The sequence below is a fragment of the Solenopsis invicta genome, chromosome 8 (assembly GCF_016802725.1).
Source record: "Solenopsis invicta isolate M01_SB chromosome 8, UNIL_Sinv_3.0, whole genome shotgun sequence".
Taxonomy (NCBI): Eukaryota; Metazoa; Arthropoda; class Insecta; order Hymenoptera; family Formicidae; genus Solenopsis; species Solenopsis invicta.
In genome coordinates, this window is record NC_052671.1 from 20,702,833 (window position 1) to 20,774,921 (window position 72,089).

The following is a 72,089-nucleotide window of genomic DNA, read 5'->3' on the forward strand; positions in this document are numbered from 1 at the left end:
TAATTCGATCGTTTCTCAAGAGTCTTTAAAGATTTTACTCGCACATACCACCTGATAAATTGAAAATACAATAGATATTAAATAAATTATCCATTACCCGTAAATACATAAATTATTTTGTATTAATGTTAATAACTTATTTAAAATTAAATAATTGTTATTTATAAATAGTGAAATATATTATGTAATTAAAAAAAACTAAAATTAAGATACAATAACTAATATTCGTTTATACATATATAATACTATTATATGCTAATATATATATATATACACAATATCGTACACAATGTGAATATGTATACTATACTCTCCAATAAGGATTAAAGTGTATGTTATTTAAATTGAATATTTGTACCTGGTAGGACAAAATTGCATTAATGCAGGACTGTCTTCTGATTGAAGATTTTTAAATTGTGCAAGCCGCTTAGGGGACTCGCGAATGAAGTTTATCATCTCCTTTACACTACCGATAAAATTTTTTGCAATAGGTACTCGCTCCATCCCATCTTAGACTACTAGATTTAAAGTATGGGCATTGCAATGTACATATACTGCTCGAGGCTCTACTTCCTTAATACGAGCTTGCAGTCCTGTGATTCGTCCACTGACATTCGCTGCCCCATCGTAGCACTGTCCTCTTAAGTTATGGATGTCTAAATCGTACCGTGCCAAAACACCTTTCACTATTTGAAAGAGTGTTTCGGCTGTCGTGCTGTTTGTTTCAAAGAAGCCCATAAATATTTCTTCGACTATTAAGTCATCGTCCACAATTCTTATCGAGAAGGATACTTGTTCCGATCGTGAAATATCCGAAGTTTCATCAATAATAATTGCAAAAAATTTAACTTTCTTAATTTTGTTGAGTTGCTTTTTGATTACTTCATTTACCATTAAATGAAGTATTTTGTTCACGCTATCATGATGAATCCATTTGTATGTTTTTTGATTGAACCATCTATTTAATATTGCGACATCTTCAGCTCGCAGTTCCAATAGCTTTAATAAATTTGATGACTCGTCTGTTTTTCCCCGGAAAGCTAAACCTTGCCGCGCTAAATAGCTGATTGTGGAAAATATTTTCCGTAGAGCTTCTCGAGCATCTGCCATTTCCTTTTGCTTTGCAGTAGACAAATAGTGGACAACTGTTTTCTTCTTCAGATTCGATAAAGCAGTTATAGCAACAAGATGAAATTCACTTCTTTCGTAAATTTTAAAACGAGTTGTTGCGTTTTTCCAGCAACGGAATCCCTTTTTTACGAACGCTTCTTTCGTACTTACAGCATGAGAAGTTGAAGGCAGTGGTAACTGTAGAGTTGAAGCTTCCATACATATGCTACAAACTGCTTTTTGGTCTGCATTTAATTTTAGCCACGGAAATTCTTTTTTCCATCGATCATAAGCCTTTGGTGGTACAATATTACTATTACCTGTATCGCGAAACATTCATAGACATTACATTTATTTGATTAAATTATTGTTTCTTTAAATAGACACTTTAAAAGGACAATAAATGAGAAATATATATTACAATAATGTTGAATCAAACCTGCTTTATCTAATTTTGTATAGTTTTCTTGGTTTTCTTTGTTATCACTTTTGTCAGAATCTAGCTTCAAAATTTTTATTGAACTGGACTCTACAGTCTCTGGGCTCTCATTAGAAAAATCTACAAAGTTGCAATAATTAGCACAATTATAAATTTAATTAGATAATAGCCGTGAAAGAAAACTAAATTTTATTTTTATTTGTTTTTTGTCCGACATTTTTGTGACAAACGGTTAGTTTGGGAATGCACGCAATTTTTTCTCGAACACCTGAGTTTGTACTGGTACTGCTAACATTTTCAGGATCATTTGTACCTGTAACAGGCGCAGCCTTCTTTCGTGATATATATTTATTCATCATGTATTATACACCCACACTTTTAGAAATCGTGTATTGCAGGCCACAAGGCTGTCACTTACGACCAGGAATATTCGTGACTCGCTGTTCGCTGGTGGCGCACCGATGCGTCCCAGCCGAAATCGTTTAATTGTTTATAAAAAAAGTGCAGTCGGTAAAACACACGTCGGCTCTTTCGGTAAAACGTGGGGACAACCATTAACAAACACTCTGTATACACACATATATATATATATATATATATATATATATAATTCAGAAAAAAATTTATTTAATTTTAATTTTGTTCTTCGGTATTCCAGGTGTGGAATTCCATACCTGGAAAAATCTTAGGTGTGGAGTACTTTATACCCACCACCATAAAGTCGCCGCCCCTGTCTCTAACTGTAGGTAAGCTTGTTTCAAGTCAATTTTGGAAAACTTTTCTCCGTTCGCAAGCTTTAAGAACAACTCATCTACTGTAGGAAAAGGATACTCGTCGACAATCAAATGCGTGGCTTTATAATCGCCGCAAATACGTATTCTTCCGTCCTTCTTCAAAATTGGAACGATGGGTGTAGCCCATTTTGACGACTCTACTTTTTCGATAACGCCGGCTTTTTCTAGTATATCAAGCTTCTTATTAACCAACATTTATAATTTGAAAAGCACCGGTCGAGCTCGCATGAAAACCGGAGACGTATCCTTCTTTAATTTTAAATGCACTTGCGTATTTTTAATTGAAGCGAATTCTGGAGAACGAATGTTCCGATATCTATCTAATATTTCTTGTAATTTGCTTTGTGAATCTATTGTTACACTATTTACCCGTGCATTACAGATTAATGAATCATAAACATTGAGTTGCCTAATCCACTCTCGCTCTAACAAAGGAATTCTAACTCCGTTAATTAAGTAAATGTTTAAATTTTTCACTGTAGAATTGTACTTAACGCGAACTGTAATATAACCCTTACATCTAAGTGCGCGGCCGCAAAACGAAATTAATCTCAAGTCTGTATGATGAATGGTCGCTGTTGGGAAAAGTTTGATCGCTTTAGACTCACACATGACTGTAACCGCCGCTCCACTATCCAACTCGAACTTGACTTTCTTTCCTTCAATTTCCAATGACAACAGGAATTTGTCACGGTAGTTCACATGCTTTAAACTGAGCATTTCTTCTAAATTATTAGTGGAGGACGTAGCCCTGAAGCAGACCGCACGCAAGTGCCCCAGTTTCCCACAGTTGTGGCAACATACACTTCTATCAATATTACATTTATTTGCCAAATGGCCTTTACCGCACCTGTAACATTTTATGTTGGAATTTTTGTACTGGTTAGAATACTTATTATTATTATTACGCCTGTAATTATTGTCTTTCGTGGCCATCTGCATCGGCCTTTATCACCTGCATTTTTCCTCGAAGGTTTCTTGCCTGCCTTGAGGTAGTCCACGCTGGCAGCCTCTGTATTAGTGTCCTTCATCTGCGTAGAGCTCTTGTCGGAGAGTTCCATTGTAACTGCGACTCTAACAGCCTCCTCGAAGTCCAAATCACTCTTCTCCAGCAATCGACTTTGGGCCTCTTTATTTCGCAGCTCGAAAACCAGTTGGTTCCGCAGGGCGGTGTTGAGGTAATTGCCAAACTTGCAATGTATGCTGAGTTTCCTTAATGCAGCAACGTATTGTTGTACCGACTCACCCTCCTGTTGTTTCCGCTGATGAAATGAATAATTCTCAGCCATCTCAAGCGGTGCCGGCGCGTAATAATCTTGTAATATTTGTACTAAGTCATTGTATTGGCCAGTGAAAGGATCGACCGGATCCAGTCGATCACTCAGCATATCAAAAGCCGTGGGCCCCACGTAGTGTAACAAGTACGGGACCCGAGCCTGTTCCTTGATTCCAAAAATCAGAAAGGCTCCTTGAAGACGCTGTAGCCATCTCCTCCATGTAGTATTCGGGTCGAAAGCTTCGATGGCAAGAGATCCTGGTATTGTCGGTTGTGCCATGATCCTTGTATCACGAATCGTACCACGAGCCTTTGTAGTCTCAGCACGTGGCGATCACGCACAGGTTAGCCGGCTTCGCCGCGGAGAGAATATGTCTTTACTAGAACGAATTACGAACTATGGCGATCCCATCCTCGTCGCCAATTGTTGTGTATTTAAGGAAATCACCATAAAGGAAACTCAGGAGGCGTAGAATAATTAAACAGCACTATATTTAGAAAATGTCCGACAACCGTTACAGCGAGTGTGTGTATGTACAAAGAATCTCGAATCAATGTCGACTTCCGTCTTCTTCCTGTCGCGCATGCTCCTTGCGATATCTCCCCAATCCTGCTCGATCCACGATCGTCGCACGCGTGTCGCGAGCCTATTCGCGGAGCCTTAGGCGTGCACGCTACTAGAAGTGTAGTTCTTGAGCGCACACATTAAACTGATGTACACACATACATAACAGTAACATTACATTGCGAATACATGACAGGAACATCGTAGAACTTTTACATTGCCATATACTTGTAGAACGTAAAAGGAATGTTTAATGTCATACGAGGAGTTGTAAGACTATAATATTCAGTTCACAAGAAATATATAAAGATCTGACAGTGCAGAATTACCGTTTCAACTGTCTCCTTTGAATCAATTTTCCGATAGTATCTCGTGTGGATACAGAAACTTTCCGATATCCCGGATTCATTGTTCTGCTTAATTATATCTTAAATATGAAATAAAGAAATTAAAGATTAAAATATAAGTAAAAAGAAAAGATAATTGTTATATGACGCATGTCTCAAAAAGTGAGCTGTCAAGACAATAATGGAATTAATGTAAACCAAAAATGAAAATGGTTATTTATAAAAACTCTGTATATAGTTGTGAGTTTATTTACGTGTACGCATATGTGTATGTGCATGCACGCGTGAACATAATTGGTGAGACAGATTTAGCAAACTATAGCTAATTTATAAGAGATGAAACAACAAACGTAACTGGAACAAACTCCTCTCCTTCATCAACAGTGGCATCTGATCCGTTACTACTTTGGACTCTCCAGTATGGCATTAAATAACATTTTGCCTTAACATCATTCAATGACGCTATCGCCAAATCGTTAGACAATGCAGAACACAAGACAGTTTCTAATGCGGATGATGGAACAGCAACATCATACAAGTCTGACAATTTGAAATTTGTTGAATATCAAATAATAGATGTCATCAATTTCAACAATATTGCGTACAACACATATAGAACGATTATTTCACATGATGCATCAATCGCTTAAAGAATCAACGTTAATGAAGAATTTCTCAGTCTGTAGTTTTTTATACTGGACACAGTGCAAGGATAATTGTGCAGGTAATAAAAGACCGTTGACGTGCCTTTTGAAGACTTTAATTGCATTGGCAATTCGAGGTTCTTCCCTCTTCTCTCTTTCTGCTTGTCTGAGGGCAAACTGTTGCAAAGATTGATTGTGCTTTCTGTAAACCGTTCTAAAGAACGTCATATTGTTTTCGTAAGGAAATGCCGAAAATGTGTCAAGTGGACCCAGGCGTTCAGCATCTTGTGCTAAGTGCAGCAATGCATGCACATTGTACGATAAAAAAGTTAGCTTATAAAAGCATGAACAGGTCTCGACGAATTTTTCTAATGCAAGCTTTGCAAAGTTTATCATAGTTGGTAAGAGTGTAGAAGAACATGGTGCACGAATAGCTGCGTGTAAAAGCAAGAAGTGCTTGTAATCTTGGTTATCCATAATTCCTTGCAAAGCTACGGGTCCAGTATACAGGGTGAGTCAAAATAACTTATTGGTCCTGAAGCTGGCACATTCGCAATCGAATTCTGAGACGATTTTTCCTTTTGCAAAAATTTGTCCGGAGCTTAGTTTTCAAGTTACAATAAGAATTAGTTAGCGTATGACGGGTCAGGTACAAATGGTAGACAGGGGCGGCGCGACTCACTGTTTTACACGCGGGTGTTTCCGTGAGGTGCCTCCTGCGCTCAAATGACTGACAAAAGTACATGGACAGCACATTCCTATTTAAATTTTCTCTCTCTCTCTCTCTCTCTCTCTCTCTCTCCCTCTCTCTCCATGTCACTTTAATTATGTTACATTTAACTTGTCAAATTTCGATCTCTGTCATCCGGCCGTCACGTAGAAACATTAGGCATCTCAACAGAGAATTGAAATATGTCTTTTTCTGGTTGCCAGCAAAACCAAGTGTTCGAATAATGAAATTATCTTGGAAATTAATTGATACAGTGTTTATTCGCTTATTCTCAGGAATGAAGTCAATTACTGAAGAATGGTTACTTATCCACTTTGCCAATTTAAATCCGCCAGCCATGCATAAATTAGTTAGTTGTTTAGCAATTTCTCTTGTTTGTTCAATTGTGTCAGCTCCGCCAAATATATCATCCACGTATCTTCCATCCTTGAGTATGGGAACTGCTAATGGATATTTGGTTCCTTCGTCCTCCAACAGTTGAAGAAAGACTCGTAATGATAAATAAGGAAAACAAGCAAGTCCATAAGTAACAGTAGTTAACTCATAAATACAAATGCCCTTTTTAGGATGTTTCCATAAAATTCTCTGGAATGGCCAATGATCAGGATGGACTTTTATTTGACGAAACATTTTCTCCACATCGGTAGAAAATACGTAACGAAAAAGACGAAACCGAATCAACACGTCAAATAGATCATTATGTAATTTAGATCCAGACCCAGTCAGAAATGATTAGTCGAATCGACGTCGATTCGACGTCGATAACACTAGTCGATCGACGGTCAAAATGTATAGTTGATTCGACTTAAAAATGGGCTTGAATTTCGACCAGTCATCGACAAGTCGATTTGATGTCGATTTGATGTCGAATTAATACTAATTTCCAGCGAGAAATGATCTATCAAATCGAAATAATATCATTTTGATGATTTTGATATCGAATCGATGTCGAATTGACGTCGATTTTGTCATCATTTCTCACTGGGAATATCTAGAGATGAGATTATAACAGGTAATATTAACGTGAACTTGAGTAATATCGAAATGCTATTTATTACTGTAATATATTACTTTAATATGTGAATAAAATGTTGAGTGAAAATATAAATGCATATGTGTATTTGCCAAACAAAATATAATTAGAAATGCTTATCTGTTTCTTTGAACTTTTTATCACGTCTTCCAAAACTTTCATCATCTTGTTTTTGATATAGAGCATTCTTTAACCATTGTCCTATGTATAATGATAAATCCGTAACAAATACATTAGGTCTCTTGTTATGAATTGCGCCTAGAAATAAAATGTTTTGTGTAAAATTACTAGACACAAATAAGAAATATTTGAAAACAAAGTATTTTCTTACTATTATAAAAAATACTAATAAAATATATAAAGTAATATGTATTCACCTATAATCACTTCCCACAACAGTAATTTGCAAAAAGGTCTCTTTTGATTGCCATCGCTTCGAAAATTGTATTTACATGAAAGAGAATTACTAATAGCTGCAGCCATAACTGAATACAATACTTCACTATCATTCACTTTAAATTCTTCTTTGGCTTTTACTTTCATTTGTGAAAAATAATATACCTAATATAATAATGTAAATAAAAAAAAAACATTATTTAACTAGAACAAACTATTTCACAATTAAAACATAAAATCAAATCAACATAGTAAAATATTCAAACAGACCTTTAGCTCTTGAAGAATACACCAATAACAGTGAGCGCTCACTCAACTGTAAGACGCAACCATTCAAGAGACACGATTGCAATTCGCGCCAAGTCTAAAAGCGTAGCGTAAGTGATGCATACTTATATTACCGTACACTGCCGTTCAATAATAGTAATAGACGTAATTTATCAACCTTGTTTGCACGATAATGATCAATGTGGGCGCATTTCGGGAATATATTTAATAATAATATAATAATGTAATAATAAAAAAAATAATAAAAAAATCTTTTTTCTGCATTTCTCATTTTACATAGAAAGCTTATAAAATTTGACAATATTTAAGGTTTTTAAAAATTTCTTTAGAAAAATTTCAAATATGATGAATTCTTATAATAATTATAAATGTTATAAGATATGAAAATTATTATAAATATACATGTGTATGAAAAGTGTTAGTGCAGCTTAGTGATATATTCATTTTAAATGCCCGGGGAAAAACATTTTATATATAAAATATGTCCAAACATAAAAATATACGATTATATATACTTACATGTAATTTGTATTAGTGTTATGTATCTTTATATGTAAATAAATATACATATAATTATATAAAATTGTATATAATTACATATAATATAATTATATATACGGACATATTTTACATATAAGTGTACATAATTATATAATAATAATATATAAAAAAAATTTTTCCCGAGTGTCATTTTTTTATAACAAATGTAACAATTTTTAAGATCCATTTATTGCTATTAAAAAGTTGTTAAATCATGCAAATGATGTATGCATCTCCACACAATTTGCAGATCAAGATTATATACAGGTTATATGTTGATTTAATTGTGTATGCAAAAGAACACATATCGCATTCCGATATCTCGACTTTTTAGTGCATAAAAACAATGTAATAAAAAAGTAAAATATATATATACTTCGCCTTCCAATTTATGTTAATCTACGTAAAATTGAATGAAAGTTAATAGAAATTTTACAAAAATATTTGCAATTACTCAATAAACAATTTTTATGACAAAATAGAAAATGATAAAAATATTGACTAGTTTTCGACCATCGACCATTTATCGACGCATCGACGTCGATTCGACTAATCATTTCTGGCTGGGGAATGGAGCAAATCATTTAAAGAAAATCCCGTAGTTGTGGAACACGATCCGTTAAAAACAACTCTTAATTTTATTGTAGAACTTTGTTCTCTTAAAACTCCATGGTGGGACTTGGTTAGGTGGCGCGATGGTGTGTGGATGAGGATGGAGATAGTGTGAGGCTGAGTATGAGTGTTTGTAGTATATTAGGAAGTATTAGAAAGTAAAGAGGTACGAATTAGAGAGATAAGAAGGCAGAGAAGATGGATAATTGGAGACGGATGTAGGGGAAAAGGAATTGAGGAGATATGAGACATAGGCGGAAGGAACAGGAATAGGTTAGGGCGGACAATGAGGCGGGAGAATCCGGGAGGGCCGATAAGGTAGGAATTAAACTTGGAAGGTAAGGAAAATAAAAAGGGTAAAGAGAAAGAGTGTAAGGAGAATAGGTTAGAGGAACAAAAGGTTAGAAATAAAGGCAGAAACAGCTATAGGAAAGAAAAGGCGATAAGTAATGCAAGGAATTAGGTAGAATGGTTTATGGAGAATGAGTGACATATGGTACATGAGAGAATGAATGAATGAAAGGAAAGAAGATTGGAAGGAATGTAAGGAGATGGTGAGAAGAGTGATATTATAGGAAAGAAGTAGCAAAAGAAATTAGAAATTAGAACGTAAGTTAGGTAATAGGATCAGGTATAGACATAAATATAGATATTGTAATTGTAAAAGTAAAAGTAAACGTAGAGGAAAAGGAAATGTAAAGGTATAGTTGAATTGTATAAGTAATTAGTTAATTAAGGACCCTGGATGGCTTGGTACAGGAAGAAGGAGACCGAGGGAACTCTGATCACCGGCCGTTGGAGATTAAGGTTAAGAAGCATAAAGGATGGAGAGAAAGGTACAGGAGACTGAGGTTATGAAGCATAAAGGATAGAAAAAGTGGTATAGGGAGAAAAAGGAAAAGGAACTAGAATAAATATATAGGATAAGGAGGCGACAGTGGGGTAAGCAAAAAGGAAAGAGGAACCGGAATTTTAGTAAGAATTGGAAAAAAGGAGGCTGTTGGATTATTAAAGGAGAAGGAGAAACGGAGCCGGATCTTTTGCCTTTGGAGACTGTACATACAGAGGTTGAAGAAGGATAGTATGGAATAAGACAACAGAGGTGGATGCAGAAGAGACGGAAGAGCGCCGTGAATCTCCCTTGCAGCAACAAGTTCACACTGAGGGTAATTCTTGTCACGTTGTACTGGAACTATCCCATAAGATGCGTAATTTCTGAAATTCTGCATTTCTGCGTGGAGATATTAAGTAATCTCTGTAAGGCTGGGTGAAAAGGAGGCTACAAGGATTATTAAGGATTATTAAAGATATTTGGTATAGGAAGCAAGAAAGAAAAGAAAGGAGAGAAAAAAAGGGGAAAAGAAGAACCGAGAAGAAGGAAAGGAGGAACCAAGGAATGGAGTTACAAAGAAAGAAGGTTGTAAGGATACACGGAAGAAGAATGTAAATTAGGAGTTAAGATAGAAACAGAATTTGGCATAAGCATAGGTATAGATATAGGAAGGAGGACGGTGTGGTGCTGGGGTTCGTTCGGGTGGACAGACTTGCTGTATGTGGTACGGTGTTTGTTTGCCTGGGTGGACTGTTGCGCCATGCTATACCTAGGATAGGTAAATGAAAAAGTATAGGAAGGTATAGTTAGCACTATGAGCGCAAAGAAAGGAAAGAAATGAGCATAAGATAGTAGGGTAGGGGTAGGTAGGTAGGCAGCGGTAGCGAGACGAAAGTATAGGTTATGGATGGATGCGTGTGGTAAGGAACTCATTGTAAACCAAGTCCCTTCTTGGCATGTAAAATAAGCCGAAGTAATAAATATCATCAAAACTCCATGGTGAGGAAGATAATAAGTATGCAGAGGCTTATTAACTTGATCTTCATTAACTAATCGCATATGTTGTAATTCCTCGTATTCCTTAATAAAATTTGAGTAGGCTTGAGCGTATTTAGGTTTTTGATTAAATTGACTGAATAATTTTGCAATTAATCTTGATGCTTTTAAATAAGAATCTCCTAAATTTTTTACAGGTTTTTTGAAAAAAAGTTTTAGTATATATCGACCTTGATTATCTTTTGAATGTGTAGTAGAAAAATGTTTTTCACTCTTGCTCTTCTAAAGAGAGAGATGATTCCTTTTTTGAATAGAATTCTTCTAAAGTCCAAAATTGACGTAACAAATTATACAGATCTTCTTCGCGTAAAACATGAAATGAAGAACAACATCCGTGAACATCAGATAAAGTTTCATTTATTTTTGTCGGTTCTGATAATATCCATCCTAGTGTAGTTTTTTGTGCTATGGGAGAATCTTCTGGACCTTTAATAATTCCATCTTGTATAATACGTCCAAAAACATCAGCTCCAAGAATTATATCAATTGAGCCAGGGCGATAATATTCCAGATCAGCTAATTTTAAATTGGAAAGATGACTCCATGGATATGGTTCTGCGGCCACAGAAGAAGAAAATGTAGTAAGTTTCGAAAGAATATGAGCTGATATTGAGCAATTAAAGTTGGATTCAAAGTGTAGTGATATATTAAAGGTTGTAAAACCTTTTGTCTTTATTGTTCGTTGGGCTCCAATTCTTACAAGAGCTACTTTTGAAGATACACGTGATAAATGCAAACGTTGAGCGAGACGTTCTGAAATTAGAGAAATCTCGGATCCTTGATCGATTAATACCCTTGCTTCAAAGATCCTTCCTTGAAATTAAGAAACCTTCACAATAGCTGTTGCTCATAAAATGCTCGAAATTCCAGTAATCTTTTTCACAGAAGAATGTAGGACTTGAGATTCAGGTTGATCGGAAGAATTAACAGTTTTGTTTGTGTTGGACTTTACTGAAGTTTTGGAAGATATTTGATGAATTGGCGAATGATGTTTTGCTGCACATTTAAAACAACGTTTTGTACTTTGACATATAATATGGTAACCGAGACAGTTAAAACAAAGTTTATGTTTCTTAATAATGGCTATACGCTGCTGTACAGTTTTGTTTGAATATTTTGGAAATGATACTATATAATGTTTTTCTTTGCAAATTGGACATGATTTCATATTAATATTATTAGTCCCTGTTAATTTCCCTGTGATAATGCGATTTAACGGTGCCCTGGTATGGTTGCGAATCAATTTTTCCTGAGCGTGATTTCTCATAAGCTTTTAAGGATAATAATCAAGAAACAAGAAATTCAGTAAATTGTACTCAAGCAGGAAGCTTTTTCGTTGAACCAAGATGTTGTTCCCACGCTTTTACAGATTCGGAATCAATACGTTGTAATATTATAAAAATTAGAAAATCATTCCAAGAAAATACTGGGCATTGTAAACTTTCTAACGTTCTATATTTTGCATAATATATGTATATAATTTTTCCAATTTGGCAGCTGATTCTTTCGTCATGCGTTTGATATTAAGTAAAGAATGTAATGCTGCGTTTACTAATAAACGTTTATTCTCATAGAAAGAATTTAATGCTTCCCACGATTTTTGGAAATTTTCAGCTGATAAAGTTGTATTCTTTAATAATGAGGCAGCAGAACCAATTAAACTCGTTTTTAAGTATTGTAGTTTTTCTACAGAAGACAAGCTTGGATTTTTAATGACAAGTGAATTGAATAAATCTTTAAACAGCAACCAATTCAATGGAGTGCCATTAAATTTAGGAAGATTAATTCGTGGGAGCCGAGCATGATGAAAGAACACTGGTAAACTGGAAGAAGCAAATGCCGCGGTTTGAGAAGAAGATGTACTTGGAGCGTTTCCCTGATCATGCTCGATTAAAGTATTTATACGATCGATTGCATCAACATAACGTTGATGAGTTAATGAATAAAGATCTGACAAAAAGTATAAATGAGATTTTATTGCAAATCTGTCTTCGTTATTAAGTTCGCAAAATGCTATTAAAATGGCTTTGTGTTCTAAACAGAAACGCTCCCAATCATCTTTTAAAATGGATAAGCGTGCATTAATTCTTTGTAATGTAATTTCAGATAATGCATCTTTCACAAAATTATCGTATGAATGAGCTATTAATTCAGAATGCGCAAATTGTTGTTCAATATGAATTTCAATATGACTGAGCCTCATTTTTAAATATGACTACTTAAACCACTTATTAATATCCGGCTCGAAGGACCAAAAATGTGAAGAATAGTTGGAATGTGAAAATGTTTAATTAATATTATATTTTTCAAAGATAAAATAAAACGAATATTTTATATAATGTTAAGGAATTATATGTTTATGTTTTTTAAAAATGAGCCTCAGACAATAACTTTATTATAACAGATTTATATTAATAACATATATTTTTACAATACCTTATTTACAATACCTTCAGATGAAAATTAATTTAAATATTAATTTAATATATTTACAATGTTTTCTTGGGAAAATCCATATTCAATATAATTATTCTTCTTTCTTAATAAAGAACGGGGATGTTCAAATAGGTAACTTCCAATAGGTTCAATTATAACTGTTAAAATAAAACTCCTCACCCGAATGGTAGGAAATACGGGACGTCCCCCTTAATTTCTTAGACTCTTTCACCCGAACGGCAATCACTCCGCCCAAATGGCTTAACAAATCAAAATGCTTTATGATTCTTCTTTATATAAATGCCGAACGAATAAATATCTTATAATACCAAAAGCCAAGAAGATCTTTTTTATAAGACTTTATGTGCGCAAGCGGAGGTGTATAGCGAGTGAGAGGCAGAGCAACGAAATTCGGCGGGAAACGAAAAGAGGGGACGGCCAGAAGTGAAGCCCGGTTAGCCAAAGCAGATCGGCCTACAGCGTCGATTACAAGTCGCTCGATTTGCTCTCTAAGAACTGCGTGCCGCGCCCGAGATTTTCGACTTATATAAACAGCGATCCTCCCCGAAAGACCCCGGTAGGAATTCAGTAAATACGACAGTTACCGAAGTCCGTAGATCCTTCGAGAAGGCTCGCTGTTATTGTTTGTCAGAACCAGGAATTCGCCACTCGGCAATCACGGCTTCACCGCTCGCCAGCAGCATTCCGCTGAGCGAGCGGGAAAAGAGCCGTCACGCGCGATGAGCGTGATGCGCCCGACCAGCCGCGATCCCGAACATCCCGCCCGCCTCGCCCGAGCCAGGGCGATCGGTCCAGGTCGAGTCAATGATAATTACAAAATGCTAAAGCGTCTCCGGAGACCACTCTCGGCGCTAGTCAAGCGACTCCCGGTTCTGATCGCCCTCTCCAACCGGCAATAATATGAGCTTGACTACTGGTCGCGTGAACTCCGACGCAGCCGTCCGGACAGTGACTACGCGAATCTGGCCATCCTCCCCTACGTGCACCCGCACGATTCGCGCGAGTGGCCAGCGCGACGGAGGAGTGCTCTTATTTCGGAGGAGACACAGGCGTCCTACGATAATCTGCGACCTCCCTCCGCCACTTCGGTCGATGGACGAGGGAGTGAAGATACTCACGGGACCATCGGTCCCAGAAATGGTCACGCATTTGTTGCAGAAGCTGCCAGCAAGTCAAGTGGTTCGCCGGCAACTCCCGCATTGAAGGCTCAGGCACGGCCGAAAAAGGGGATCCCACCAAGAAATGACCCGGCGTGAGGCCGGCGAGGTCATCAGGATCGTCGGACAAGGCCTGGAGCGGTCGCGAATTCAGACAGGCTTCCACCTGAGCGAGAAGGGTGCTCATCTCCTCGAAGGTCAGGGTCGAGTCCCCCAGCACTCGCCGCAGGTGGTGCTTCAAGGACTTGACGGCCTCCCAGATTCCGCCAAAATGAGGCGCTGACGGAGGGTTGAATAGCCACTTAATACGATCGCTCGCAAGCCGTCCGACGATCCGACGCAACTCAGGGCTACCAGGGGCGAAGAAACTCCGCAACTGCGCGTCGGCGCCGACGAAGTTGGTTCCGCAATCGCTACGGAAGGTTCGACAGAGACCACGGCGCGAAACGAACCGACGCAAGGCCGCCAGAAAAGCGTCGGCAGTGTAGTCGGACACCGCTTCCAGGTGCACGGCACGGGTAGACAGGCAGACGAAGACCGCGATGAATCCCTTGTAGGCCCGCTGGCCTCGTCCTTTGGTTGTTCGCAGCTGAATTGGGCCGGCGTAGTCAACGCCGGTGTCGAGGAAGGGCCTCCCCGCTGTTACTCTCTCCCGTGGAAGGCTGCCCATTAGCTGCTGGGGAATGGTCGCCCTCCATCGAGTGCGAACCACGCAACGGTGCAGCCACTTCTTCACCACCGCTCGTCCCCGGGGAACCCAGTATTGCTGACGAACCATCCCCAGGGTCATCTGAACTCCGCCGTGTAAAGTGCGTCAGTGGCAGTCTTCCACCACCAGCCGGGCAAAATGAGAGTCCCCAGGCAGCAGCGCTGGATGTCGCTCGTCATAAGCGAGAAGTGCGTGCTTAAGGCGACTTCCCACGCGCAGTAGACCCTGGTGACCCAAAAGAGGGGTAAATCGGGCAAGAGGGCTGGACGCCGGCAGAGGCTGACCCCGCCGCACGACTCCCAGCTCCAACCGGTAGTGGTCAGCCTGGACTTGTCGAATCCAAGCTAACCTCGTCTCCTCCAGTTCTCGTCCGTCAGTAGCTCGCCTCCATATCGACTCCCGGCCGTCCTCCATGGCCGCGGGCGTAGCAGTCGGTCTAAGAAGAAACCACCGCCGGCACCACGTCACTCTCAGCAGCCGATTGAAGTTCGAGAAGCGCGAGAGCTCAGCAGGCTCCTCCACGCCGACGGACGTGGTCCTGGCCGCCTGCGCGCGTGAACTCTCTCCTCCGGCCAGCCGTCACCAGGAGTCCCCCGATCAGCATCCGGCCAGGACGTCGACTCCGCCTGGAGCCAACCCGGACCACGCCACCAGAGCGGGTGATGCACCAGCTCTCCCGGCGCAAGTCCGCGGGACGCACAGTCCGCCGGATTCTCCGAGCCAGACACATGATGTCACTGAGCGTCAGGGACCCTGGTCTGAATCTCAGCAACGCGGTTCGCTACAAAGGTCTTCCACCGAGTCGGGTGGCCGCGTACCCAGCCCAGAGTGACCGTAGAGTCCAACCACAAATGCATCGCCGTCCGGTCAAGACCGAGCGTAGCTCGGACATGCGCCGCCAGTCTTGCAAGAAGTGTAGCAGCGCACAACTCCAACCTTGGCAGAGTCACAAGTTTCAAGGGCGCGACCTTTGTCCTGGCCGCGATAAGGCAGGTCCTCCAGGTCGCACCAGAGCCCGTCCGCAAGTAGGTGACAGCAGCATAGGCGCGTTCAGAGGCGTCGGCAAAGCCATGGAGCTCCATGTCACCGCTCAACAAACCGGCGTCCAATCGTCGCGGAATTCGTACATCCCGCAGACGGGGAAGAGCAGCCTCGTACTCGCGCCACAGCTGTCCCGCCCCCTCGTCGAGAGGATCGTCCCAGTCGAGACCCATCAGCCAAGTCGACTGGAAGGCGATCTTGGCTCGCATCACTGCCGGAGCCAGCCAACCTAGAGGATCAAACAGTCGAGCAGTAAAGGACAGTACCGATCTCTTTGTCACCTCGGTCAAAGAGATAGCAGGGATGGTGAATGAAAATTCGTCAGTAGCGGGATGCCACCGCAAGCCCAAGGTACCGTGTGTCTCGTGCGGTCCCCAGTCTCGCAGCGCCTGCTGCATGCGGTGTTCCGCTGGAACGTCTTGCAAGATTCGCGTCTCGTTGGTCGACCACCTGCGCAGGGGGAAGCCGCCCGCCATGCACAGGTCGGTCAACTGTCGGCGTAGCTCAAACGCCTCCTCCAGACTCGAGGCACCTGTTAAGACGTCATCCATGTAGACGTCCCGACAGAGAGCTTGAGCCGCCAGCGGGTAGTTGTCCGCTTCATCGTCGGCCAGCTGGCGGAGAGTGCTCATGGCCAGGAACGGCGCACACGCTAAGCCGTATGTCACGGTGTTCAGGTGGAACTCCGCTACTTCATCCCGGGCGCTAGACCGCCAAAGGATGCGCTGGAGGTCCCGGTCCTCAGGGTGGACCAGAATCTGGCGATACATCTTCTCTACGTCCGTGGCCAGGACGTAGCGATGCAATCGCCAGCGCAGCAAGACGTCAGCGAGCGGAGGTAACAGATTCAAACCCACCAGGAGGCTCCGATTCAGCGACTCTCCGCAGGAGCCAGCTGCAGAGCCGTTGAATACCACGCGCAGCTTAGTGGTCGAGCTGGCCTCACGCAGTACGCCATGATGAGGTAAATAGCTCACTCTGGCTCCCGTTGCAGCGTCCGAGCGAACCATGTGTCCGAACTCCTCATACGTTCGCATGAAGTCGAGGTACAGCTCGCGCAGTCGGTCATCTCGAGCGAACCTCTTCTCCGTCCCCGTAAAAGCGCACAAGGCAGCGCGCTTCGTAGCAGTCAAGTCAGGCAGCGGGTTAATCACCGGGAGGCGCACGATGTAACGGCCGTCGTCTTGACGGCGATGCGTGCGACGGAACAGGTCCTCACACTCCTGGTCGAGCGGAGTGAGAGGTGCGGGTCCCACAGGCAGCTCCTCCTGCTGCCAGAATCCTCTCACCAAAGAAGCGAGGTCGTCCTCAACACGGCACTGCAAGGTCAGAGCACGCGGAGGAGTCTCCGCCGTGCCGACGGGCCCCACGAGAAGCCAGCCAAATGATGTCCGCTGCGCCGCAGGTTGGCCAGGCCCGCCCTTCCGCAGCCCGGTCTGGAGGATGGCGGCGTACACGTTCGCGCTCAAGAGGATGTCCACCGGGTCCGCCCTCAGAAAGTCCGGGTCAGCGAGAGCCAGGCCAGCGAGATGAGGCCACCCCGTACTGTCGGCCTGCATATCGCTCTCGTAGAGCGGCAAGCGAGGGAAGATCAGTGCCGACACAACAATCGGAGAGCCCTCCCGGCGAGGCGAGACGCGCAAGTCAACTCGGCCGCGGGCAACACCCGTCTGGACACCACCGACCCCGAATACCGCCACAGAAGTGTGCGAACGGGGCAGCCGGAGTCGCTGCGCCAATGACTCCGTCACCAGCGAGGACTCAGCCCCAGGATCGATCAGAGCCCGCGCGAAGTGATTGACACCGTGTCGGTCGGTTACGCGGACGCGCGCGGTCATCACAAGCGTGGCGACAGCAGCAGCTGGTCTCGGTGTTGTGGCGTGAACCGTGACCGCAGCGACGGCGACGAAGGCGTCATGCAACGTCGAGTGGTGACGCTCGCTGCACGATAAGCATGTTTTCCGCGACGGGCATTCGGATAACTTATGCCTCCCGAGGCAATTCACGCACAAATTATTCGCCTCCACGTACTGCCTGCGCTCTGCCACCGATTTCCCGAGATACTTCTCGCATTGCCGCACGTAATGTTCACCATTGCATAGGAAGCAGCGGCCTCGCTGACTGTCCTGCTTACGGACCTGCAACGCGGTCCTCGACCGGGTAGAACTCGAACTGCCCTTGGAAGCGTTCGTTTCGCTCTTCGCGGGTGCAAGAGACTCGAGGGTACGCATCCGTTGATTAACGAAAACAAGCAACTCATCGAGAGACGGCGGTTCCGTCGTCCGGCTGAGCTGCGTCTCCCACTCGCGCCGCGACACCGTGTCAAGAAGTTCCGTGATTAGTTGCACGCAAAGATCGTCACTCCGCGCCAAGGGTCGACCGACCCCCTCCAATGAGCCTAAGGTAGTCTGCACGCAATGATAGATTTTGCGTAACTCGGCAGCAGACTCACCTTTCATCTTAGTCAGTGATAGCAGCCTGGAGATGTAGAACCGCACCAGGAGCCTCCTGTTCTCATAGTGATCGACCAGGGCACGCCAGGTACGCTCAAAGTTAGCGTCCGTTGTTGGCAGTTGTCGAGTCACCTGTTCCGCTTCCCCCTTCAAACTCGTTTTGAAATAGTGCAGCTTCTCCACCGACGAGGCGGACAGGTTTCGGACTACTAGAGAAATGAAGAGGTCGCGAAAGGCTGGCCAGTCTTCATACCGTCCGGAAAACTGAGGTATGGAAATGCGAGGCAACTTCGTAGCGACGGGAGCCGCCACCGCGACAGCGGGAGCGGCTGCTGCGACGGCAGCATCGGGCGCGGCGACCGCCGCTTTGCCCGGACTAGTTATCGCGCGCATGTCGTCCAGATACTTGCCCTTCTGCGTGTGATAAGAAATGTCCGCCTTGAGCATCAAGTCGTCTGTCACATACTCGTGCCCCTCAAGGTCGTCCCCGTACTCCATGAGCAACTGCTCATGACGTGTCACGAACTTACTCCAATAACCTTCCAACGTCTGGAGGCGGGCTTCCAATAGTCCGAGTGTGATATTAGCTTCTCCTGCTTTCTTCATATTCTCATACGATCGCGAAAGCAACCCGAACAAGTTGTGCTGTGCTTGCACGAGATCTTCCACAGGGTGACTCATTTCACTCCAATAACGGATGCCGCTTGCAGGATTATTGAGTCACTTCACCGTCACTGCACTCACTCCAACACCGGCACCAGCAACAAGAGAATCCGGCTCGAAGGACCAGCGAATGTGCGCGAGCGGAGGCAGTATAGCGAGTGAGAGGCAGAGCAACGAAATTCGGCGGGAAACGAAAAGAGGGGACGGCCAGAAGTGAAGCCCGGTTAGCCAAAGCAGATCGGCCTACAGCGTCGATTACAAGTCGCTCGATTTGCTCTCTAAGAACTGCGTGCCGCGCCCGAGATTTTCGACTTATATAAACAGCGATCCTCCCCGAAAGACCCCGGTAGGAATTCAGTAAATACGACAGTTACCGAAGTCCGTAGATCCTTCGAGAAGGCTCGCTGTTATTGTTTGTCAGAACCAGGAATTCGCCACTCGGCAATCACGGCTTCACCGCTCGCCAGCAGCATTCCGCTGAGCGAGCGGGAAAAGAGCCGTCACGCGCGATGAGCGTGATGCGCCCGACCAGCCGCGATCCCGAACACTTTACAAAATCTTATTATTTATCTCATAGATATTTTCCGATCGTGATAAAATCACCAACTAACTCTCAACTCTACTTTTTAAAACTAACTACACCGACACTCGAATTTTTGTCAACAACAACCTATCACCTAGCAACCACACCACTTCTCTTTCTTAAAAAATACGAACGGAATTTCTCGATTTTAAATTTTTACAAATATTATCAACACATCATTATTATAAATCTAACTCTTCGCAAATCATGACATACTATTTTAAACAAAGTTTGATACTTAAAATTACTTTAAAATTATGTTCAGATATTTTATAGCAGTTTTTTTTATAATAACAAAATATATTTGAATTTATAAAACTAAAACCCAAAGAGATAATAAATTGAACCATTTAAAGTTGACACTATTAATCATTTTAGGTACATTATTTTTTTCTTCAGAAAGAAGAGATATGTTATTGTTTCTTTCATCACTTGATTTCGAAAAAATATTAAAAAAGTACGCCGAACATCATATGAGCATAAAATAAAATTAACACTCTAAAATAATAGTGACACAAGTAAAATAGTAGCAAAATATTAGCAACAAAAACTATTGCAAAAATCTAAAATAGCTGAAATCTAACACTTTATTGTGCAGAAAAATCGCTTTTATAATTAAATAAAGATATATTATTTAATCATAAACCAACCTTTTCTTATTGCTTAGCTTTAATATGATGTTAGTTAACAGTAATTGTTGAACGAAGTATTAGAAATATTTGACAAAAAAAATAGTAAAAGAATAAAATATATTACCTCGCAGATTTTTCTGCCATTATTAACAATGTTGAAATGAGAGGACTACAATCTGAATGTTAATCAATATCGGTAATGAATAATAATCCTTAATTCTATTTCAAAGATGTGTATTGAAGACTTATTTCGTTGAAGCTTCTTTTCTGCGTCTGCAATTTGTTATTTACTAATTGTTTAATTAATATAAGTAATATAACAAATAACTGTAGAATTACTTAATAAAGTAAAAAACAAAAAGTTGAATAGCGCGCGCTCAATGCGCGTCTAATCGTAACTAAAAATAGACAGTATAAGAAACTTAAATGATCAAATATATATTATTTAAATATATATTATTTAAAACATAGATAAATGTGAAAATAGCGCTAGAATCTCTTTTGGCTACATGCAAAAAGTTTAATTATATTATATATATATATATATATATATATATATGTGTGTGTAACTTTGGTTGCACAATCTTTGAAAACAAACTAGTAAAAATTAAATTTTAAAAAAATGCAATTTCGGAATGTAAATATGTTAAAAATATACTTATATTAGTCACATGTATAATAATCACAAGAACATAAAAAAGCAGAAATAAAATATACAATATTGTGTGATTATTATTGCTTTATTATTACTCTGTTACTACATGTAGAGGAAAAGAGGGTAATACGGCACTCATTTTCATTTTATTGAATAACTTTGATTATAATCAATACTTTGTATTGAAAGATAAACGATTATATTTGTCGTTAAAGTGTTGTTTAATTCTACGTTCAAAGTAATAAAATGTTTAGTACTTAGGACGTGATTTATAAAAATGTGACGCACTGCATAATCGGTGGAAGAAAAAAGTGGGTAATATGCCATAAAGTGGGTAATAGCTCAAAAATAGTTTTTTAAAAAACGGTTTAGTTTAAAAAAACACAGTATTTTGTCACAAAGTTATAAATGTTTAATTTTTATTGTTTAAAATTTTTTTACATTTAAAGACTAGAGATAGAAATATATCGTTAGAAATATCACTTTATGCCTGTTTAACATTAATCAACAAACATAATATGATATTTTTAATGTTTTTGAACACCGCCCTTTAATGTAATGTTATAATGTCATTATAGATAATACCTGCAATGATTGTCATCATATTGTGTTTTACATTATTCTGTATATTGGTGTGGATCGGATATACGCGTATGATGTGGCAATCCTGGACCTTAAAAATAAGTCTGATAAACAAAATTCCAGGACCAAAACATTTTCCAATTTATAGAAACCTTATGTTATTTAAATCAGCAGGTAAGTTACAATTTTCTGCAAAATTTTTTTAAATATATAATGTTACAAACAATGAGATAAACTAAAGGTTTACTAAAGTATCGATATAAAAAGTAGAGACATTAAGATAAAAGTATATTTAAAAAAATCCTTATACTATATGAGATATTAATACTTACACATTTTTCAGATTTTCTCTGGCAGCTTTTAATTACATTAAGTAACCAATATTATCCAATATTCAAAATATGGAACTTATTTGTTCCTATGGTTTTTATTCGTCATCCAGACGATCTAAAGGTAATAACATAAAGTAATCTTTTTAATATCATTTTTTAATATCATACTATATATTAAGGCTTTTAATTATAAAGACTATATACAATAAAGGAAGCATGTAATCCTAGACAGATACGAGGTGTGTTCAAAAAGTATCGCGAATTTTGTGTTTTTTCAAAAATTATTTATTTATTCATGAATATCTATTTTGTCCCCTTCAAAGTAATCCCCATGAGATATTATACACTTGTGCCAACGGTTTTTCCAATCTTCGAAGCACTTCAAAAAATCATTTTTTTTTTATCTTGTTCAGCTCCTCCTTCGATGCCGTCTTTATCTCGTCAAGCGTAGCGTAACGTCGTCCTTTCATGGGCCTCTTCAGTTTAGGGAACAAGAAAAAGTCACAGGGGGCCAGATCTGGGGAATACGGTGGCTGCGGCATCATTAGTGTGTTGTTTTTGGCCAAAAAGTCGCGCACAAGCAACGATGTGTGAGCAGGGGCGTTATCGTGGTGCAAAAGCCAATTTTTGTTCTTCCACAAATCCGGGCATTTCTGGCGGATTGCTTCGCGCAAATTGCGCATAACTTGCAGGTAATATTCCTTATTGACCGTTCTACCCTGTGGCAAGAACTCATGATGCACCACGCCCCTGCAATCGAAGAAAACTGTCAGCAAAACTTTCACATTCGACCGAACTTGGCGCGCTTTTTTCGGTCTTGGTTCGTGCGGCAGCTTCCATTGAGATGATTGAGCTTTGATTTCCACGTCATAACCATAAACCCACGATTCGTCACCAGTTATGACCCTCTGGAGCAAATTTGGGTCGTCGCGGACAGAGTCCAACATCTCATTAGCAATGTTCATGCGATGCTGTTTTTGGTCGCAATTGAGCAATTTTGGTACGAATTTCGCGGCGACCCGTCTCATGCCCAAATCATTGATAAAAATCGAATGGCACGAGCCAATCGATATGTTTAGGTCCTCAGCAACTTCTCTAACGGTGATTCGACGATTGGCCAATACCATTTTCTCCACTTCATTAATTTTTTCGTCTTTTGTTGAAGTGCTCGGGCGTCCGGCACGCTCTTCGTCGTTCACATCTTCTCGGCCTTCTGAGAACATTTTGTACCACCGATAAACGTTGCTTCGGTCCAAGGTAGCTTCTCCGTATGCCACAGTCAACATTCGGAATGCATCCGCGCACTTAATTTCGTTTTTCACACAAAATTTGATACAGGTTCTTTGATCCATTTTTTTGAATAGGTAAAAATCGAAGACGATCCAAAACACGTGCAAGCAAAGCAGCTGTCAACAATTAAGTGAACATTCAAAATGGCCGAGCTTGTCGGCATAAGTGAGAGACATGAGTACCAACATAACGCCACAAAAAGATCGAAATTCGAATATACGTAACCCGCGAAAATTCAAAATTCGCGATACTTTTTGAACACACCTCGTATACTTGTTAACAATTTTGTTTGTTATTAACAATGTCAATTATATAAACTTCCAAAACGGTTGTTACGACTTTTCTGCTAGGTTATCCTCAATATTCAATCTCATATCAAAATTTTAAAAACGTATATTAATCGCATATATCTAGTCTATACCTGAATTATATATACATACATATATGTATATTACAAATACTTGTAGAATCATTGATATAGTCATCCGCTCTACTATTTCTTCTTATTCTTTTTAATCTTGTTATTCCTTTTATTCTCGCAATTTGCGCGCGTTGATTCTTTCTAACTTTCCAAAGCGATTAAAAATAGTAGCAACAACAAAATAATAAGTTTCAAATAGCAAAACAATTGCTCGTGCACACTGCTACCGCACTGTGCACGCCAAATCAAAGTAACTTAATATAGAGCCATTAAAATTATCAGAAGATTTCAGACTAAAAAAAAAAAAAAATATGCAAGCTACTACCATGGCGTATATATAAAATTAAAATTTCGTTAAAATTACAATTTATATTAATAATACAATTTAAGGAATCAATTCAAGGCATCGCATGCGTTATCCTCGCGACTCGCGACCCTCGCGAGCGCCAACAAGCCTCAGCGAATGCGAACTTTTAAGGCGCAAGCCGCGCGGTCGCGAAAAGATGCAATAATTAAAGAGCTTGATACATTATGTCATTATGAAAAACTGACAAAAATTCGTTCCTAAGTACACTTCGCCTACAAACAATCAGTATAAATAGGCGTGAAATCGGAGCTCTAACATCAGATCAGATCAGATCAGATCAGATTAGATCAGATTAAGCTTGCTGGTCGATACGGCGCGTCTCTTGGGCCACTATCACTGTTCAGACCAGTCAATTAGGTCACGGGCGGGTTCTTTTTGGAACCATGGGCTTTCGTCGGAACTAGTCTGTGTCAAAATTTATTTTCCAAAAATTATCCTCTAATTAAAAGTCTCTTTTCCATTCTACAAAACACTCAAGAAGAGCGCAGCCTGAGTGTCAAAACTTAGGTTAGCGACCTTTTCAAGTCTTTATCTTTCTTAATTCCTCACCACGGTCAGGATGATCGCTCCCAAGCCATCGCTCGGGTAACGCCTCCACAGCCTTTTTTCCTTCCAATATTAAATAAAATAAATCAACACTCACACATCAAAATTCTCCTAAAAAATCTTTCAAGAATGACACAATGGTTTCGAGGGAAATCTATAAGCGCGCATACAAAAGTTCAAAATACTTAAAATAGAAATTCAATATACAATTCTCACACATTTAATATTAAAGCCAGACTGATATATGCAACACACACACACACACACGCGCGCGCGCGCGCGCACACGCACACACACACACACACACACACTCTCTCTCTCTCTCTCTCTCTCTCTCTCTCCATTTACTATCACCGATATGTTATTTCATTTGTTTTGTTTTGTTATTACAGAATTATTATATAGTTTAGTTATCTCAGTTATACTTACTTCTTCTTTGCAGCTTAGTATTCTCCTGCAATTTCGTTTGTTCTTAGTTTGTAAGTGATATTATTGTTACTCTCTACGTTTTTCCGTACTTCTGTGTGTCCTTAGAGGGCTTGCCCTAGGACAGAATAAATGCTTATTCATTCATTCATTCATTCATATATATATATATATATATATATATATATATATATATATATATCGAGTTTTAGTATAATAATCTTTTACTAAATTTCCATACATATCTTTACATTATCTTCTTTTTATCTTAATAAAAATAAAAAACCAATAAGAATTCAAAACTTTATCCTCGTGACAAACTTATCTAAAAGCATTTTGTATAAAAATAAATCATTAAGAAAATATGAACGAAAAAGGAGCCACCTCCTTTTCAAATTATGATGCTTGGGAGTTACAATACTATCAGCATTAGAATTATCCGCTTCCTTGTAAGGGTTTTGTCAAGGATGGTCAATTTGGGTGTATAGATTGAGAATATATTTAATAAAAAAAAAAGTGAGTTACATTGTATAGCTCTCGGCTGTGACTGGGTCTTAACCCTTCGCATGACTCTGGCATTAACTAACTACTGTAACGTTGCAACGTTCTGAGGCAAGTTTGAACATATGTTCGGTCTTATTGATCAAAAACAATAGACTAAAAAAAGGGACTATTATATAAAGATAATTTATGACCTGACATCCCAACACAACGAGAGCTTTAAAGTACTATTTATTACTTATAATATTACACTCTTAAGATGTACAACGTGGAGCTGTATCGTGTTCCCTGGTTGGATTTACACGTCTTCTGTCTATCTGTCGGTCTGTGTGTGTGTGTGCGTGTGTGCGTGTGTAAATATGTGAATGGATAAAATATCGTTTTCAATTGATAATTCTTTATTTAAAAGAAAATCATAAAAATTCATATATGTTTACCAAGCGCCGACGAATCTCGCTTGTGCGTCGCACCGCTTGCATATACGTCAAAATTACATACGTGTTTGACGTATTTATAATCCATAAGGCATAATCCTCTTAGGAACGTTCAAAGTTTATCCTAAAGACGTCTATGACATGTTCAAAAGATGTCCTAAGAATGTTTTTGGGATGTTCTTAGGACATCCATGGGATGTTAAAATGCCCTAAACTCGTTCCATTCACATCCCTGGACATTTAGGACAAATTCAGAATTATCCTGAGGACGTCTTATGCTATTAGGATTATAACAAATACAGAAGCATGCACGATAAGACATTCGTACATATATTTTTTGTTGAAAACTGAGAAATTTTGGATTTTTTATTTAGTTACATTTTATTTAAGAGAAGCTTATAAAAACCGATAAAAATATCAAAATTTTGAAAATATTTTGCATGGATTAATTATCTTTATTAATATTATTACTATTAAACAATAATCAGAATAAATTTAACGGCTGTGAGCTCTTTTCATGTTACGAGAGAAGAGAGCTCACAGCCGTTAAATTTATTCTGATTACTGTTTAATACTTCACTAAAGAGTATCCGTACCTTGGATCGAAACGTCTGAACGTTGGCATTGTAATAACTGTGCATGTCACCATCGATTACTGTATGGAAAATTATATTTGTTATTACTAATGTGACAGAAAATCGTATACAGTAACTTAATTATATTCGCACTAACAACAGCGTAGGCTCGCAATGGCAAACTAGTTCGAATTATTTTTAATTTGGAGTCAATAAATTTATTAGTTTTATATTTCAACAATTAAGTTAAAGAAAAGTAAGTTCTATAACTTTTTATAATTTTCTAGGTGATACTGAATACAAAATCAAAACATATCGACAGGGGTATATTTTACGATGCATTCTGTCCTTGGCTCGGCAAGGGTATTTTTACCAGTACAGGTAATGTGATATGTAAGGTAATGTAGGCTAAAGTGGAGCGGGTTTTTGTTTGCCTCCATAGAAGTGTTAAAAAATTGAATTTTTGAACAATCAATAGTTGTTTTTACTAGAAGACAAAAAAAACTAACTTTTTATAATTGCGGATTTTCAAAGTTTTGATTTTAAGTTGTATTTTTAGCTATTTTTCCAAAACAAAAAATTTTGGGTTTTTAACAAATAGTGGGGTAAAGTGGGACACGAAAGAAATTTAGTCAAAACAGCCATAAAAACCAACTTAAATCGACTTCTATATTTAATCAACACTTCTCAATAATAAATAATTGAAAATAGAGCAATAAAATTCTTCCCTCTCTCATAAGTTTAATAAAAAGCAATTTTTCAATTTTATTCAAATCAATTGTTTATTTTAACATTTTTTTTTATTTTCTCTGTGTATAAGTAATAACATTCAAAATAATTAATAAAATCACTTGATTTGCACTAATCTTTCAAGAAAACATGAAAAAATGACTACATTGGCGTGCCCCATTTTACCTCACAACGTTAATTTGCAATCATTCATTATCGAAACTAGATTAAATTTCTACAACATTTTTGTTTATTTAGAAAAATAATAGAATAACGATAACTGCACATAACTTTTCTTCGTTCAACACTTAAAAATTTGCTTAAATCACGAGTATTATGAACACAAGAAAAAAATTTATGAAAGTAACTTTTAAAATCGGTCTTTTACAGCAACAAAATGTTTGTACACAAAATTCAATGGCTAATTGAAACGGGTGGGTCCCGATAGCGCACATCCCGATAGCACACAAACCACTCACAATGGCAGATGCCTAAAAATTTTCCGTAGGTTGGGTTAGATAAGTCAATATGATTGGTTGGTGGGCTATCGGAATGTGCGCTATCGGCACCCACATAATTGAAACATAAGCTGTCACGATAAGCAACAGATGATAGTTTTTTGTTTTGCTCTAAACTTACTACTACATAGAAATTTTATGGTACCCCACTTTACTCCACATCACATATTAATATAAGTTAACAGTGTAATATATATTAAAATAGATATGCAGGAAAATTACTTTCAAGGTTACTTTTAAAAAGTAACTCTTTAACATTACTTGCATTATTCCTTATAAAAGTAAATGCGTTATCTATTGGAAAAGTACTCGTCAATGAAAAGTAATAATGAAATCAATGTCGATTGGATAGGTTCGATAGGATTTCTTATCGTATTATTAGTTTTATTATAGTTTGTAAACTGTTGAGCTCAATAAAGTTATTTTAGATTTATTAGATTTGTGGACGGACAGTGATATTTGATGAACTGGAAAATAATACGGTGTGCTATTTACAATGTTATGTATGTACTGTACAAGCGGCCTTGACCGCGAGACCGTGGGGAAACCCCGCTGTTCTTAAAACCGGTATCGGTTTTCAAGGTATCGGAGATAATAGCTCGGTCTGCTACGACTGCCGAGTTTCGAGGCGTGGTCGTGTTTACCCTCGACGGGGTGCGGTACTAGCGATGCGCGGCGCGTCGACGGCACGACTACGCGGGCTAACTCGGTATGTTTGTTCGCCGAGTTTAATTGTTTGCGCGGTGCGATCGGCTTTGTAACCTGGCTTATTTTATGTCTTTTCTGGTTGACGTGGAGTCGCCTGATTCTGCCAGGAACACCAGAGCTGCCAAGTACCTTGGCGGCGGCAAAGAACCTTTTACCGCTTTGGTTTCCGGAGTGACTGCGAGAAAGAAAGAAATTTATTCTCTCGAACTTTTGGTTTGCCGAGTACCTCTAACTAGTACGGCTAGCAGCAAAGATGAACCGCTGCTGTTACCAAAGAGGAGTTTTGGATCCGGATCGGGATCGGCTAATGGATGTTGAGTGTGCGAGCTGGGGCCTTTTATACCACCTGGCTTACACACTCGGCTGTTCTCATGCGGTCTCGTTTTATTTGGATTTTATTTTGAGATTTTTTAATTCCTCCACGGATCGCTGGTACTGGCGAGCTTTTGCAGGAATTTTTTCTTGTTCCTAGTGTAAGATTCGCAAAGTTTATTATTTCAAAAAAAGAATTTATTTTGTTTTCCTTTTACAATAATTTCTTAATTGTAATTTACAATTAAAGATACACAGTTTTCACTTTCACGAATAACGAGGAACTGCCGCTGCAGTTTCTGATGCATCTTTTATGTAGCAATGTTAATACGCATTTACTTCTTTTGTTGCATTCCTTTGAATGATATTTTTTTTATCAAAAACAAAACTTTGAAAATGGAAGGTTAGGTATTCAAATATCTATGTAAATTAAAGTTTCTTTAGTAACGGAAAATCAGATCATTAATTATATAACAAAGAATGTTTTTACCATCTATTTTCGAAAAAGGAAAATGGTATCTAATCATTAGTAGTATACACTCCAAAAAGGGATACGTAGTCGCTGCTCACACTAGATGGTGATGCGCGTGCACATGGCCTTCTATCGCGCACGGATCGATCTCGTGCTAACGGTTGTCTTTGGCCGTTAAGGTTGGTTTACAATTGCCCTTACCCTAATCCGGTGGCCGTAGCCATAAAGCCGTTACCGTAATCGGTAAAGGGGCAGTTTATAATGGCCAGTATGATCACGATAACACTTACCCTAAAAATTTTAATATAAATTTAAATTGCACAGAAAATATAGATTTATTCGAAATTGCAGTGTGTGGAAAGACAAAATAATTAAACTTCACTAATATTTCCGCGCTCATATACTGCCACCTTACAAATTTGACTTCCTTTCCGTAGGCCGTAGGCTGAAAAGATGAAGTTGAGTCAACTTTTCGGTTACGGCCAAAAACAACAGATTGCCAGCCATTATAAACGGTAGTACAGGTTTCCTATTTTCCAGCTTTTACCGCACCGGCTTAAGTTAACGGTTACGGCTATTATAAACTAACTTTTAGCGGTGTTGACGATGTAAAAACGGTTAGGTAGGCGCGAGAGCGCCTTCTGTTGTTTAAAGCTGAACAGCGGCCTCCGGCTAATGTTGGCCGGGAATGATGCGTGTAATGTGCATGCATTGTTACAGGGTTAAAAGGATGCTAAAGTACCACAAATTACCGACATTTATAGTGCACTAAATAGAAGAAAGTAGGTAAATTGCACGCACCTAAGGGAAATTTATCGCAGTAAAGTGATGTTTGAAGTTGAAATCGATACAAGTACAGAAATCAAAACTATAAACATTTTTTTATTATTATGTATTATCATACTAAACAATTTTTTATTTGGTAATGCTATATTCAGCAAAAAGAGGCAAGTGGATAAACGAAAAAATTTCTCAGGCCTTGGGTAATTGTACGTGCGGTTGGATAAATGTATGCGGAGGAAAAATTAGGTTATAGCCCATTCTTTTAGCTACACTACATTGCACTACACTGTACTAATGGTACTATAGTTGGTCTCACGTGGTCTCACGCTTTTCAAGATGGATGCGTAAAATTGTCCACTGCGGACTTGATTTGATAAAAAAAAACAATTACTCAATGACTATTTAATGAAATTTAATAAACAGTAGCTCAATAAACGCATGAAAAAACGTACTTCTGTTAGGTATAACAAGATTAAATGAATAAATTAAAAATACGGACTTATTGCCTTATTTTCTGAATATCAAAATCGCAACAAAAATCATGATTTTACTTTTTTTTATTTTTTTAATTAACTATGTTTTTAAATGATATAACGTATAGTTATATATTTAAAAAATATCTTCAGCCTACAAATATTGTCGTGATATAACCTCTATTCATCGGGAAGATGCCAAACCACAAAACGTACAATTACCCAGTGCGTACAATAACCCTACTTTCCCCTACGGTTATTCAGCTATGCAAAAGCCTGTGTCGAGGTCTTAACTTTACCTTACAGAAGTTCCAGTAGCTCGTACGTACAAAATGATAGTAGAGCGGGTTTCATGTGCTTTTATCACATCCATATTTCGCTCAGCGAAGCTAAACTGTCATAAACAGCGCATATGGTACCCAATAGTAGTTGATAGGTTTTTTCGCAGATGGCGAAATAATCAAAAAACAAAGACTGATCGATGCGATGAACAAAGAACGATAGCCAGGTCTTGCTCGAAAAATAATTTGCAGTGATCTGTAGTATCGACCAGTACCGACGTCGAGAAAATTCTTCTTGTTACTTTAGCCAGAGAGGAACCTGAGAGGTGCCACGGCGGCTTTTTTCTTATAACGTTAAAATTCCCGGCGCACTAACGACGCACATACATTTAGGCCGGAATATGAACTAAAACTACATCCATTTTGCGACATTGTCGATAAAAATGGTTCAAGTCTGTGCTAAAATCATGTAGTGGAGGTACCCCCAAAATACAGTGTCGCAAAATGGATGTAATTTTACTTCATATTCCGGCCTAAATGGATGTGCGTCATTAGTGATTCAGGAATTTTAGCGTTATAAAAAAAAGACCGCCGTGGCACCTCTCAGATTCCTTTCTGCTTTAGCATCCTCTTAATATACATAGAAGATTTTTGACACTGAAAGTTTCACGTTTGCATAAAAAAATGTTTTTTAATTAAAACAGAAAGTTTTTATTTTAATATTTATATTATTTTGTTATTATTTTAGCTTCCAAGTGGCAAAACCGACGAAAAATGTTAAGTTCCACCTTCGGCCCCCTGATATTAAAACAATTTAACGAAATTTTTATCAAGGAGGGCGAGAACATAACAAATTCTTTGAAGAAAACAGAAGGCTCTGTTACAAAGGACCTAATACCATTTATTAGTGAACATATGTTGAACGCAATATGTGGTATCATACTTTGTTTATATATGTATATGTAGAGATATTTTCTTGAAGAACCTAGACAGCACAGTGACGTTTTAAAGACATACTTAAAACGTACGTATTTGACGTTTTGGACATATTAAGAACATCAAGTTTAGATCCACGGATATCTTAAAGACCTTTTAAAAACATCCAGTGTTACCATTATGAACTTCTTAAAAACGTCCACTTTAAGATGAAATGGATTAAAACTGGATTAAATTAATACATTAAACAAATTTTAGACTACAATCCAGACAAAATAATTTTTATACAATATATTTTTTGTTGCTGCAAATAATTCCGTAAATAAAATTGCTCTATCATGTCACATTCCCCAGAATATTTTTTCTTACAAAAAAAATTTATTTATAAATATTTATTTTAATATTGTAAAAAACCGTTTTCTTAATGTTAATTAAATCAAAAATGTTACTTATAGTAAAAAAAAATGAAACTATTTTTCAAGTATTATTTTTTCAGAAATTTTCAAGCGGTCACCCATCCATTCAAGTTGTAACCTCGTCCAACGTTGCTTGACCTGTAAGACTGTTGCGAATTGATGCTTAGTGGTGATTTGTGAATATTTTGTATTAACATATGTATATCTAGTCAATATATGTTATTGAAAAGATGAAACATATAATTAAAGCATGTTATTTACATAAATAACTTTTGGAAGGATGACCGCTTGGAAATTTTCAGAAATAATTCTTAGGAAAGATTCATGACTTTTTTTAACTTTAAGAAACATTTTTATTTTATTTAACATTAAGAAAATGGTTTTTTAGCATTTTAAAATAAATATCTTTTTCATAAGGATTGGGGAACCTGTCCCTGTCCAAACTTGTATCATAGACGTTTGATGGATTTCTTGTAAGAAAAACAATGTCTAATGTCCAAAAATACACGTCCAATGGATATCCATTGAACGTCCAACTGCAATCTGGGCTCGACGCTTGCCGTTTGTTGAGCGCAATTTGAACTAAGCTTTAAAATCCGATTGAGAGCATATTTCACACCAAATGCTTCGTAATGAAAATAAAATTTCTTGTGCAATTTTTCAAAAATTGTTAAAAAAGCAAAAGCAACAGTATGCAAGCAAACTTAGAAAAATTTTTGAATAAAATAATCATTTTAAAAATGTCCAAATGTAAACATACTTTGTACGTTGTATAACGTACGTTTTTAAAACGTACGTTATATGCATGGACGTTTGGATCAAACTAAAACCAAAACTGAATGTCTAATGGATGTCCTGTGCTGTCTGGGAATATAAAAAATAATATGAGATAATATAAATTTTGTATATAAAATATGTTATAATAGTTGAATTATAGCTGTTAAATTTTTATGAAATTATTTTTTAAATATATAATTATATTAATAATAAAATTTTTTTTAGAAACTGCCATGGGAACTTCTTTACAAGAAATGGATCCAATGTACCAGCAATATCAACAAGCGGTTAGCCGAATGACTCAAATCTGTATGTACAGGTAATTTATAATGAATATCTATTATAATATACTATATTTTAAAAGTATCTTACTCATCACTACATATGTATAACATTCTGTAATTATGGTTTAGGACATTAAGACTATGGCTGCATAACGATTGGATATTTTCGTTAACGGCAAAAGGTAGAGAGCAAAAGAGGCTTCTAAAGATACTGCATGAATTTAGCAATAAGGTACGTAAAAATATTATTTTTTAAATTATTTTAACAATTTTATACCCAGTGAGAAATAACAAGTTGATTTAGATAAATTTTTTCGATCAGGAATAGCTTAATTTTAAGCAACTTTCAAAAACAACTAAATTACGAACAATTCTTAATATCGAAATCACTACGAATTCGACAGGACTGTGAAACTTGGAAGAATTCAACATCTCTAGAATTCCATTCATTTTTTAATTTTTTCCAGTAACAAATAACCTGTTAAATCAATATCAAAATTATTCAATTTACTTCAATTCAACATTATTCAAATCGGCAAATAATTTTGTTTCTCCTTCTTATCTTCTAGCTATTGTATTAAGATTTGTTCTTTTTCCATACTTTATAAATAAATTCTTGTACAATTAACTTTTTTTTCATTTTCTCTCTAATATGAAAATGAAAAAAAGATAACGTGCAAGAAGTTTATTTGAAATAAATCTTAATCCTTAAACACACTTATCCGGAAAATTACGTTAACATATTTTTCGGGATAGAAAACGTTTCCAAACAAAACTTTGAGGAGCTATAACTTCGGTTCCAATCAATATTTTTCAACAATTTTTTCTTTTAAACACAAGTTATTTAGATATCTCAGAAATGTAATTGCATAATCGGCATTATCAAAAAATGATTTATTGTGAAGTTGTACAGAAAAAATCATTAAACAAAAATAAAAAATTGTTCAAAAATTCACTTGTCCTTCAAAAAATCATATCTTTGAAATAAAAAACCTTTAAAGATTTTACACTACGTCGTTTTAAAAGTAAAGAGTCATATTTAAAAGAAAAACTATGTTATTGTCATTACTATTAAAAAGTATAATTATGTAATAAAGCGAAATATAAGGTATTTTTAAATAATTTATGGTGTCTATTACAAAATTAATGTGTTTCATAATAATTTTGGACTCTACGCAGAAGCTCTCTTTTTCACAGAATTATATGTATAGTATTTTAACTTTAGACAGAATATATGCGAGTAACATACGCAAATGGACCTGTTCGAACGTATTTTGATTTCTTTATATAAGATTACTCACAAATAGTTACACTCACACACAATAATGGGTCCCACAGATCCCAACAAAACTTTTGCCGTGCCGTTCGAATTCTAGGTGAACAATGAAATGGATTATATCAATCAAAAGAAGAGATTTCAAATTTTTTTTCCCCCTGGTTTGAACCTACTATCTCATTTTGTCTTCACACACCAAGCGTTTGAAATATCATAAGGGGTCTCCTAAATCCCTTAGTGTGTTTAAGAATTAAATACTTGTTAAATCGATGTTGAATCGATAAATCATTTCAATCGTATTAAAAGTATCAGATTGATATCATTTCGCTCTCGAATTGAGATTTTGCGTACAAATAAATGTACATAGAATTACAATGGGTAATTATGCAGTTAGGAGACCCAGCTCCAATCATGTTGACTTTGACATATGTTATAGAGGCAAGGATACTGAATGACTTTTTTTTATAAATTAATTAGCGCTCTCGTACAGTTTTCGAGATATACTTAGAAAAAGAAAAAATAATTTTTTTTCTTAATTATTTAAGAAAATATTTTAGTAAAAAATGTGTCAAATAAAAACTAAAGCTTACAAAAAGCTCTGTAAATAAGGTTTGTGGCGCAGCGATCCCGTTAGTAGATAGGTTGTAAAGCGAATTCCCCTACTGATGGGGTGCGAAACGGGCCGTAGACCCACCCCTTGCACCGCCTGTATGTGTGTATGCGTGTGCGTGTGCGAGCGCGTGCGTGCGTGCGTGCGTGCGTGCATGCGTGCGTGCGTGCGTGCGTGCGTGCGTGTGAGTATATGTGTTGTTATTACTAACAACGAATTAATAATAAAAATAAAAAAAACTCATTTTGAAACAGTTTTTTTTATTATAACGACTAAAATATTGAAATTAAGTAAAATATGTACAGAACCTTATTTGTAGAGTTTTCTGTATGCTTTAATTTCTATTTGACACATTTAAAAAAATATATTTTCTGAAATAATTAAAAAAAACCGTTTTTTTCTCTAAGTATATCTCAAAAACTGTACGAGAGCGCCAATTAATTTATAAAAATGTTATTCAGTATCTTTGCCTCTGTCAAAGTCAACATAATTGGAGCTAAGTTTTTTATACTGCATAATTACTTTACAATGGTATAATTAAACAAAACTGTAACATAAATGTCTGTCATTCATATCAAATTGTTTGAGGTAATTCAAAAATAAGATTCAAAATTTAAACAAATGTTGAATTTTTTACTTTTACCAACATCATCGAGTTAGTTTTGACATTCAAGGTGTCGTTTCAATATTAATTTTCTCACTGGGTAATGTTTCTATGGAAAAGTAATAAAAAGTTTGTAAATATTGACAAACACCTTTAAAGCATTTACATAAATGTAAAAAGTATGATGTTGGATGTGTGTAGATTATTGCACAGAGAAAAGTTTATCATAAGGACAAAGAGCAATACTTCAGAAATCTCAACAAAGATGAAGTGGCAGTCGATGCAGAAACTATTAGTACGTATTACAATCATCGACATATAGAATGGACTGTTGGTAATGATGGGAGTAGAAAGATAGATAGAGTGAAAAGCAATCAATTGCAATAACGTTTGTTCTCTGTTACTAAAAATCTGCTTGGTTGCTGGATTGTTGTTGTTGCTTCAGCAACCAATCAGATTAATAGACAGAGAACGAATGTTTTTTCAATTGTCTACTTTTCACTCTACCTGTTTTTCTACTCCTACCACTGCCATCGGCAGTCCATTCTATATGTCAATGTTTACAAAAATTGAGTGTTTTTTGTCGTAATAGATTATCGATGACACGGTCCCAGACTGTTCGTAGTTCATTAACACTATTTCAAAGCTGTAAGCTTTGTTCTATGCTCGTGCTATCTTATTTCGTAAATAATCTAATAATTTGAATTAACATTGAATTAATTCAATATTAAAATTAGAGAATAAAACGTAGAAAATGCGAGTCAAACGCGGTAGTTGTTGCGCCAATAATAATAGTACATCTATTTCACTATTAGTACATAAATATGTATACAAATATTGGACGCGTTTCTACTTCCCGTAAAGTCATTTTCAACGATGTAATACCATTAAAATGACAGTTATGTGACGTGATGGTCGCGTTGTATAAAAGAAACAAACATTTTAAGCCCGGCATACGTTGTCTCCGACTCGAAGAAATTGACACGCCGTGTAGTCGCTTTTCTGTATACCAGAATTGAGAGCGAATTTACACATTATGGTGGCCATCAATGTTGGCTACCAAGATAGACATATAAGTGATCATGTCGTAATCTGTAGTGGACAGTGAACATGAATCCTCGGAAGTTATGAAATAAAAAATTGAGACAACTCACCACGCAATGTCAATTCAAAGCATTTAGTAAGGTGTTGACGTCACATTGTAATAAATTAACACAAATTTTTTTAAAAAAGACGTCATTAAGTTGGAAATAATAAAATTAATAAATATAATAAATAGAATGGCACAGAGATAGTCAATGTTTCCTCGTCAAACACAAACACAAATGAGCATAAAATAATAGCCGGTATCAGAGAGGTCACAACCTGAGATCGCCGAGTAAGCATGGTCAAGAAAATCCGTGTCTGTTTGTAAATTCAGACTATTGATGAAACGATTGTTGGATGTGAGGGAAGAGTCTCTGAGAATTATCGAGCAGGTTGAGAAATGAAGAGTTCACTCACGTGTTTCTATTTTAACAAAACGGTAATGGAGAAATAAACTTTATTATCTCGGAAACTCGTTGCTTATACAAAAGAGACTGTTTGTTCAATTTCGCGGTTTCTCTTTACTTTAGTGACTCTGAGAAACTAAGACTCTTTCTAGTGTTCTCTCTAACTTTCTATCTCGTGCGTTAACGGACTAGACTTTTACTGTAAGATGCGCGTGCTCTCTCGTGGGCTGCCGAACACGAAGTAACTCCGGAAACCGGACACGCGTACTTTCGAGTCGCTCTCGCTAGTCTCGGACTCCTATTCGCCGAGCGTTCGACTCTGATTGGGCGGTCGCGCCTCTCATCCGACCCGCAACGAATTACTCCAATACTTCCGACGTTCGTGCGCGGTCGCTCTCGTACACCGATTTCTTCTCTCAGCTCACAGAAACGATTCCTTGGGAGCGTCTTCGTGAAGATACCGGCTTTCTGCTTTGCCGACTCGATATAGTTGACCTCAAGTTCTTTCTTCTGAACTCGCTCTCGGACGAAGTGGTATCGGACGTTGATATGCTTCGTTCTCTTATGAAACTCTGGGTTCCTTACCAGACGAATCAAACTTTGATTGTCCACGTAGACTGTCGTTGCCCCCTGGCTGAGACAGTTGACTTCTTCAAGTAGCTTTCTCAGCCACACAGCTTCACGTGGGGTGATGGACGCCGCCACGTACTCTGCCTCCGTGGTACTCAACGTCACGAGCTTTTGACGTTGACTTGTCCATGTGACAGGCCCACCTGCCACTTGGAACACATAGCCGGTCGTTGACCTCCTGGTTTCTACGTCGCCTGCCTAGTCGGAGTCCGAATAACCCTCCAGGGTTATCTCGTCGTTTTCGCTTCCTCGGTATTCGATTCCGTAGTTCATCGTCCCTGCAACGTACGATAGAATGCGTTTTACAGCTTGCCAATGTTCCCGATTGTGTTTATTGAGGAATTTGCTTACCGAGTTTACAGCAAACGCCAAATCCAGCCTCGACACAATCGACAAGAACATCAGCGATCCAATAGCTCCTCGGTATGGAACCTTCTCGATCCCCTCGTCGTTTTTCGACACCGGCAGCAACGTTGTATTCGGGTCGCTTGACACGCTCACCGACATTGCCTTGGACATCCCGAATCTCTCGAGAATCTTCTTCGCATACAGAGTCTGGTGTACGAAGATGGACCTTTTGTCTCGATCTCTCTCTATTTGTGCCCCGACAAATAGACTTCCATTTCCGACTTCCGTGATCTTGAATGCTCGTTTCAAGTACCGAAGCACGACTTCAATGACTCCTTTTGTTCTTCCGATGACTAGCCCGTCATCGACGAAGAGAGCGAGACAAACCGTCTTGCTATTTACCTCTCCCACAAATATACACTTATTCGCGGATGTTTCTTGGAACCGGAACTTTTGCAGAAACAAACTGAACTTTTGGTTCCAGCATCTCGGTGACTGCTTGAGTCCGTACAGCGACACACTTGCTCTTCTCGAGTTTCTTCATCCATGTTGAGTTCCTCGGGTGTCTCCATGTAGATTTCCTCGTCCAGAGTTCCGTACAAGAACGCCGTTTGCACGTCGAATTGTGCAATCTCGAGATTCTTCGACGCCGCGATTGCGAGAAGCACTCGCAACGAATCATATCTCACAACCGGTGAGAACGTCTCCGTGTAGTCGATGTTCTTCTCCTGCATGAAGCCCCTGGTGCACAGCCGTGCCTTGAACCGACAAATCTCTCCTTTCTCGTTCTTGAGCTTCTTGAAGACCCACTTCGAATCGATAGGTTTCATCTTCGGATCCCTCTTGACTAAATGCCACGTACCGTTCTTCTCATGCGACTCTAGCTCGGAGTCTATGGCTTCTCGCCATTTTGCTGCATCCTTGGACTCGACAGCCTCACGGTACGTGATTGGAATATCGCATTCCACTGCGTCGGCATCATACCTCGAGGGCTTCTTGATCGAACTCCTGTTTTGGAGCTTTCGCACTGGCTCATTGACTTGTTGTCGATCTTCATCGCGCTGCTCGTCGTCCACAGCATTCTCGAAGACTTCGTCGTCCTTTTCTTCCTCGTCGAAGCTGTCGCCTTTCGCCGGAACTAGAGCTTCTTGCTTGACCTTCGGGAAGATCACTTCTCGTGCATCTTTCGGTTCTGACAGCTTCACACTTCCCCGGTCGTCTCCCGGAACGTCACATCGCGTGGCACCGACACACTCTTCGACACCGGGTCAAACACACGATAGTTTGACAAAGTGCTATCGTATCCCACAAAGATCATCTTCTTCGTTCGCGCGTCTAATTTGGTTCTCTTTATTTTCGGCACATTCACGTATGCCTCTGAACCAAATATCTTTAAGTGATGCAAATCCGGTTTCACGTCCATCTACAACTCGTACAGGGTTGCACCCATTCTCGTGGTCGATGCACCGGCTCGGTTGGCTAAATACACCGCTGTGCTGCAAGCCTCTGCCCACAAGTTCTTCGGAAGTCCCTTCGCCAACAGCATCGTACGCGCGCTCTCAACTAGCGTGCGATTGTCCCGTTCAGCTTTCCCAGTCGGGCGTATACGGGGCCGTATACTCTCGCTCGATGCCTCTCTTGTCCGTGTACTTATCGAATGCTCGATTCTTGTACTCGAGACCGTTGTCTGATCGTAACACTCGTATGTTTTTTCCAAACCTGTTCTTTATGAGCCGATCGAGTTTCTTGAACTTCTCTAGAACTTCGTTCTTGTGTTTGAGAAAATACGCGTACCGAAAATTCGTTGCATCGTCCTTGAACACAATCATGAATCGAGATCCTCCGATCGATTCCATTGACATCGGCCCGCACACATCCGAATGTATAATCTCGCCGGGCTCCGTGTCAGCACGCACACGCGTCTTCTTGAACGCCTTCCGCTGGGATTTGCCCTCCTGACAGGCTCCGCAGAAATCTTCCGCCCCATCAGTAATGATGCCGTCGATGAGCTTCTCGCTCACCAGTTTGCGCATCGCTCGTACGTTCACGTGCCCAAGTCGCTCGTGCCACGCCAGAAAACTTGTTTTCGCAACGCTCGCTTCGTTTTTGTCGTCCGCGCACTTCGTTTTGAATAGCATCCGATACAAATTGTTTGTTTGTATCACACCGTAACCGACAGTGAAACATCGGTTGTCGAACTTTACGTATTCATCGAAGAAATACACCCCGATTTTCTTTCTCGCGCACGCGCCGACCGAAAATAGATTCTTCTTCAGTTCTGGTACGTAAAGAACTGTCTTGATATGCGATGCTATCCACTTCCCGTTCACAAACTTCTCGATGTCGACTGTACCGACTCCCAATGCATAACATATGTTATCGTCTCCGAGGGCGATTTTGTGCTCTCCCATCGGTAACTCGCGAAAGTCTCGCAACCACTCGCGTCGGAACGTCATGTGCTGTGATGCTCCGCTGTCGGAAATCCAGCAGTCTTTTTTATTGGCTTTCAGTATCGCGTGCGCCAAGTCTGTCGGTATCTTGCCGAACCCGCTTTTACCGGCAGCGCTTTTCCCGCTCTCGACAACAAAGGCACAATCGCTCGATTCACTCGTACCACGATTCCCCTCTTTTTTATCCTTTTTGCACTCGCGCGCAAAATGTCCCAGCCCCTGACACCAAAAAACACCGCACTTTCTTTTTATTTTTTCTGTCTTAGATGTCTTTACCGTCTTTTTTTATTTTTCGCTTCTCGCGAACTCGCAATCGATTTTGATTTTTCTTTCGATTTCTTCGAGACCACGCACTTTCACTTTCGTCGTTTTCTGTCATTCTTGCTTCTTCTCAAAGCAGCCGTTCTTCTAAATTCTGCAACGTCTGCATATCCGGCGGCATGTTGTCCCACGCTGTTTGAAATGTCGCAAACTTTGATGTCAGACTCCCCAGGATCTTCGCCATGATCACTGTATCGGTCACCGTTTCGCCCACGTCGAGCAACTGCGCTGCCATATTTTGCACCTTTGTAATATGCTGCGTTATCGAGTCGCTTGCACTTATGTGATACTCGTATAAATGCGTCGACAGCAACAGCTTATTTGATGCCGATATCTGTTCATGTATTCGCACTAATTTTTTCCACATTTCACACGCGTTCTCATACGTAAACATGGGCCTCTTTAGTTCCGGCTCGAGCGTCGAACTCAACAAATACATCGCGTTTGCGTTTTGTACTGACCACGTTTCACGCGCGGCCCCCGCTTCCGGCATCGACTTCGAGCCATTTACGATATCCCATAACCGATGGGCCATAAATAACGTCTGCATCTCAAATTTCCAGCTCTGGTAATCCGTACCATCGAATTTCGTGATATTCTTTACTGAGATCGCCTCAGCCATCGCGGATTACTTTTCGCTCGCACACCGCGTTGAATTCACTCGCGAACGCGATGCCAATATGGCCGCCCTCTGCAGTCTCGCGTGTCTCTACCAGCGCTTCACGCGCACCACGTTTTCACTCTCTCGCGATTTTTCTCTCTTTCGCGCGACTCATTCGCGCGCTCGACAACTCAACTATTCACACTCGTTTCCGCAAACGTCTCGCACTCAGCGTGCCTGAACCCATAACCTATTGATGAAACGATTGTTGTGAGGGAAGAGTCTCTGAGGAGAATTATCGAGCAGGTTGAGGAGTTCACTTACGTGTTTCTATTTTAACAAAACGGTAATGGAGAAATAAACTTTATTATCTCGGAAACTCGTTGCTTATACAAAAGAGACTGTTTGTTCAGTTTCGCGGTTTCTCTTTACTTTAATGACTCTGAGAAACTAAGACTCTTTCTAGTGTTCTCTCTAACTTTCTATCTCGTGCGTTAACGGACTAGACTTTTACTGTAAGATGATCGCGTGCTCTCTCGTGGACTGCCAAACACGAAGTAACTCCGGAAACCGAACACGCGTACTTTCGAGCCGCTCTCGCTGGTCTCGGACTCCTATTCGCCGAGCGTTTGCCCGTCTCTGATTGGGCGATCGCGCCTCTCATCCGACCCGCAACGAACTACTCCAATACAGACCTTAGAACATATACTACTGGAAGGAGTGTAGGTCTATAATTCCTGTACATTCAAGTTGACGCAGAGAAGATTGACATGGATGGAGATACAACGCGTACAAGTTTGACAAGGATAAATATAAAATGCGCCTAGTCGGCAATGCCTATGCTCCGACGAATGAAAGCCTAGACACGCGTGAGAACTGCGAGGTGATGAAAAACAGCAGTAACATCGGTTTGATTTGTCTTGAGCATGCGCATTTTCAACTAGGCGCATTATATATCCATCCTTGTCAATCTTCTCTGCGTCACTTTTTAAGCCTATTTCTCTCTCTCTCTCTTTCTCTCTCTCTCTCTTTCTCTTTTTGAGATTTGATATGTAGCATCTCTGAAGTGAGCCGTTTGAAAATATGCTTTTCAACATCAAAAACTTGAACCTTGTCCCAATTAAAATCATGACCGCAATGCAATCTATGGTCAGTAATAACAAAATTAGTGTTTGTATTTCTACGAATATGTTGGCGGTGTTCTGAGATTCTCGTGTTTAATTGTCTTCCCGTCTGGTCCACATAAAAAGCATCGCAGTCATTGCACAATATTTTGTACACGACGTTCTTTTTGGAGGTATCTTGGAGAGGATCCTTATGGACTTTGATCAAAGTTCCGAGTTTGTTAAGACTGTAAAATGCCAATGAAGAATCAGTATTGTTTGTCATGCTCTTGAATTTGTTAGACACTGAATCAATAAAGGGGATCGTAAACCAATTTTTTGTTTGTTCAGATTCAGAAATATTAGTAAAATTATTCTGTTGGGTATTTCGATTATGGGTCAGACTTTTTAATTTTGTTTTTATAGTTTTAAAAATAAAATCTAATGGATAGTCAATACTCAAAAGAATGTTTACTACTGACTCTAGATTTTTTTGATGAAATTCAGGATGCGACAAAGAAAAGGCTCTGTCAACCATTCCCATGACAACACTTCTCTTTTATGAGAGCGGAAGTTGAAACAAAAAACTCAGATATCTTTCTGAAAATGTAGGTTTGTGAAACCAGTCAAATTTAATCTTATTGTCAGAAATTAAAATCGTAGTGTCTAAAAAATTAATTTTATCACCGCCGACTTTAATAGTGAATTTTAACCTTAGATGAATCGCGTTGAAATTATTCAATAACGTATTAATGTACGGTAGTGGTACCGCTGTGACAATCGTCACGTCGTTTACGTATCGGTAATAAAAAGCTACAGGAAAATCAATTGTTTTGAGCACCTCACTCTCCGAATCCTGAATAACTAAATTGGCAATGATAGGCGATAGCGGAGAGCCCATAGAAGTCCCAAAATTTTGTTTGTAATATTGATTATCAAATTTAAAAAAATTCGAGTCAAGAACAAAACGAACGGCGCCCACAAATTCGTCTCGAGGCATTTTGCAATGTTGCGAGATGAGGTTCCATCTCTTGTGAATACTGTTAACAGCCAGTTCTGTGGGAACGTTCGTAAACAATGACACAATATCTAACGATATTAATCAAAAATTACTATTAATTTGTGAATTATTCAATTCCTTTACAAGCTCGAAGCTGTTGTCAATGTGCCTACGAGCTGGTGGGATATTAGTGGAAAGTATTTTATGTAAAAACGTTGCCAACTCATATAACGGACTGACAATCAATGACAAAATGATCCTAAGGGGGCAGTTCGCCTTGTGTACTTTCGGGAGACCGTAGGCTCTAGATATTAAGCCATCGCTACAGAAAATTTTTTTGTAATTAGAGTCTGAGATATAATTTAAATTCTTCCACTTTGGAAACAGCGTTCTAAGCGTACTCGTCAAGTTTTTTGATCTTTTTTTGATTATCGTATAAGTCTCAATGTCCGACAATATCTTATTTAATTTAATCGTGTAATCATCCCTGTTCAAAACAACCATAATATTACCCTTATCAGCCTTTGTGATTATCAAATTTGGATTGTCTTTTAAAAAACTATGAGTAATCTTAACTAAATTTAAAAATTGTGATTGATTCCTATAAGGAGAAAGAGATAAAATTGTTAATAAATTATTAAGTAAAAAAATGGAATGGTTTCTGACTGCTATTTGTAGTGGACCCGGAAATTTTTTGATATTCTGTTCAATATTTTTTTATAAATTTAAATATAACAATTTTTTTTGTTACTAATTGGTAAGGAGAAATTCTCACCAAGTTGTAACAAACATTGTATATTCATAGGTATAACTGTAGATAACAAATTCAAAAACTATTTGTTCCTGATGATAACAAAGAAAGGAGAGGGAATATTGTTAAAAAAAGGAGGAATCAAGGGAAATAGTGAGAAGATCAGAGGAAATTGAATCAGATACAGATTAGTACATATTTATGTACTAATAGTAAAATACATGTACTATTATTATTGACGCACCAACTACCGCGATTGACTCGCGTTTTCTAGGTTTTATTCTCTAATTTTAATATTGCCGAGTCTATCTTAAATATTTTATCTATATATCTATCTTAAATATCTCTCTAGTTTAAATATTTTAATTTTAATTTAATATTGTTTAACAAAAGTTACTAATAAATATTATGAGATTAGTATCTACTTATATATTTATATAATTTAATTTAGTGCAAAAAGAACGGCCCAATTTGTTGGATACATTAATATTCGAATCTCAGAATGGTTTCCTAACTGATTCCGACATTAGAGATGAAGTCAATAGCTTCATATTTGGGGTATGCATATATTTTTTCTTCTTTTTCTACTGATATATATTATCATTATTATCCAATTATAAAAAAATTAACTACTTACAGGGTTATGACACTACGGCAATTGCTATTTCCTTTACATTATCACTACTGGCTGAACACGGAGATATCCAGGTATTTATTATTGAGCATTGTGATTAAAAAAAATCTAAATAATTTCTTTAATTCTACAAGTTTTTTATTAAAGTAACAATAACATAAACAATAATGAGTTTTGTTGCTTGCGTATTTTTTATTTATTTTTTTATTTAGTATGTAGAAAACGTTTTTCTAAAATTATACTTTTTTATTTAATCGTTTTAAACATAGGGGAGTTCGGGGAAATTCGGAAGACTTTTTTTTCTTTTGTGTCTCCTGAGTTCTATATTCATTAAAAAGAAGTTGGACGGTTTGAAAAGTTGAACCGTCCCCTTCACAATGCTATTACAGATAAAACACGGAAATGTATTTGCTTTAAAATACATACAAAAATGTCTACCAATGGCAAATATTTTGAATAGCCCCAAAACCAGGGTAATTCGAAGCTAAACGGAAAATATTTTGAAATTTGTTATAAGATAAAAAAAATGTAAAACAGTTTATTAAGACTTTGTTTTATTCAGAAAATATATATAGTATTATGAAGAAATGTTACATACAATAAAAAAATACAAATGCACAATAAAAAATTTTATTGCTTTTGCGTTTTTGAAACAAGTCAGAAACTATTCGTATTTTGTGTAATTACATCTGTTGAGTATTAAATTGTGTATTTGGTACATACAGGGTCATGGAAAAGTAAGAAATTCCCCAAATACTTTCGTTCTCTTACATTTTATAAGAAAATGTTTCACACAAAAATTGTATAGTTTTGAGGAGGTCAAACGATGGTGTCATTAATTTGACCTGGAATAGTTGCTTGAAGATCACGTAAAGGACACTTTCAATTTCTTTAATGGGGCTGCCTACATTTTATTGCATATTCTTGTAGCTTATCCCGAGACCTCTCCGAAGCATTACAAAAAAAGTTTATTTTTGTTGGGTACTTTCCGAGTTGTGAGGCTTGAAAGCTACAATGTACTGTCACTTTCAAGCGTCATAATTTGGAACGTACTTAACAAAAATAAACTTTTTTATGGAAGTGTTTTGGAAAGGTCTCGAAATAATCTACAAGAATAAGCAATATAAAGTAGACAATCCTATTTAAAAAATTAAAGATGTCCTTCACGTGATCTTTAAGCAACTATTCAAGGTCAAATTAATAACACCATCTTATGACCACTTTGAAGCCATACAACTTTGCCTAAAACATTTTCTTGAAAATGCAAGGAAACGGAAATATTTGGGATGTCCGATACTTTTCGATGACCTTGTAGAACGCAAATATGAAAGAAAGAAATTGTCCACACGACAATTCGACGTTTGGTATTTCAATTAGCCCAGACATCAACTGTGCGCTTTATTGCGTATGATCGACAAAAAGTAGACATCATGCAGCAAAAAGTAAACACAAAATGTGTCAAATACATTCAACTGGGCACGGTTATATATTCAAAGTTTTCAAAAAGAATCTTATTTATCTTATTTAAGTTTTGAAAAAATGCTGAGAAATTATTAGAAATTATTAGAAATTACTCCGACTGTCGCAAAACACATTTTTGACTATTACGACGTTAATATGACGCCGTCACCAACAAAACTTTGTTAGCAGCATCGTTACATTAGGACGCGTTTACAGTATTTGAAGTAAATTTTTAATATATACCCATACAAAGATATTTCCATTTTTCGAGTTGCCTTGTCTCCCGAATTGCCTCGGTCATCCTTACTTATATAAATATATTACACATTTTTTATATATTATATTTATTTTAATCTTCAGCTGACACACTGAATCTCGTACACTCGCGCTATTTACAAAAATGCTTGGCATTTATAAATTGTAGGAGTTGGAAGCAAAGAGATTATACTATAGAGGGGAAGAGCCAGCCACGAATGCGTAAGCTAATAAAAAGTGATAGGAAACGAGATGATCCTCACCATTTTTGTTCAATCGTGCATGCGCTGTTGATTTTCGCAGTCAAGTGGGGAGGATATGAAACAAAGTACACTATACCTCCCTACTCAGCACCACTCAGCTCGATGCGCGCGCACAACATTAGACAAGGACAGTGGGGATCATCTCATTTTTTTTCTCTTACTATTAGCTAAATGCTTTCACTTACAAAAGCCCTATGCTTATTAAACACCTTGGTTGGGAGACAGGAGTCCGGGAATATTTCTATCAATATTCCCACTACTGATTCCCCATGACAGTAGTCTCCGATAATCGACATTTTACACAGTCGAGTTGTTTCAAGTTACGGGTGCACTACACCCACTGTATCTGAAATGTACATATCGTCAATAAAAAGAAAATTAGATTTATCTTTAATAAGCAAAAATAAGTTAATTAGTATTGTATAATTTTTTACATTATTTTTATACTCTGACCAATAAGAGACTAGTTCGTTTCTGCGTTTATAAAAAAATGTCACGATTTCACCACTGCAAGAAAAACGCGTAGATGATATGCAATACTTTTGTGGGGTGTTAGATCAGGCTAGCGTTAATTTGTTTATAATTTATAATTTACTGTAAGATAAAACAGAAAAATGTCATAAAGATTACATATAAAATTTATTTGTAACTCTCATCAAGCCATTTCTGACACATAATCTTACTTCTTTAACGTCGCAAACGTGTACAAAATGAATGTTTCCTAGATTATATAAACATTTCCGAAGTTCAAGATCCTTGCGATTTGTTGAAAGAAAATAAAATAGCAAAACCAAAAAATTACTTATTATGTCCGTCAACACTTCATCGTAAAACATCGTATAAGGGTTTGAAACAAATCGATGTGTTAACTAAAAAGAAACTTAATTATTTACCACTCTAGTTTCGTTTACCAGTTTATTCAGACAACTGTCACTATTATAATTTTTTCACGTAATGTTATTTGTGTAGGACAAGTGATTGTATTTTTTTGCCCTGGAGCAATTGCGCTTTGTATTGTCTCAGGAGCGTATCTCGCTCTGGGCCTATGTTCGAATTGGAGATATAATTGTTTCAAATAGGCAAACTCGTGTGGGATATCTCGCTGATACACGGCAGGTGGAGAGAGAAACTTGTATGATATCGACTTTGATTAAAAAACGGACTAAGGAGTGCCGAAGAGCCTTTCGGACTCTTTATTTATCAACTTACGAATTGCCACGTTTTCACTCCTCTTCGTTTTGATTTTCGAAATCTTTGCCCCGATTGGGCAATCTAGATTTTCGGTTTCTAAGCGCGGTGAATAAAAGACGATCGGCCGAAAACGATTGCCGACGCGACGGTCCCACGACAAGTGACGCCAATATTATCTTAAGACGGTTGTTTACAAATGTGTTTGCAATTGTAATATTGACGCCGCATCGTCCGAACGATGTTTGTTTTTGGCTAATAATTGCGTGTCAACAGGAAATGCTCGAGGCCTTTCCTAACGTCCAAGATTTCCCTTTTTCGTTTTTCGTTACCTCTTTTTAGTATTTGTTGTGCCGCGCCGTTCGATTGTCGCCTATTCTTTATGATGCATGTATTGCATCCGCATATGTATACGCGATACGAGTTTCGCGTCGTTACACGATGTGTAAGCAATATACTACAAATAGAAAATTTGCTGCAAATATTCCGTTTAAATTAACATTAATAAAGTATATTATACTGTATTTTATGTTTTTTTTAAGTTTCATAATTAAAAATAATTAATTTATTCTATCAATTCATCTTTTTTTACGCTGAAAAAATTATCTTCAATCAATTAGCTTTACCTTCTAGAATAAATGTATTTCTTGAAAATAATCTAAATAACAATATTTTTTTCTTAAAATATATTCATTTACTTTTCAAAATCTGTTGGAAAAATCTCTCTCTAACGGTTTTCCTCTCAAAACTATGAATTTAAAAAAAAAATGTTTATTTCGCGAGTACAGTTTCTTCTCTCTTGAATATTTCAAATATATTCAATTTCTCGATTTTTGCTCTTATTTATTTTTTTTTGACATTCTGGCGTATCGATTTAAAAAAAATGTTACTATACTATACGTTACATACAAAGATATTCGTAATTGAAAATAGTCAGATAACGTACACTCAAATGTGGCCAAATATCAAATCCGATATAATGTGTCAGTTGAAGGTTAAACATATAATTTATATTTAATACTTAAAAAATTAATTGCACGAAACGTTTTTAAAATAAGTGTAGAGATTCTACAATCCCATTTCTATGTACATAAATATAAGGTGACCAACTAAGGAAAAAAGGGAGGAAATTTCTCTCTTTCAATCATATTCCTCTTTTCCTCCCTTTTGCCATAAAAGTCGTAGAAATTTCTCCGTTTTCAAAATTGTTAAATGAAAACAATGAATTGAGAACAGAGAATAAAGAAAATCTTTTTAGTTTAGCTTTGTAATACAAATCATTGCTAACCAATCAAAAACATTGTGACAAATAAGATAGATGTCTTACTATCATATAGCTTCTTTTTTTACTTAGATAGGCTGCGTTCGAAAATTGTACCCGTCGAGTAGAGTTACTTCAAGTGACCAATTAGGACCAATTAGAAGAAATATTAAAATTTCTTGATAATGTAAAGGCTGTTGATGGTGCAATACAATTTTTAGAATGTGCAATATCAGGATTTTTACAACGATGTTGTAAATAATAAAAAAATTGTTAGAATTTTGCAAAACAAAAGCTAAATATAAAAACAATAAAAAAATGAATATTGAAAAATCAATTTTTATTTTAAAAGATATTTTAAAATAGAGTTATTTTTTAGTTAATTTTTTATTTAAGACTGCAAAAAAAGTACATTAAATATGTGATTAAATATTATTTTTAGTTAAATTGTTAAATATAATTGTAAAAAACGTGTAAAAAATGATTTTATGTCTTCCTTCGGTTATCACCTAGTAAAATTGATGTTCCCCTATTTTCTTCTATTATCCTCATTTTTGACAAAAAATTCTCTCCTTTTTCAATTTTGGTGTTGATCACTCTACATAAATGTCTAATAGTAAAAAATAATCTCTATAATTAACATTAATGAAACAGGATCGTGTCAGAAATGAAATTGATGTTAGTATGAAGGACACTGAAGGAAAACTTACAGAATCATCTTTACAAAATCTTAAATATTTAGAAGGATGCATTCAAGAGTCAATGCGTTTATATCCGCCTGCTCCTCTCATAGCACGAGTTACTTCAGAAAAGGCACAATTAAGTACGTAACTGTTATATATATTTTTACACGTAATATAAAATATGTTATATATAAACATATCAACGAAAGTTATACAGTTATATGATAAAATATATGTTCTTTTATTTTTAAATTAAGTTCTTAAATTATTTTATTAGGAATATAAATAAGTTTCCGCCGTTTTTTATCAAAAATTGGGCATTTATTGTGAAAGAACGGTACCTAATGTTTTATTCGAAGTATTGTCCATCGCTAGCCACTACTTTTTCCCATTTTTCTGGCAGCATACGGATACCGCGTCGGTAGAATGCTTCATCTTTTGAAGCTATCCACAAATCGACCCAATTTTTTGTATCTTTATATGATGTGAAGTGTTGCTCAGACAGGTCATGCGCCATCGATCGAAACAGGTAGTAATCAGAAGGAGCACTGTCTGGTGAATACGACGGGTGGGTATAACTTCCCAATTGAGTGTTTCCAGGTAGGTTTTGACCGGCGCCGCAACATGTGGACGAGCATTATCATGCAGAAGAATAACTTTGTCGTGTCTGGAGTAGTAGTAGGCACGTTTTTCCTTGACTCGGCTCGATCTCATCAATTGTGTTTGGTAGAGAGCCCCAGTAATGGTTTCATTCGGTTTGAGCAACTCATAATACACGACACCAAGCTGATCCCACCAAATACACAACATGAGCTTTTTTCCATGAATGTTCGGCTTAGCTGTCGATGTTGAAGCATGGCCAGGTGGTCCCCATGATTTCTTCTTTTTTGGGTTATCGTAGTGGATCTATTTTTCATCATCAGTGACTATTTGATGCAAAAAACCCTTTCGTTTATGCCTGGCAAGCAGCATTTCACATGGGAAAAATCGGCGTTCAACGTTTCTCGGCTTCAGTTCATATGGAACCCAGTTTCCTTGTTTTTGAACCATTCCCAATGATTGTAAGCGATGTGATATTGCTAGTTGAGTCACTCCTAATGTAAGTGCAAGGTCTTCTTGCGTTTGGCACGAATCTTCATCTAATAATGTTTCCAATTCCGCGTCTTCGTACACTTTCGGCCTATTGCTACGTTCTTTGTCTTTGACATCAAATTCACCGTTCTTAAACTTGTGAAACCACTCACGGCAACTTCTTTCACTTAAGGCAGCCTCACCATATGCTTCTACAAGCAATCAATGCGCCTCGGTTGCAGATTTCTTCAAATTAAAGAAGTAAATCAAAAGCTCCCGCAAATGACGCTTATTCGGCTCAAAACTCGACATTTTCGTACGAAAAAAGATATATGATGCTGATATAAAATCGCTAATATTTTAAGGTTATGTTGTTGCCAGATGTCCAACCTTACGATATAACGTTTTACAACAGATAATTTCAATCATAACATACTAGTGGCGCCATTTTTTGTGAAACGGCAGAAACTTATTTATACTCCTAATATTTATTTTAATAAATAAAACTAATTAATTTTCTTATAATGCTAATTACACACACACACACACACACACACACACACACACCCCCACACACACACACACCCACATTCACACCCACACTCACACCACCCCCCCCCCACACACACACACACACACATATTTTATGAATCATATTGTTATATATTTTCTAAATTTTTATAAAGTTTCATTATTTGAACATTATATTTTAATAAAGTATTTTTCAGAGTCATATTTAATACCTCCCGGAACTATCACAATTTTATCTATCTACGCACTACATCATGATTCAAATTTTTGGCCAAATCCGGAATTATTTAATCCGGATAGATTTACAGAAAAAAATAACCAAATACATTCATATTCATACATACCTTTTAGTGCCGGGAAGCGAAACTGTTTGGGTAAAATATTTTTTTATATCATTTTATGTGTGTAAATGGATTAATATATATTAATTTAAGATATATTAAATTACAGGTCAAAATTTTGCTTTGCGGGAAATGAAGATAATAATATCAACATTAATTCATAATTTCTACCTAAAACCGGTAGATTTATTAGAAGAAACACAATTGGAAGTTGATATGTTGTTGCACCCTATTACTCTGAGGCGTGTAACATTTATTCCTATTGCCAAATCATAACAATTTGTAATGTTATAATAATAAAATATTCTAATAAAACATTTTACGTATTTTTAATATATATTCAAACTTGAACTCTTATTTATTATAAACTTAACATAAAACATATAGAAAGTATACAACTTTTATCTATGTTTTTATCAGTTAATATATTATTATTGGCCACTGAAAATCGTTAGCTTATTATAATGCATTCTAATTCGTTGAGAATCATTTTTGGAGCATTTACTTTTGTGTGTCAAACGAATATCGATATATTTTTGTATAATAAGAATAATCAATTGGTATCGATGATCATACAAAGGCTCTTGATCTAAAATATGATTATTGTTATCTAAAATTGCATTAGGAAGTAGTTGTAGTGTTTTTGGTATAAGCTTGTTATTTATATCTTTTAACAATAAATGAGTATGTTGACGTATTATTTTCTCAGCACTCATACAAATGAAAATGACATCTTTCGAAGGAAAATGCAAACCACCACAATTTTTTTAAATTGTTAATTTTGATTTATCACTATCACCTTCTAACATATCTTTACAAATTTCACAAATTAATTTTTTTTTCAGTGAATGTACTATTGAACCAGCTATATGCTTCACGATTTCCTCAAAATAATTAGAAACATACCAGACTGCGTTTCCGCAATAATTGTAATCAAATAGTATACTATGATTACTTTTCAAATAATTATAAACTGGAAAATTACTAATTTGTTTTTGTTGTGGAACCTTTTTCTTTCTTTTTTATTATGAATTTCCGTATTAGTTTTTGAAATTGATGTATTTTCATTATCTGCTATTGTTTGTTTTATTTCGGTAATGTTAGTTACGTCTGAAATTAATAATATATTGTCTTGCGGAGTACAGTTTGCTAAGTAGACACTAAAACATTCATATTATTAACTAATAATTTAGTGTAAGCAGATTGATATTGTACTGTTGTTGGATTATTATTATAACCATTCATTCTTCTTATTAAACCAAAAAACATTTCAACGTGATCCTGAGATAGTTTATAACTTAAAACAAATTGAACAATATTATTTTGTATCAAATCTGTACAAAGACTAAATAAGTTTTTTAGACAAATAATAAAGCAAAGAAACCCCGTTTTAACAGATAACACCGCTTTCAAGGACTGATTTACAAATTTTTTGTATTACTTGATTATTATTAATTATAGAATTTTCTTTGTCTGTTGTCTTTATGTTATTGTTTTTTCTCGCAACAGGTACATCAATTTCTAATTTTTCAATTTAATCAATAAATCCATCAATTTTTGTTTTGAATTGGGATAACAAATCTTTGGTAATAGCTTTTTGTCCTGGCGTCTTACAAAATTTGTTCTTTACATCAAAAATATCGTTTATAGTTTTACAAAATTTTGCTGTAAATGAAGTTTTTTCAAAGTTTTTATCTTTAATTTCAAATTTAAGGAAATGTAATGCATTTGATATCTACGCTTGAACTTAATACTTGCGCCGCCAGTGAAACTTTCATTTCTTCGTTTTGAAAATAAACATGTCTATCTTGTATTTTGCTTGCACTGTGCAAGCCCTTACTAATTTGCTTATTGTGTAACCTTTTTATGTATTCCCAACTAATACTTTCTTTTTTATTATATATTATAGGTCCTTTTAATGTAAAATAATTTCTTACTAACTTGAGCATATGACACGGATCAAAAAACACGTAGACAGGTGTTATGCGTTCCTTTCTCGGAGTCGTTGGTAGGAGCCCGTCGATTGGAGACGGTTGAATCAAACACTCGTGTACGGTTAATAATAAAGTGTTTTATTATAGATGGTTACACTGTCTGTTATTCGAGATAGATACGATGGTGGCGGACGCGACGCGGTATTGTCGCGTGCTTTAACCTGAGTCCCCCCATTACGGCGTTGATTCTCTATTTATTGGAGAGCCGGCCGATCTGGCTTTGCCGACTCGGCAGATCTGTTGTCTACTCGCGAAGGTCGCCTGTTCAGCGTTCCCGGTATCGGTTACTATGTCGTGAGGTCAGCGTTACCGATACGGTGGCGTAATATAAACAAGTTGTGTTTGGTGATTAACTGTTTCGTCAGCGGTGGCTTTCACCACCCGTGACATTCCTCCCCCTTGAGTGGAAGGAAACGTGGGGTACGTTCCCGTTTTTTTTTTTTTGCTTAAACTTAATTTTATTGCTTAATTGCCTAGTACATTATTACGTCGTCGTGACGCCGTTTTTCTTCTCGTTTTTTCCGTTGGTTTGTTGTCTCGCGTCGACGTTTTACAAACCATGAACTCGCTATTACTATGACTACTATTATTATTATTGTTCCGGTGCCTAGGGGGTACATAACATATTTGTTATTTACTAAGCTATCGTCGCCTTTGTCCAACAGGTTGTCTATTTCCTCTATACTTAGTTTAAGTTTATCTAGGTCGTTGGAGCTTCTGATTATCGGTCGTAAGGCTGCCTGATCTAGTTTAGTTTCGCTAACTTTTTCGCGATCGCTTATGGTCTGTAATGTCAGATTGTATTAGGGTAGGTACGTCTGTATTGTGTTTGTTCCTACAGTCTTTCGGGTCGTTAGTGTTACGTACGTGGTTGTCAGTTTGCAGTTTCCTGTCATTATTAGTTTACCTGTTCGTTTGATCGTGGTTTTTTCCTCCGCTTTATTTTCGCACTTAATGCTAACTTCCTGAGGTTGCGGTGCGGAATATAGCCACGCGTTTTCTTCGGTTAATGTGGTCCAGAGCGTGTGATCCGAGACTAGGAACTGTTTCTTGCAGTATGTTTCTTGTCCCGGCGCTTGCGTGTACATTTGCACTTCGCATGGTGCTGTGTTTCCTGCGTAGTAAGTCGGGAAACTTGTAGGGCATGTGTAAGTCTCGCCTTCCTTCACGCACTTGCTGGCTTCCTCCTTGTCTAGTAGTATGTAGTGATGGTTTTCTTTATCTATTGCCAACAGTGGTTGGTCGATTTTTACGTATGCGAACACGTTGTCATGCATTGGCGTCGGTAGCGCCACTGCTTTTATTAGTTTGTATGTTGGGTACGTTACTACTGGGAAACGCAGTACCGTGTGTATACTACTGTGTCCAAAAAGTAAGGTGACATTGCATTTATTTCGAAAATTCTTTATTTATTCTTGCAAATCAATTTCGTCCCCTTCAAAGTAATCCCCCCCTGATATAATACACTTATTCCAACGGATTTTCCAATCTTCGAAACAGTTGTAATAATCGATTTCATGAATGGCCTTTAGCTCCTTCTTCGCAGCGGCTTGAATCTCTTCTATCGACTCGAAACGGTGTCCCCATAGCCAGAAGTCGCATGGAGCCAAATCAGGTGAATACGGTGGTTGTGGAACGATATTAGTCGAGTTTTTGGTTAAAAAATCACGAATCACCGTTTTGAGTCGATAGAAGAGATTCAAGCCGCTGCGAAGGAGCTAAAGGCCATTCCTGAAATCGATTATTACAACTGTTTCGAAGATTGGAAAATCCGTTGGAATAAGTGTATTATATGAGGGGGGGATTACTTTGAAGGGGACGAAATTGATTTGCAAGAATAAATAAAGAATTTTCGAAATAAATGCAATGTCACCTTACTTTTTGGACACAGTAGTATATGGTTCGTCGTGGTACGCGTTTACTGTAAGGTAGTTTTGGATTGTTTCCCAGTTTTCGACCTTTATGCTGAATGGGAAGTGAAGTCCTTTTGTTAGCTGTGTCGCTGCCTCCCTGAGTGCGGCTATTATCGCTTCCGTACGGTACAATCTTGTTATTATTACTTTGCCCTTGGCGAAGGTCAAGTAGTCGAGTATATTTTCGGTGTCTCTGATCAGATCATTTAATATGGTCGTCAAAATCAACAAATGTTCGTTCATGTCTTCTTGCAATGTGAATTTTGCTAATTGTTGTTCCATCCTCTTCGTGGTATTTGTTAATAATTGCTCGTTAAACGTCAGCACATTTTCGAGATTGCCAATGTGTGCAATCGTCGAGTTCAATACCCTGAGTTGATGTTTCACTGCATGCTGCAATTTTTTGTCGTCAGTGTGCAGCAGTTTCAGTTGCTCGTCTATTATTTTAGCATCCTCGGCATCCATGGTGCCAAAGAGCGCCTTGCCGAATGTTCCGATTGCGTTGACCAAGCCACGTCTCGGGTTTCGTGCCTTGTATATGGTTTGCAGCTGATTCAGCAGTGCTGTTAATTTTGAGTGATCTCTCTCCATTATCTTCAGGATGTTTTTACAGGTCTGCCCTGCATTGTTGACTGTCACTCCGCACTTTTTCTCGGTATCCTTTAAATATTCTTGGAATTGATGGTACCTTACTTCGAACCCCTGGATATTCAGATTTATCAGTAGTTTCCAAGTCGATTCTACCTGGTTCATGCGACCTATTTCTTCGAAATACAGTCCGGGCTCATGACTGAACGTTTTCCAACTTATGTCCGCTTGTGAATTTGCGAACTCTGCCAGGCATGGTCTTGCGGTAATTAACCTGCAAGGTGAAGGTCTGCGTTATCGTTCTGCGAATTCTTATACTGCAAATATTATATCTCTTTTTTTTGTTCCTCTTCTGCGGCTTAACGTTAGTTGCCGCCCGGCAGTCGCGTGGTTCGCTGCCGTTTGTTCGTATTCTTATTATTATTTTTTTTTGTGTATTATGTACTGCGACGGGTGTCACGATTTTTTCTTTCCCCTACGCATTGCTGGGCGTGTCTTCGTTCGCAGTGGTTGAGGGAGTTTCGTCGTCTGCCCATGGGGGTAGGGCTGCATCTTCGCCCTTACTCCCCTGAGGATGAAGTGGACGAGCCTCCAGGCCAAGTGGTGCGTCCCTCCATCCGAGAGCTCCCTCGGATTATTGTGGTGCCTGACACGGTGCCCTCTTCCGATCGTCCGTCGCCTTTGCTTTGGGCCCCGAGGGTCGAGGTCCGTATTCCTCGCCTTCTAATGGTTGAGGTAAATACCACCACTGGCCAGCGAGTGGTGCGGTCTAGGACACTCCTTCGATGATCTTGAGGTGAGTAAGGACATAGCTCCTTCTGGTATGCTTTATTTCTACAGCGCTTATCTTCTACTAAATTTATTGCTTATTCTAATGATTTTCGGCACGCTCGTTTTAACGTATTCTTTAGTTTTCAATGAAATGTTTTAATCTATTTGCGTGAACGCGAATGGTTCGTCTGCCTCGCTTAATCGTGTAATTGATTCCCTCGTGATTTTCCATTACTACGTACGGCCCTATCCAGTGTGAGTCCAGTTTTTTTGATCTTCCTCGGCGCGCTGTTTCGTCGTGAAGCAACACCTGATCTCCTACCCTGAACTCTTTTTTGTTCGCGCTCTTGTCGTACTGTATTTTCGCTTGCGTTTTAGCCTTGTCCACGTTTTCCCTTGCGATCTGGTTAGTTGCGCGTAATCTCTCTCGAAGTTCCTGTGCGTAGTCTTCGTAAGAGTATGTTTCTTTCGGTGGCCTTGTCAGTGCCGTCGGCATTGTGGCGCGATGCCCGTACATCAGCTCGAAGGGTGTAAACCCTGCAGCTGTATGTGGCGTCGTGTTAGGTAAGGTTAGGTTAGGTTACAGAATTTGCAGATGAAATTTTTTTTTATTTTTTCCTTGTAGTACTCCCCTAGGCGAGTAAGACCCTAAAGGGAATTTGTGGTCATATCAATAGTTTAGTCAGGAAAAGTCGAAAACGATTTTTTGGAACTTTTTTTTTCGAATTTGACCAAACCAAGGATGCATTCTTTAAGATCTCGAGTAGCCCCGTCGAAAAGGTCATATGAACTTTTGTCGTATCTCTCACCGTTTGGCCGCTAGAGGGCCGAAAAGAATTTTTTTTTATTTTTTAAAGGTTTTGTACTTTTTCCTTATAGTACTCAACGAGTCCTACATGAAAGGTCATATACACTTTTTTGATATCTCTCACCGTTTGGCCAGGAAAAGTCGAAATAAATTTAAAAAAATTTTTTTTTTTACATTTTTGAAGAGTACTCCGTTAGTGGAACAATACGTCTTCTTTCCATTTTGTAAATTTCGATGTTTGTTTTTTTTTAGGAGGTTAGGATTAAGGGTTTTTTGACAATTCAAAATCGAGTTGATAATTTTTCCTTGTAGTAGACCTCTAGGGGAGTAAAACCCCGCAAAGCACTTTAGGGGCAGACTATTAGTTTAGCCAGAAGTCAAAATAAATTTTTTTGACTTTTTTTTTGAGGAATTCAACCGACCCAATAATGGATTCTTATGGATCTCGAGGAGCCCCGTCGAAAAGGTCATATGAACTTTTGCCGTATTTCGCACCGTTTGGCCGCTAGAGGACCGAAAAGATGTGATTTTTTACTTTTTAATGGTTTCATAATTTTTCCTTATAGCACTCGACGAGCCCTACAAGAAAGGTCATGTGCACTTTTTCAATATCTCCCACCGTTTGGCCAGGAGAAGAGAAAAAGTAAGTGGATTTTTTTTTTTTTTGTTTTCTCATCGGTTCCGTATAGTACACCTCGAGGAGAAAAATACGTCTCGCTTCCATGTTGTGAAAAAACAAATTTTTTTTTTTTCAAAAATTTTTCTAAGTTTTTTCGATTTTGAAGGAAAAATTTTTTTTGTTTTTTCGCGTTTCTCGACGTTTCGTGACGTTCTTTGACGATACAAACGAAAAAAAAAATTTTTTTTCTATTTGAGCGCGAATCTCGACGTTTCTCGACGTTTCTCGACGTTTGAACGCATATTGCTTTTTTTTTCTTTTGGTGAAATTTGGCCCACTAATTTTGAAATATCGGTCAAAATTGGACTATACCGATCGATAGAAAAGCTCGAGAGACGTCTTTTGGACTCATATTTCTTTGACCGATTTTTTGAAATTTTTTTTTTCCGGATTTTAAAGGAAATATGTAAAAAATCGATCAAAATTGGACTATACCGATCGATAGAGGAGCTCGAGAGACGTCTTTTGGACTCATATATCTTTGACCGATTTTTTGAAATTTTTTTAAGTTTTTTTCCGGATTTTAAAGGAAATGTGTAAAACATCGGTCGAAATTGGACTATACCAATCGATAGAAGACCTCGAGAGACGTCTTTTGGACTTATATATTTTTGACCGATTTTTATTTTTTATTTTTTTTTTCCGCTCTAACCACGGAAAACGATGTGAAAATGAGAGAAAAAGAAAAGAAGAGATAGATATAATTGGGGGGGGTTGTAACCGGACGAACAAATGCTAATTTCCGAATTTTCACTTTACAGGTTATTTCACCTACCTTTAAGATGAATCCTGCGTGAATTTCACGGTCGCCAGGTAATTTGACCCTCTAATTACCAAGGAGAAGTATGTAATTGTCGTTTCTTTCTGTTTCAGGAATCCTCGTACGTGATTGGCCAGGCTCGTCCTTCCTGTCAACGGTCGTCGTGGGATTGATTACGCCGCTGCGTAATGTTCGTCGGTACACAGGTAAGTTTATTATTTCGTTTTCGTGCACTGAGTTTAATGTTTATGCACTTGTTATTTCAGGATAGTGACATGTGAATGGGATTTATCGATGTCGGTTGCGCAAATCACTTATGCCGATTTACATAATATAATGTTTATTGCACACACATGATAATAAAAGAAAATAAAAGTACAATTGGTCCCTAGTCACTATTACTATTGTCCTTAATTAATAACTTAACTGTTCGCGTCGCGCGCGAGATGATGCAATGTTGCATCATACCACGTATGCCCGATGGCATAGGTCTGTCTCTGAGCTCGGTCTGTAACCGACTGACTGTCAATATGGCGACGCTTGGCTTCTCTCGTTGAGGCCCCTATTTCGGACGACGCCATGTATCACTCCGCCAAGATGGCGGTGGTACCACAACAGCGCGCGAACTGGCTGTTTGAATATGTGGTTATATTATAATTCATACATATTTGAAATTGAATAATTAAAATGAATGGCATTATTATATTTTATGTTTCATATTGCTTATTAAGCTTAACCTAAATTATTAAAACCTTGTTCGTATGCAAGGGGTGTGGATTATATTACATTGCTTAACTCTATGTTTGTAACAATGGTAAAAAATATTAAAAGATTAATTAATAAACCGGGAATAAGACAAAATAATAGAATAGAATGATGTAGTACAACAAAAATAACATAAAAGAAAATTAACATGACATAACCTAGCGTTCGCAATGTTTTGAGGTATGTCGCCTTATATCTATTGTGTTGTCTGATTTCTTATCTAATTCCCGAGCTGTGAATCCGCGCTGTCATTTGGGATTTCTATGTTCGCGGAGGCCGGCGTTTCCTTGGTCTCCGCAATCGGGTTCTCTGGCGCCTCGCCGTGTTGATCCACGTTGTGGGTTGGTGATGCGCTCATTGCTCGTCCGTTACTCGGCTCGCCGCTGCCTGCGGTGTTGTCCGGTGGCGTTTCCCTTGTCCCGGGGTCCATATTCAGCTCCTGGAGTGTTTCTACGGGGGGCTCGTCCTGCCATGGGAGTCTCCGTAGTGCAACCACGGGATAATTTTCCCGCGGTTGCAATTTTCCCGCCAAATTGTCGTTTCGGTTTGGCGGAACGGCAATTTTTGATGATTTGGTGGGGTTTTCTTTGGTTATAGAGTACCTTTGCGTGATGTTTTCTTGTTTTATGATTGTCGGCTTGGTTTTGACAAATTTGCCAGCCTCGTTTCATCATCTTCCAGTTCTTTTCCTCCGGTAAGACGATTTTGTCAGAGTTTCCGTCCATGTGTCGAACGATGTTGTCTCTTTTAAGGAACATGTGTGGATCCGTTTGTGGTGCGTTCATCAAATCTGGGTGCGCTTCTTGTGCTTCCCGGATGATTTTTACCCAATCGTCGGTCCTGGTTCCATCTCTTGCGTTTTCAATCAAACCGATGTACTTGTCATCCTTCATGAGTACGCGCCTTTCGTCTGCGCTTCTGGATAAAGTATGGCGAATGAGTTATCTTTCCCTGGAATATAGATTACATCTAGGTCGAACTCCTGTAGAAAGCTGAACCATCTAGCAATCCTTGTGTTGTTTTGCACACAGGTGCTCAAGAATTGCAGGGCTCGGTGGTCAGTGTGTACTCGCACTTGTCTTCCTAGTAAGAGAGTGTGCCATTTCTTCAGGGCCCAAACTAGAGCTAAACATTCTAGTTCGGTGATTGTATAATTTATTTCAGCTCCATGCAACGCACGGCTTGCGTATGCAATGGTAAACTTTTCTCTGCCGTCCTCCTTGTATTGGTAGAGTCGGGCTCCCAATCCAGTTCTTGCTGCGTCGACATATATGCCGAATTTGTAACCTGGACGGGTCAAATAAAGGTTTGGTGCTTCTTCGAAGGCTAATTTTATCTCCTCGAATGACTTTTGTTGCTCATCGTTCCATGCGAACTTCTTTCCTTTTCTTAGAAGCTCCTCCAATGGCTGCGTCATTCTGGCTAGATTCTTGATAAATCTGCGGTCCCAATTTACAAGACCGAGAAAGACTTTCGTCTCTCTTATTCTTGGGTCTTTGACAGTTTCTGATGGCCAGTTTCGTATCGGCGTTTATTTCCGCTTCGATCTCGTTGAAAGTGTGGCCTAGGAATTTGATTTCCCTCTGTATGAACTCGCATTTGTCCTTGTTCAATCGAAAATCTACTTCCTTCAGCTTTCCAAGGACGTAATCAATGTGTTTGATATGCTCTTCCAATGTTTTGGAGGCAATCAAAATGTCGTCGAGATAGACGATTAAGAAGTCGTTTGCATTTGGGCCTAAGGCTTTGCTCATAGCCCTGGTGAAAGAAGCTCCGGCTGTTTTTATTCCGAATGGCATGCGTCGAAAAACGTACGTTTGGCCATTAAACATGAATCCGGTATACTTCTGGGATTGTTCCTCCAATGGGATTTGCCAAAAGGCATTGCTGATGTCGAGTGAGGTATAGTATCCGTTTGGTCCAAATCAGCGGAAAACCTCCTCTATTGTAGGTGGCTGCGCGTAATCTTCGCACATCCTCTTGTTTATTTCTCTGGCATCGAGACAAAGTCGAATGTCTCCGCTTTTCTTAATAACGACCACAAGTGGGTTTACATATTGAGTAGCAGCTTTTTTAACTATCCCTTGCTCCTCTAAGTCGTCGATATAGCTTGCGACTTTCTCGAAATGTTTATCGGGAATGGGATATAACCTCTTCTTGTAAGGTGCGTTAGATTTAACCACAATTTTATGCTTGTAGTGGTTGACCAATCCTATGCCGTCTTGGAAAATCTCGGCATTTTTATGGATTATCTCACGTAAGGCTTCGTCAGCCTCTTCCATCGTTATTGTAGCGATGGTTTGTTGTTCGTTGTCGGCTTCCGCTTCGAAATTCACCGTGACTCTATCATCGCATAGCACGTTGGTGTGATATTTTACAAGGAAGTCTATTCCAAGTACCACTCTGTATGCCATTTGTTCAACGATGTAGAACTCGTACTGAAACTTCTTGCCGTTAAATTCGAATTCGATTCTTGCTTTGTTTGACACTGCTGCGCCTCTTCCTGCGAAAGCTCCTTTTAAGAAGAACTTCCTCACTGGCAATGCATCAATTATGTCATTGGTGGTGACCAAAGCATCATACAGCTCCTTCGTTATGGCTGAGATTTGTGCTCCGGTGTCCACTAGCGCTTTCACTGTGAACGCTTTGAATTTTATGGTAATAAGTGGCACGTTAACCTTTGTTATTTTCTGGTTTTGCGCCTCGGTGAAGGTTTCCTCCACGTCTTTGATCATATCCTCTATCCTAAGGATATTCAATGCATCTTCGACTGTACTTGTGGTTCTTTTGGCTTTTAGCACTCGTCGTTTGGCTGATTTTTCGCGGGAATTAGCGTTATCCGCGCGAATCGTTTGAACTTGTAGGTTGCTTTGTACTGGAACTGTTCTTGTGGCAATTTTTTCGTCACTGGGTCGTTCCTTTTCCAAATCCTTTGAAAAGATCACTTTGCGTTGATCTAATACAGCTTGACTCGGTGTTTTCTTCATCACTTCCACTTCTCCGTCTTCTAGAGTAACTGGAATTGGCTTTGTTCCGGTCGCTTTACGCTGCTTATCCTTTTTAGCTCTCAGAATCTTCCTTTCTATGGTCGATTCTTGTTTTCGGACTGTTGTACTATTGGTACATTGTTTATTAGTGGTCCCTTTTATTTGATTTTCATTAATATAATCCGCTTTCGGAACTCTTTTCTTTGCGGTATTAGTTAAAGTATTGGTGGCCCCTAAATGTTTATTTTCTTTATTGTATTCCGTTCTCGAGGCTCTTTTCTTAACGGAAATGTGATTTTGTTCCACGTTTTGTGGTTCGTTATCCCATTTGTCCATGAAATAAGTGCTTTTTCCAATGGATTGTTTGCTGTGGGATCTCGCATAGTCCTTTTGTAACTGACTCATGCGTTTTTTATACGTTTTTAAATCTTCTTCGGAATGGGATGGTGTTTGGTTTCCCGCCAATTCGTCCTCTCGGTGTACGGTCGGATGTTGTGGCTGAGCGGTCTCCGAACTCGTCAACTCGCTCGCGTTTGACTCGTCATCGAAGTTTTCTTGACGAACGGTCGGTTTCCTCCCTCTCGAATAGTTCTGGTCCATCAAATGTGGTTTAAGTTCGTCACCGTGACGGTGGATCATGTGAATGCCACCTAATTGTTGTTCGGTTGGCATTGTTTTAGTTCTTGGCCTTGAGTTTCGCTTTCCCCTTTGTTTGTTTCGTGGATATGGCGAATTGAACTCTGGCATGATAATATTCATGGATCTGTCCGGAAATTTTTCGGATTTGTCCAGAAATAACTCGGTATCTGCGCTGTCATCTATGTTGACTGCTCTATTTGATTGGCTGGATACTGGCACTGCTTTGCTCGTGTCGTCGCGTATTACTGTAGCCATTCTTCTGCGTGTTTGCGGTGACTGCTGCTGCTGCTGCTGCTGCTGCTGCTGTTGTCCCACATTCTTGTGTTGATTCTGCTTCTGGTAGCGGTTGTCGATCTTAGCGACGTTCTTCCGCTGCATAGCTTCGTCATCGCCGTCTGTAACCTCGGTGATTACGACTCTTCCATTCTGGTATTCTCGCGATCGCGTTTGAAATGAGTTGTTGTTATTAAATCTCGCTCGCGGTTCGCTCGCTCGATTGGACTCATTGTTCCACGATTTTTCTGACGCGGTTATAGCCAATGGTTTTCGCGATGGAAATGCGGCTTGTTGACCGTAAGGTCTGTTGAATTGCTGTTTATTTGCGTTAATATTCCGTTTTGGAATGGTTCCGGCTTTATTTACATTTTTGTTTGCGTTATAGCTACCTTTTTGTGGTTCGCTTTCGCTTTTACGCCCTTTGCGCGTCGCTTCTATGGAATCTAGTAGTCTAACTAAATCCTGCAACGTCTGAACGTTCGTGGGTCTAATTTCCCTAGCTACATCTATAGGAAAATGTTCTCCTAAGATACCTATTATATCGTCGTCTAATAACGGTGGGTTTAACAATCGTGCCTTCAATGCTGTCTGCATTGCGTATTCGGCCATTGATGTTCCCTTGTTGGGTACGTATTTACCCGTAAATAATTGTTTTTTATACGCAGTTTGCGCTTCGCGACCCCAATAGTACTCACGAAACTTGTCTTTCGCGGTTTGGATGTCGTCTGGTTTGGTCATTTCGTACCAATATTTCGCGCACGATTTCATCGCTCGCTTAAAGTAGAATAACTGTTCTTGCTCAGGTACTTGTTCTTACCTAGCTATGTTCTCGAAATCTCGAACGAATAACTCGGGGTTTTGTTTATCGTCTTTTCCCCTGAATGTTAAATGTTCGAATGGACTTTTCAACCATCCGCCTCGTGGTAAACGAATACCACTGCCTCCGCCTGAACCGACTCCGCCTCCTCCGGCTCCTCCTCCAGAACCTAATACGGCTCCGGCTGAACCAAAGACGTCGTCATCGGTCAAGACGTGGTATCGGTTGTTGTCATTGTCCGTATCGCGGTTGGCTAGACACGTTCCAGGAACGTTTATGAAGATCGGGGTTTGTTTTTGTGTACGCGGTCCCGCTTCACTCGCGTTTCCCGCCAAAACCTCGCTCTCCGCGGTTTTGTCGCGTTCCCTAGTAACGTTTTGCACTCGCGCTTCTAATCTATCGATTTTGTCTGATAATCTCCTAATCAAATCCACAATATCTGAATCTGACGTGGTGCGATTAGTGTTTGACGCCATTTCGGTGCTCGCGGTTGTGGGTAAAGTAGTATCTTCTACAATATTTCTACCTAATACACCTACTGGTCGGTCGTCGTATGATAACGATCTTCGCGTATTCGAAACGCTCGCTTGGGTTTCGATTTGTTCGTTGTTTTCGACGTTTAGTCGACTGTCGCCCGTATCCTGCATCGTACGCGCTGTATTTCGCGTCTGGATCGGCGATCTCGGTAAATTCGGCATGGTATCGCGTCTTATTCAACGGTATCACGGCTATCGCGGTTGCACTTTCGATTTTAACAAGCGTTCGCGTACTGCGTTACAACTTTCGAAGTTTACAATCGTATTGTTTTTATCAACCGATTAATCCGTATGCGCTTTTGATCAATGCTCGCTTTAGCATAATCTACGGTTTACAGTAACGCACGGAGTCGTAACTTGGCGCTGAAACATAACACATAGATTAATATGTTCGAAACTCGCTTCTCGAGTTCCCTGTGCATCGAATATTACGATGGTTGTGTGTCATCCACAGTTTTGTGGTGAACTCTTAAAATGGGTACTGTGTATCCATAAATAAATTTTCTTAATATTTGTATTACTGTTTACATACGTTATATAGTTAATTTTAAACTATATAGTAAACATATGTTATATTGTCTATATCTTATTAATATTAACCACAAATATGTGTTTATTTTGATAAGAATATATATAGTTATTGAATATAATATGGGATTGAATATTATCCACAAATATATAAGGTTTGCTTAATAAATACTTTATTTATTAATATAGGTATTGGATAGGACATAAGGATGTTTATTTTCCATAAATAAATGTATTTCATAAAATAAATGCTTATATTTATAAGAATACGTAGCAACTGCGGCTTAAAACCACAATAAATTGCTTTTGTATAGTAATTTAGGATAATTATAGATAACTAGCTTAAATTCGTTGAGCAAGTATGAGATTTGCACGTATGCGTAACGTAATGTGCATAAAAATGGATTTAATCCACACGGAAATGTCCTTTATTATGTCTAATCCACAATGTAGTAATTGAGATTGAAATTTGCAATTATTGACTTAATTTGGCCATAAATCACCTTTAGAATACGGCTATTTGCAATTATTTGCTTTTAGGTTATGAATGTTTGTATATTTGGGTTGTACTATGCTTATTTAATGCAATAGTTTGACCAAAATCGGGCATAGGTTCGTTTCTACCATAAGTTACTTAAAGTTTCACTATGCACTTTAAAATTTCACTTATATACCCGTAAAATACTCAAATTGTATTTATTTTGTTTAATTCTTACTTAATTTACCACAATTAAATGTGTTTACGCGTAATCACTATGTGTTGTTCACAACTGGGTAACCTAACCTCAAACTGTCATATGTGATTATCGTATTACTTGATCAAAATTGGGCATAGGTTCGTTTTAACCTTAAGCTACTTAAAATTTCATTGTGTATTTTAATTTTCACTTGTATACCCGTAAAATACTCGAGTTGTATTTATTTTGATTAATTTTTACTTAATTCGCCACAATTAATGTGTATGCGTATGATCACTATGTGTTGTCCACAATTGGGTAACCTAACCTCAATCTGTCACATGTGATTCTTATATTGCCTGAACAAAATTGGACATAGGTTCGTTTTAATTACAAGCTACTTAGAATTTCACTGTGTATTTTATCTTTCACTTGTATATTTGTAAAATATTCGAGTTGAATTTATTTCGCTTAATTATTTACCACAATTAATGTGTTTGCGCGTGATCACTATGTGTTGTCCACAACTGGGTAACATAACCTCAATCTGTCACTCGTGATACTTGTACGCTTTGGAATAATTGTTTAAATGGTATTAAAGCACAACTCGTATTTGTTTATAACGTTACGTATTATTTTTATTAGATTGACGCAAATTTTATGCGTTTCGGAATAACCGAATTGAATTTACACTTTATCGTGCAATGAATATAAGTTTTCCCGCGCGTTGATCCACAACTGGCGATTGCGTCATTTAACAAGGATGAAATCGTCGAGTCACTTTATCGTAATTTTATTTAATCTAAAAGATTTTACGAAATTCTGACATTTTTAAACACGACTGTACCTCGAACGTAATCTACGCGTTTAATATATGAAAGGTTAGTTTAACATAACGTTATTGTGCATTTAGAATCGTTGATTACTGAATAATAATCAATTTTCATTGTTAAAGTAACTTAAATTTAAATTTAATTAAGTTTTATACACAATGCATCGGATTATCCACAATGCTTGGGTGAGTCTATTATACGTGGTCGAGTCTATTATGCTCTCCACAACTGCATGGAATAGTCCATTATCTTGGGTGAGTCTATTTTGTAGATACGGCGTCACTTTTATGTGCCGTTCACAATAGCTTGTAAAATAACAATTTAATTTTAATAAACGATCTCCTATCTTTGCGGAAAATCTCTTTTGTTATTAATAACTTGTTAACGATTTTACTATCGTATTCACGAATGTTCTTGCAACTAATTACACACGCCGCGTGTCCTGTCACGGTCGCCAATAACAGGTGATGAAACATGGGTTTACGGATATGACGTCGAAATTAAGGCTCAATCGTCCCAGTGGAGACATTCAAGCTCGCCAAGACCGAAAAAGGCTTGACAAGTGCGGTCGAACGTGAAGGTTATGCTCACTGTGTTCTTCGATTTTAATGGCATAGTGCATCATGAATTCTTGCCACGAGTCAAACGATCAATAAGGAGTACTACCTACAAGTTCAACGCCGTTTACGTGAAGCGATCCGAAAAAAACGCCCGAATTTATGGAAAAACAATTCATGGCCTTTGCACCACGATAATGCACCTGCTCACACTTCATTGCTTGTTCGTGAATTTTTGGCCAAAAACAATACTGTAATGATGCCCCAGCCTCCATATTCGCCAGACATGGCTCCGTGTGACTTTTTCCTATTTCCAAAAATAAAGAGAACCTTAAAGGGCCGTCGTTTTACAAGCATAGATGACATTAAAAGCGCATCGCTGAAAGAGCTATCCCAAAGATCGAGTTTGAGAAGTGTTTCGGGATTGGAAGAAGCGCTGGCATAAGTGCATAATATCTAATGGTGACTATTTTGAAGGCGACAACATTAATGTAGACGAATAAATAAACATTTTTTTCAAAAAACGAAAATTCCCGGTATTTTTTTAACACACCTAGTATATATATATATATATATATATATAAGAAATATACAGGGTGATTCAGAACGACCCATGTGTCCCTGCAAAGACGTGTTCTTGAGTAAATTCTGAGACGATTTTTCCTCTACGAAAATTTTATCCGACGCTTACTTTTTGAATTGCAAGAGGATAAAGTTAGCAAATCATGGGCCGCGTACACATGGTAGACAGAGGCGGCGCAACTCACCGTCCGACGGGGGCGCTTACGCGGAACACCCTTGCGATCACTGTTTGACAATTATACTACCGCACGAAAGCACACACACACACACACACACACACACACATACACACACACACACACACACACACATCTCTATCTCTGTCTGTCACTTACCTTGTAAAGATTCGACGTTTTTACTGTTGCTACTTGAATGAATTTCACGATCGTGGAAAAGTAACATAAAGACCACTCACGTTCTTGTGTGACAAATTAACGTCGAGAAATACATTAAGTTTGTTACTCCTGTAAAAATTGAATCGCAAAACTTGTTACAATTTCACGGATTTACTCACATACTTGATGGATAGCACAAGAACAGCACAAGAAGTTTGCAAACGATTCTATTATTTTATTATTATTAATCAGTATTAATAGTTAATTTTAAGTCGAATAATTACTCAACTTGAAATCACTTGAAATAAGAACGCGCAACATACACAACCCAACCTGATTTGACGCGAAGACTACTGGCGTCTGTATACCGCGGGAACGCTTGTCGCGCGGCAAAAAATGATGCGGGGCCGCGGGGACGCGGGAACGTTTGCGCGGCAAGCGTTCCCGCGGCCCCGCGTCGCACTTTATCGCGCAGCAAGCGTTTCCGCGTCCAGTGTGCAGGACCCATATGCTCGATGACAACAATCAAGTAGATTGAGGTTCTGAGAATCAATACAATCTGATTTATCGGTCTCCTGTAATGTGATGCAAGATGATAAGTCAAGCTGCGACTGACTTCATGAGCGCGTGAATGACTTTGCAGCATTTATAATGCCAATGAACCAACGCTTGCTTGTAGCTTGTAGAGTATTGTAGCGAATGTCACAAGGTTTCAAATGTTATAATTATTTTTTACAATATTTACTGATATTGTAAAAAATATTGAATAAATTATAATTATTTAATTTTGATGTTAAATTTAATATTAATATTAATATTAATATTAATATTAATATTAAATGTAACTTTTTTCTTTATTTGTGAACTAAATTATTTGCGAAAACGAGTTGTTCCATGAAATGAAATATTTGGTTGCCCTGAAAAGGGCAGATCAATAATTATTTGATTGCTCTGAAAAGAACAGATTATTTTGTAACGTCTATTTTTTTTATAATAAATGTTCAAAATGTCCGCCTTCCATTGTGATGCATGCTCTCATTCGTCTCAATAAATTTGTCTGCATTCTCTCCATAACTGCATCCTCGATGGACCAAACGGCATAATGAAGCTTGTCATTTAGTTCTTCAATTTCCTCGGGAAGTTGCCTGTATATTTTTTCCTTGCAGTATCCCCACAAGAAAAAATCTAATGGGTTAAGGTCCGGGGATCTTGCGGACCAGCGTATCGGGCCATATCGACCCATCCAACGTCCGGGAAATTGTTGGTTTAAAAAATTTGTAACGATTCTGGCGTTATGTGGACCAGCACCGTCTTGTTGAAATATTATTTTATTTTGATTTGAGAGCGGTACTTCTAGAAAATTTGGTAGATTTTCTGTTAGAAATTCCACATATGAAGCGCCATTTAGCGTTTCTGACAGAATTACTAGACCCAAGATTGTTCCCATAATCTCAGCCCAGACGTTCAATTTCCAACGAACTTGAAAATTTCTCAGCCGCGTCACTCGCGGATTCTCGTCGTTCCATACGTGCATATTGTGCGAGTTCAGAACTCCTTCTCGTGTAAACAGCGATTCATCGCTAAATATTACATAAGAAAGAAGTTCTGGATCTTCGTCAACTCTTCTTAGAAAGTCCTCGCAAAATCTCATTCTCTGAGGATAATTTTCTTCTCGTAGGTGTTGCACGCGGCTGTAATGATAGGCGTGCAATTTTTCTTCTTTCAAGATTCGCTGTACGCAGGAATCGAAGGATAATTGATTCACGGCTGAATCGTTTGTAACGAACCGCCTTTCCGCTCCCCCCCTCGGACCGTCCATCGTTCCAGGCTGTCCGGCCGAACAACCGCCGGACAGCAGAAACACGGCGCATAGCGCCGAAAATATACTCTAACACCGGCGTAGCGCGCGTTGACGCATCCGCACGTGCGATCTGCGTGGCAGATCTCCGCGCGCACGCGCTCGACCGGAGTGGCGACCGCCGGACCGATCTCGAGCGGCAGGGAGACCCCCACCGTTTCCGTACCGTTCCGTACCCCCGCACCGTCCCTGCTCTCGAGATTCGGGTATATAAGCGCCGCCGCTCCGAGAGTCGAGCGGTCTTCTTCTCCGTCCACTCTCCGATCCAGAAGAAGCCCAACCTAGCGCTCACTTGGGAGTTAAGAGCCTTAGCTTCCGCCAAGCAGTCTTGGCAAAGAGCGATTCCGATAATCCCGATACCGCCGATAAAAACGGGCTCAAGTACATCTTGGGCTCCACCAGGAGATCCTGGTCGGCGATTCCCGATCCGCCGTCCTTACTACGGTATCGACTCACGGCCTGGGGTGTGGAGTTCCGCGCCTCTACCAAGGGCTCTTGGCGTGAGTCGATCACCACCGCCGAACATCGCGGTATTAACCGCTCGCGACGGGAATCCCCGCTCCGCGTACACTCGCACCGAGCGCGCGTCACTTACGGCCGTGGCCCCGGCCTTCAGCAAGGCCACGGTCCGCGCGCGTCAACACCGGCTCCGAGTTCCCGGAAAACTCGCGGCCGGAATTCCGCGAACTCAGCCGCGACAATAGCGCGATCCGGACAATTGTAAATACCGTTCGTTACGTCCGCGCGCTCCGTTTTCTCGTCCGTCCGTCCGCGCGTAGCCCTTAAGTTTTGTTGGGTCCGTCCGAGCGTCATCGTCATCCGTCCGTCCGCGCGTCGTGGCCAAGCCACTCCACCTGTATATAGTCAGTACGTAATAAACGCACTATTGTATTTACCACCTAAAGCAATACACGTCTAGTTCTCTTGGCGACCTCCCTCCGCGTCCTGGTCCGTCCGCAGTCACGCACCGCCCCGTGCGCGGAAAAAGACGGGTCGTTACATGGCGCCCGAACAGGGACCGTTTACGTTTCCGACCGCGGAGAACTAGACCCGTACCGATCCGATGCCGCGGAGCTGGATATACCGTATCGACCGCGCCGAACTGCTCCGACAATTACAGCACGCCGATCTCGCCA

General features: G+C 38.6%; 3 protein-coding genes across 3 annotated transcripts; 1 reads left to right on the plus strand and 2 right to left on the minus strand.

The window, feature by feature from the left end:
• Window positions 1–14,148: 14,148 nt before the first annotated feature.
• LOC105203505 lies at window positions 14,149–15,066 on the minus strand. The gene has a single exon (XM_011172306.2). The coding sequence runs from the start codon at window positions 15,064–15,066 to the stop codon at window positions 14,149–14,151; it is 918 nt and encodes a 305-aa protein (XP_011170608.2).
• A 653-nt stretch (window positions 15,067–15,719) lies between these two features.
• Window positions 15,720–19,160, minus strand: LOC113003719. The gene has a single exon (XM_026134324.2). The coding sequence runs from the start codon at window positions 19,158–19,160 to the stop codon at window positions 15,720–15,722; it is 3,441 nt and encodes a 1,146-aa protein (XP_025990109.2).
• Window positions 19,161–21,996: 2,836 nt separating this feature from the next.
• On the plus strand, window positions 21,997–52,326 carry LOC113002712 (cytochrome P450 4C1). The gene is made up of 11 exons (XM_039453157.1): window positions 21,997–22,047; window positions 26,774–26,867; window positions 31,511–31,696; window positions 33,117–33,210; window positions 33,305–33,407; window positions 35,867–35,960; window positions 44,814–44,920; window positions 45,002–45,070; window positions 50,079–50,247; window positions 51,907–52,083; window positions 52,160–52,326. The coding sequence occupies exons 1-11, from the start codon at window positions 22,015–22,017 to the stop codon at window positions 52,324–52,326; spliced, it is 1,293 nt and encodes a 430-aa protein (XP_039309091.1). The 5' UTR covers window positions 21,997–22,014.
• The last annotated feature ends 19,763 nt before the right edge of the window (window positions 52,327–72,089 follow it).

What these genes read in the sequence shown, in the direction of transcription:
- LOC105203505 (XM_011172306.2), bottom strand. Translation starts at nt 15,066, where the DNA reads ATGACCCTGGGGATGGTTCGTCAGCAATACTGGGTTCCCCGGGGACGA.
- LOC113003719 (XM_026134324.2), bottom strand. Translation starts at nt 19,160, where the DNA reads ATGAGTCACCCTGTGGAAGATCTCGTGCAAGCACAGCACAACTTGTTC.
- LOC113002712 (XM_039453157.1), top strand. Translation starts at nt 22,015, where the DNA reads ATGGTTTTTATTCGTCATCCAGACGATCTAAAG. An exon ending in ACTCAAATCTGTATGTACAG is followed by an intron (nt 33,211 to 33,304) that starts GTAATTTATAAT and finishes ATTATGGTTTAG; the next exon opens with GACATTAAGACTATGGCTGC. An exon ending in TCAATAGCTTCATATTTGGG is followed by an intron (nt 44,921 to 45,001) that starts GTATGCATATAT and finishes AACTACTTACAG; the next exon opens with GGTTATGACACTACGGCAAT.